Source organism: Pelodiscus sinensis, chromosome 1, assembly GCF_049634645.1.
Source record: "Pelodiscus sinensis isolate JC-2024 chromosome 1, ASM4963464v1, whole genome shotgun sequence".
Taxonomy (NCBI): domain Eukaryota; kingdom Metazoa; phylum Chordata; order Testudines; family Trionychidae; genus Pelodiscus; species Pelodiscus sinensis.
The window spans coordinates 260,161,569-260,233,657 of NC_134711.1; positions in this window are offsets into that span (position 1 = coordinate 260,161,569).

Consider the following 72,089-nt stretch of genomic DNA (forward strand, 5'->3'; position numbering starts at 1 on the left):
GTTGGAAAAGTGCTGCCTGGGACAGAGCTGCTGTTTAGCCTGGACCAAATCCTCACTACAGCTGCAACATCAGCGCACCAATGCAAGCAAGTGTCTGGGTCTGAGTCTAAGGGTGTGCACAGTCTGGGGTGGGGTCACTGTTGTCTAGCTATATAAGCATCAATTATTGTTATGTGTTTTGTAAATGCTATTCACTTCTAATTCTGTTAATCCCTGTTTATTTAAGTTAAGTAAAGATGGTTTATTTTAAAGTATTCTATTAGATGTATATGATTTGTTGTTGTTCTGGAATTAGATCCAGATTTATGTTGGAATGAGTATATTCCTGGAGGCTCTCAAGGCACACCAGTGTGTGTACAAGGCCAGCCAGGTGGAGGCACCGCCATTTTACATTCATTGCCAGCAAGGGACTGCAGCAAGGGGGTGGATAGGGCTTTCCCCAACTAAACACCATCACCACTGGGGTACTCAGGATCTCTTTTGGGTTAAAACACCAGGCGCCCAGGCACACCTGTGAGTACGACCTGCTCCCCAGTAACCCGGGGAGGAAAAAGGGGGTTACAATTCTCTGCAGCTTTGTAATTATTTCAGCTGCATTGCTTTTTAAACTCTGCAATTTGATTTAATCTTTGTTAAACCTTGCAACTTTGTAACTCTCAGCCACGTTTGCTTGCAACTTGCTCTAAACTGCATTCTCCCATGAGATATGAATGTGTGTGTGTGAGTGGACACTATTGTGTGTTTGGGATTAGAAATGGCAAGGCTGAGCATGTGGACCCAGGTGATGAGTCATAAAATGAATTAAGGAGACACTGGTGCTCTGCTGGATCAAGGGAAGTCTGGGCATGCTCCCTGGTGATGAATGTGGTTGCGTCACAAGGGTTGTACAGAGGCAATAAAAGGAGAGAGCATGAGGCAGAAACCCTTCTTTCTGAGAAGCTCTTTCTAAGAAGCTTTTCTTTCTTTCTTTCTTTCTTTCTTTCTTTCTTTCTTTCTTTCTTTCTTTCTTTCTTTCTTTCTTTCTTTCTTTCTTTCTTTCTTTCTTTCTTTCTTTCTTGTCCAACTGCCCAGCGATGATCAGCAGACAGACACTCCCTTTCCCTCCTCCCCCCGGTGCAACGTGCCTTGGCTCTTTATGCAACCTATATGCCTGTATAAGCGTGTGAGTGCCTGAGGGAAGGAATGAATGTGTGTGAATGAGTGACTGCATGAAGGTGTGCGTGTGAGAGAGAGATAGCTGGTTCCCTTTTAGTTTAAACCTTTAGTGGCAGCTCTGGCCTCTTTAGTTTAACCTTGTAGTGCATATAGTGGAGTGTTAATTCCTCAATTAATAAATCTATACTAGTGTAACCCTGGGTGGTCTCCAGTGGAAATTTTTGGAGTAACAACTGTCAGTCCCAGTTACTGCTAATCTGATAAACTCATGAATACCAAGTTTGGGCAGCAAGATAATCCAAAGGTTTACTTAGTTATCTTTGAGTGCATAGCCTCGACCTCTGGTTGGGAAAAAACCACCTGGGCTGCCCACCTGGGGCTGTCCTCTCTAGGGAGGCTCAGGCAGTTTACTGAGTTCTGGATGATGGGGCTGCAGCCATCTATGGGACAGTGAAAGCCACCATCCTTGATCGCCTGGGAGTATGCCCCAAGATGTATCAACACTGGTTCCATTCAGAGCCTTTTCTGCCTGAGTTTGACCTCGAATGGTGGCCAAACACCTCAAGGATTGGGCCTCCCATTGGCTATGCCCCAGAGTCCATGGACTCCATAATTCTGAGCCTCATCCTCAGATTCAGAGTTCATGGACTCCATAATTGTGGAGCAATACTTGGAGATTTTACCCACACCATTTCAAACCTTGGTGTGATGGTATAACCCGGACTCACTTGCTGCCACAGTCCAGACTACTGAGGACTTTCTTCTGGTGGCTGGGCCTAGTAAACCTATCCAGCCTTGTCCTGAGAGCTGGCCTACCCAAGGCTCCAAAGACCCAGCCTGGGCATGGAAAGAGGTGCCCAAGAGACCCACACCAGGAAGAAATTAAGTCCCTCAAAATACCACCCTTGAACTCTGCACCCCACAGGGGCCTCCTTTCCCCAGGCCATCACCAAATCACAACCCAGATGACCTAAAGGATCAGAGTCACTTGGGTCCCTCCAGGACCATTGATGTGGGAAACCTGGACATTTCAGCTGGGCATGACCCATCATGGAGTGTGACTCTTCAGATTTTTGGGTTGAAGAAACTCATAGTGGTTTTGACCTGGAGCCTGACGAGCAGCATAAGACCTATGTAGTCCAAGTCACTGTGGGGGAGGAAGGGGGAGATAGCACTATGTCTGGACTAGTAGATTCAGGGTGATCCCAAACCCTGATTCAGTACTGGACCGTAGCACCCTCCAATATTATCATCCCTTAAAAATGACATGTGTACATGGGGATGTACACCCCTACCTCACATCTTGGGTCCAGTTGAAGGTGAAGGACTGCAAAGCAATGATTAAGGTTGGCATAGAAAAACACCTTCCCTGGAAGATCATAATTAGGAGAGAGTGGCAATAGTTTCCCTTGTTGCTCCTTCCACCAGCTGGATCCTCTACTTCAGTTGAACCAACACCCCAGAAGTTAGAGGAACTATTTCCTATAGCAAACTCAGACCTGCTTCCCCTGAGAAGATGGGAAAATCCCTCCGGCAGCATCAGAAAAAGGATAGAGCATGGCTCCAAACACATCTGGCTGGGGAAATTGAACCAGAAGAGAAATTGTTTTAGCAAGGAGACAATACCCCCCTCTGAAAAAGGGGGTGCACCCTCTGACCCCAGACAACCTTCACAAGAGTTTCCTATTCCTGAGGTAGATCTGGAATATTTAACTAGCAAATATGACTTCATCTGAGGACAGAAGGAAGATGAAACCCTGAGAGAGGCATATTCCCAGATCACAGTCATTTGACAGCACAGTTGCCCAGGAGGCTTTGGCCTCCCAATTTCCCCACTTTGAACTCCGGAAAGACCTGCTCTATTGAGCTGAAAAGGACCTCAAAACAGGGGGAAATCTGCTACCAACTCCTGGTGCCTCGGGACTCCCAAAGAGAAGTTCTTTGTTTGGCCCATTCAATCCCATCCGTTGGCCTTCTGGGGTAGAAGAAAATCTTAGTCCATTTAGTGGCTCGATTATTCTGGCCAGGGCTGTATAAAGAAGCTACTGACTTCTGTGCATCTTGCCCAGAGTGTCAACTAGTAGCACCAAAGAGTTCTGGGTGGGCTCCCATGGTACCCTTGCCCCTGGTAGGTACATCCTTAGAAAGAGTAGGGGTCAATATTGTGGGTCCTCTAGAGAAAAGTGCAAGGGCCACCAGAACATAGTGGTCATCATAGACTATGCCACATGCTACCCAGAAGCAATCCCTTTGCACTTGATAAACACATGAACCATGGTCACTGAGCATTAGGAAGACAATTTATTGCCGGAGGTGATGTCTTTTGGATCAGATGCAAACCATTTTGCAGAAAGACTCAATCCCCAATATAGTTGATTTTTGCATGGATTTTAGGTTATGTGTAGTTGTAGCATTGCCCGTTCTATCCAATGAGTCTCTCAGCATATCAGACTTCACGGACTGAAGGAATGACTAGAAGAACGTATGCTTTTGTTTATTCATTTATCCATAGTGTAATGCAGTGGAGAGTGGTATCAAATTAATTCTGCTGTGACTTTTAAATTTATAAGCGAAAGTTCAGGTCTCTGAAGCATTACTACATTGAAGTATGGCAAATAAAGCTACGATGACATTTAAGCTAATGAGAATGGCTGGCTTAAAGCAGAAAATATGAAGAATAATTGAGGCACTTGCATGTTTTATTTTATGCATGCAGACCCAACTGAAACGATTACTCTGACCAGATTACATGGGGCCCCTGTGGTAAGTGGCTGTCTGCAGTGTGTGGGGGGGTGTTATTTGCTGTGTGCTGAGCTTGTGTTTGTCTGTTTGGTTTGTTTGTTTGTTTGTTTGTTTGTTTGTTTGTTTGTTTGTTTGAAGGAGCTTCTAAAATGTTTGAAATCTAGAAGCCTCTGTTAATTGGCTGACCCTCAGTCAGAGGGAGTTGCTACCAGGGCTTGATAAGCCTGTGAGTCAGTGACCAGGGAGCTTGCGAATCGGAACAGCTAATGGGGAGGATAGAGGGTGCCAGGACTCCTGACCTTTAAACCTAATTTTTATAATAATCTATATTCCAGACATTTAATAAGCCCAGTTTATACTTAAACTTATTCATAAAAAAATGGAGACAGAAGCCCAGCAGCAGAGTGGGGGCTATCCTGTTTATTGCACTGAGCGTAACATGTATGATTACCTGCTCTGTGGGTGGGTGGCATATGTGTGCACCCATGACAAGGAGCTCCTGGCCCTCAGAGACCAAGTTCGGGCTTTGGAGGCCAGGATGGCTGAACTGGAGGAGCTAAGGAAGGTAGAGAGATATGTTGATGAGACTTTCTGGGACACTGTAGTACTGTCCCACCTCCAGTCTCAGAGCCCCAGTGCTCTTAAAGAGGATGACAGTCTCAAGGGAACAGAGCATTCAATGGGAACAAAGGGAAACCATCCCGTAGTTGGGACCTTCCTTCCCGAGGATGTTGCGGTATCCTCTTGCACTGAGGATACCTCTGAGGGGGAGGAAATGCCAGTTGTTAGGAAGAGGCAGGTGTTAGTAGTGGGTGATTTGATCGTTAGAAACATAGATAGTTGGGTTTGTGATGACCAGGAGAACCGTATGGTCATTTTCCTGCCTGGTGCGAAGATTGCAGATCTCTCGAGGCATCTAGATAGACTTATGTGTAGTGCTGGGGAGGAGCCGTGGTACATGTAGGTAACAATGATGTAGGGAAAGGTAGGAGAGATGTCCTGGAGGTCAAATTTAGGTTGCTAGGAAAGAGACTGAAATCCAGAACCTCTATGGTGGCATTCTCGGAAATGCTTCCAGTTCCACGTGCAGGGCCAGGTAGGCAGGCAGAGCTTCAGAGTCTCAATGCATGGATGAGACGATGGTGTAGGAAAGAGGGGTTTGGATTTCTTAGGAACTGGGGACACTTTTGGGAGAGGGGGAGCCTATACAGGAAGGATGGGCTCCACCTAAACCAAGGTGGAACCAGACTGCTGGCACTAAACATTAAAAAGGCTGTAGAGCAGTTTTTAAACTAAGAGATGGGGGAAAGCCGATTGGTGCGGAGATGCACGTAAATCGGATGGAGACTGCTCTTAGAGGAGAATCCATTGATAGAGATTCTCTAAGCTATAGGCAGAAAGAGAGGAGAGGAGAGGACAAACCATGGGCCAGAGCAGACAAACAACTGCATGTGAAGGAATCCAATGCATTAGGGAAGGGCAGACAAATAAGCAGTGGCAAATTTCTAAAGTGCTTCTACACAAATGCTAGGAGTCTGACTAATAAGATGGGTGAACTAGAGTACCTCATATTAAAGGAGGAGATTGACATAATAGGCATCACTGAAACCTGGTGGAATGAGGAAAATCTGTGGGACACAATCATACCGGGATATAAAATATAACGAAAGGATAGAGCAGGTCGGCTGGGTGGCGGAGTGGCACTGTATGTGAAAGATAATGTAGAATCAAATGAAATACAAATATTAAATGAATAAATTAAATGTTCAATAGAATTACTATGGGTAGTAATTCCATGCTCCAATAATAAGAAATTAGCAGTAGGGATATATTACCGACAACCTGACCAGGACAGCGATAATGACATAGAAATGCTGAGGGAGATTAGAGAGGCTACCAAAATAAAGAACTCTATAATAATGGGGGATTTTAATTATCCCCATATTGACTGGATACATGTCACCCCAGGAAGAGAAGCAGAGGTAAAATTTCTCAATGGCTTAAATGACTGCTTCTTGAAGCAGCTGGTACCAGAACTCACAAGGGGAGAGGCAATTCTCGATTTAGTCCTGAGTGGAGTGCAGGATCAGGTCCAGGAGATAATCATTGCAGGACCACTTGGTAATAGTGACCATGATATAATAACATTTAACATTCCTGTAGTGGGAAGAATATCTCAGAAATCCAGCACTCTGGCATTTAATTTCAAAAAGGGGAATTACGCAAAAATGAGGAGGTTAGTTAAACAGAAATTAAAAGGCACAATGACTAGTGCCAAATCCCTGCCAGCTGCATGGAAACTTTTTAAAGACACCATAATAGAGGCCCAACTTAAATGTATACCCCAAATTAAAAAACATAGCAAGAGACCTAAAAAAGAGTCACCGTGGCTTAACCACCATGTAAAAGAAGCAGTGAGAGACAAAAAGGCATCTCTTAAGAAGTAGAAGTCCAATCCTAGTGAGATAAATAGAAAGGAACATAAACACTGTCAAATCAAGTGTAAAAATATAATAGGAAAAGCAAAAAAAGATTTTGAGGAACAGCTAGCCAAAAACTCAAAAGAAAATAACAAAATGTTTTTTAAGTACATTAGAAGCAGGAAGCCTGCTAAAAAACCTGTGGGTCCACTCGATATTAAAGGAGCAATTAAGGACGATAAAGCCATTGCGGAGAAACTAAATGATTTCTTTGCTTCAGTCTTCACGGCTGAGGACGTTAGGGAGATTACCAAATTTGCACCGTCCTTTGTGGGTGATGAATCTGAGGAACTGTCCTGGATTGAAGTGTCATTAGAGGAGGTTTTGGAACAAATTGAAAAACTTAACGTTAACAGATCTCCGGGACTGGATGGCATTCATCCAAGGGTTCTAAAAGAACTCAAATGGGAAATTGCTGAACTATCATCTGTGGTTTGTAACCTATCCTTTAAATCGGCTTCCGTACCTAATGACTGGAAGGTAGCCAACGTGACACCAATATTTAAAAAGGGCTCTCGAGGTGATCCTGGCAATTACAGACCAGTAAGTCTAACTTCAGTACCGGGCAAATTAGTTGAAACAATAGTAAAGAATAAAATTGTGAGGCATGTAGAAGAACATAAATTGTTGGACACAAGTCAACATAGCTTCTGTAAAGGGAAATCATGTCTTACTAATCTATTAGAATTCTCTGAAGGGGTTAACAAACATGCAGTCAAGGGGGATCCAGTAGATATACTTAGATTTTCAGAAAGGCTTTGACAAGGGTTCTCACCAAAGGCTCTTGTGTAAATTACATGGCCATGGGATAAGACGGAATGTCCTTTTTTGGATTGAGAACTGGTTAAAAGTCAGGAAACAAAGGGTAGGAATAAATGGTAAATTTTCAGAATGGAGAGGGGTAACTAGTGGTGTCCCCCAAGGGTCAGTCCTGGGACCAATCCTTTTCAACTTATTCATAAATGATCTGGAAAAAGGGGTAAGCAGTGAGGTAGTAAAGTTTGCAGATGATAACAAACTGTTTAGGATAGTCAAGACAGAAGGAGACTGTGAGGGACTCCAAGAAGATCTCACCAAAGTGAGTGATTGGGCAACAAAATGGCAAATGAAATTTAATGTGGATAAGTGTAAAGTAATGCACATCGAGAAAAATAATCACAACTATACGTACAGTATGATGGGGGCTAATTTGGCTATGACAAATCAGGAAAGAGATCTTGGAGTTATCGTGGATAGTTCTCTGAAAACTTCCACACATTGTGCAGCGGCGGTCAAAAAGTCAAATAGGAGGCTAGGAATTATTAAGAAAGGGATAGAAAATAAGACACAGAATATCTTACTGCCTCTGTATTAAACTACGGTACACCCACATCTTGAATACTGTGTACAGATGTGGTCTCCTCACCTCAAAAAAGATATTTTGGCCTTGGAAAGGTTTCAGAAAAGGGCAACTAAAATGATTAGGGGTTTGGAACGGGTCCCATATGAAGAGAGGTTAAAGCGACTGGGACTTTTCAGTTTAGAAAAGAGGAGACTGAGGGGTGATATGATAGAGGTATATAAAATCATGAGTGGTGTGGAGAGGGCAGATAAAGAAAAGTTATTTATTAGTTCCCATAATAGAAGAACTAGAGGACACCAAATGAAATTAATGGGTAGCAGGTTTAAAACTAATAAAAGAAAGTTCTTCTTCACGCAGCGTGTAGTCAACCTGTGGAACTCCTTGCCAGAGGAGGCTGTGAAGGCTAGGACTATAGCAGAGTTTAAAGAGAAACTATATAATTTCATGGAGGTTAGGTCCATAAAAGGCTATTAGCCAGGGGATAAAATGGTGTCCGTGGCCTCTGTTTGTCAGAGGCTAGAGAAGGATGGCAGGAGACAAATCGCTTGATCATTGTCTTCGGTCCACCCTCTCTGGGGCACCTGGTGCTGGCCACTGTCGGCAGACAGGCTACTGGACTAGATGGACTTTTGGTCTGACTCAGTCTGGCCGTTCTTATGTTCAGATTACACTGTATTCTAAACCTTGATTTATAGTAGCAAAGCTGATATGCCAAAACACTAAACATAATAGAAAGTATAAGGGTAAATATGATTTCATTGAGATCAGTGGATATTTTGCCTGTGACTTCAAAGGGGATAAAGATTTCACCCATACATTTTAAGGCTAGAAGAGCCAATTGAAATTTTTAATTCTCACTTGTGTGTGGTTCCAAGTTGATTTTTCTGTCAGCTGGTGGTGTCTGACAGAATAAAGGTTCCCCACTCCTGCTCTAGAATCTAAGATGCTATTTCAAGAAAATATTGATGCTTGCTGTCTGTGAAAATAATGGCACAGTGCACACTTAAACCATCTAGCCAGTTTATTCATAAATAGGGCATATTCTTCACTGAGTAGACTTAAAAAGTAAGTTTTTGGAAGCAGGGGCTGTCTTTTTGTTTTGAGTTTGTACAGCACCTAATATAGTGGTATCTTGGTCTATAATTCAAACTATGAAGACTTTGACCCAGTGTTTTCCAAATTGTATAGCTCAAGTAACAAAAATGCCACTCTTTATATGGCGGATGCAATTTAAAAACAAGCTGAACTTCAGTCAACATTCCACACAGGTCCCCTGAACTCCGTGGAATGAGCACAGTGCCTCTCAGCATACATCAGAGGGATGAGTCTATAAGTGTAATGCAGGAAGTTCATTAAATAAATGGTAATTCAATTAGCCTTGTGTCACTGAAGTGTTGGGGGTCACCAGCACCCCCATCCATAGTCAGAATCGACTCTCGGCCAACAGGTAGAATACAAGGTTTACTAGTCAACATGGAAACAGTGTAGTCAGCACAGTAACCAGAAGCAGTCAGAACAATCTATTTGGGGGAGAAGGGACTCAGAGCCAAGGCCCAGTGACCTCCTCCCTGCACCCTAAATAAGCAGAGACTAACTCACACATTCCTCAGTCCAGCCTCTCCTCCAGCCTTTGTCCTGCAAGTTGTCTCCTGGTTTAACCCCCTCCCTGGTCAGGTTATGAAGGGTATCAGCCATAGTGTACATGCCATAGTGTACATAGTCTAGGGGAGCCTCCCTCACTGACAGTCTATGTCTAGACTGCAGGTTTCTTTGAAAAAAGTTTTTTTCAGAAGGTTTCTTCTGGAAAAGCTGCTTCTGAAAGGATAGAGTCCACACAGCAAAAGTGCATCCAAAAAGTGATCTGCTTTTTCAAAAGACAGCATCCACACAGAATGGATGCTATCTCGCATGTAAACTGTGATTACTGTTGACAGAGTGGCCACCGAGGCTTTTTCCTCTTTCCTCTTTTTCGAAAGGACTCCCTCTTCCCCATCCACACATGCCCTTTTCCGAAAGAGCTCTTTCAGAAAAAGGCTTCTTCCTCATAAAAAGAGGTTTACCAATGTCAGAAAAACCCATCTGATCTTTGGATTTTTTTTCCAAAAGAACACAATTGCAGTGTGTACATAAGTGAAGCTTTTCCAAAAAAAACTCTGCTGTGTAGACATACCCTGAGAGTCACAAACAAAATTCCCATTACCCTATTGGTATTGCTGCAGTGCCCCGGGAAACTTAGGCACAGACAGGAGGTTACTACAGGACGGTAGAAATCACATACTACATAACAAGGGGAATAAAATCCCCACAATCCCCACTTCACAGCACCCTGGTAGGTAATGGTATTGTATCTTAAAATATAATTATTTAAAATATAATGTAAAGAAAAATGTTTATGAATATTGTTGCTTTGCTATATTTAACTTTGTTTCCCCATATATGTCTCCATAAAAAGACAAATGTAGTGTGTATTTTGTTCAATGTGTTATCAGAGCAGCTCCACAGATCAGTGAATATTTGCTGCCATCTACAGAAAAACACAGGGAAATATATTTTTTTATTTTTTTTATAAAAATTACAATGCAGCTGTGTATTGTAATCTCTTAATAGCACACTATCTATTTTACCTCAGTGATGAAATAAACTAAAAATGGACTCCAAATTGCTACAATAATTTGAATGTATTGGAGGCTCAACATTTTCTAGGGAATTAACTCTAATGGAACCAGATATAAGCATTTTGAGAGCAAAAACATGTGTTAGTTGTTTGATATATTCTTAAATTTGATGTATATAAAAATAACAATATTTCAACTAAAACCAAAATTGGCAGATTCGGATGCAGAAATTTTCATCCTGAGAGATTTGTGAGGTGTTTTGGATACACTAAGGCTACGTCTACACTGCAGCAGTTTTGCAGAAGAGGAAATGCAAATGAAGCACTCATTTGCAAATTTTGCTCTCTCATTTGAATATTCTCTTCCAATCCTTTTTGCGGAAGAGGTTTTTGTGATAAAAAGCTCTGTATAGACAGAGCCATTTGTTGGAAAAAACCATTTTGTGCAAGATCCTGTAAACTTCATTTTTTGAGGAATAGGTGTTGATGTAGCCTAAATGTCCTACTAAAACAAACAAATTTCGGGATCATTGCTTACTATGCCCGCTTACCAAAAGCCTGTCCCATCCCTGCTAACTTGGTATAGTCTTTGTTAGGAGAATACTGTGACCTCTTTGCACTGATAACATAGCAGGCAGTCTTTCGCCAGAAGTCTTGTGGCGTCTGAAGCAATATTCCTATTTCCAAGGTATACAGAGGTAATTTGTTGAATTGATTAGCATAAGGTTATCCATTTGATCAGTTAAAAGACAGTTTATCGCAAACTTCAAAGAGAATATAGATAATGATATTATTACAAGCAAGTGTCATCTAAATGTTAATACTCCCTTTTGATATCTGAATCAATAGAAAATCATAACAGACAGGAGGAGAAGTTTATAATCTACCAGTTAATGAGAATACAGTGTGAAGCCTCCAACAGATATAGGAAAATAAAAAAAAATACAACTAGTATTTCCTTCTAATATTGTACAGTATACAATCTTCCATTTCAAACATTGTTCTATATAACATGGCTCTGATAGCCAGAAATGGCCCTGCTTACCTCTTCAATACTTTCCTGGTGTATTTTTAAAGGTTGAATTTGGGTCATGTAGCCAGCTAGTTACTTAACCCTTGCTGACTCAATGTCATATACTGTAAGTCCCAGAAAATAGTATCCATCATCCTCACACGAGAACTCTAGAATATCCATAGATGGAGAGGTACCGACTTTGTGAGACCTCTGGGGAGGATTCCCTTGAGGAAAAATTAGTGGGTGCTTAGAACTCACCAGCAGCCATGCGCCACCTCCTGCTTCTCTCTCCTCTTAACACCTCTTGCTCACTTGTGGCTCTGCTGATCAATTCCTCCCACTCCATCCCTCCCAATACTTCTGACCAACCTCATTTGTAGCCTTCAGGAAGCTGTGGGAGGGAGAGAAGAGGGGGAGTGGGGATTGGACATGCTCAGTGGAGGCGGTGGTGAAGAGACTGGGGAGAGGTGGGAAGAGGCAGACAAAGGAGTGGAGTGGGATTGGGGTGGGGGAAGTGCAGGGTTAGGAAGAGGCAGAACAGGTTGGGAGCTTTGGGGAAGAGGAGGATTGATGGCAGAGCCAGGAACTGGTGGGCGATCAAGCACCCCCACAGCCAAAGGGGAAGTCAATGCCTATGCATAGATTCAGCTATGTGCCTGGTGAAACTCAGAAACACAGATTCAAACATCATCACCTCTGACATATGCCTTTGGGAGGAGTCATATCTGGCCTAAATTACCCCCTCAAGAAGACATGCTGAAGTCATTAGGGATAATTATCTGAAAACATCCATTCTATATGCAGTGGCAGTCAAAAAAGCTAACAAAAAATTGGGAATCATTAGGAAAGTAATAGATAATAAGACAGAAAAAATCATAGTGCCTCTATGGGTTCGTCTACACTGCACACTTATTTCAAGATAAGCTATTCTGGAAGAAATACTCCGAAATGGCTTATTTTGAAATAGCACATCTACACTATGGGGAAGTCTCAAAATTAGTCCGAGGCAGGCTTCTCTAATGTGGACATGCTACCTCAATTTAGAGCCCCAGGAGGCACTAGGGAGTAATTACTCTGAATGGCCCTGGGAACGAGCTATTTCAAAATAGCAGCAGTGAAGCATCCACACTACTGCTATTCCAAATTAGCTATTTCATAATAGGCATTATTCCTTGTGGAATGAGGTTTACAGAAGTCAGAATAAGCCATACGTTATTTCGATTTTCTTTCAAAATAACGGAATTTCTCTGTAGGCCCTAACATTGTTATTCCAGAATAACAGCTGCTATTCTGGAATGACGGTGCAGTGTGGATGCACCTTATATAAACCCATAGTATTCCTACATATTGAATACCACATGCAGATGTGATCATCACATCTCAAAAACAATATTTTGTATTTAGAAAAAGTACAAAAAAAGGACAACAACAATGATTAGGGGTATGAAACATATTTTATATGAGGAGAGATTAATAAGACTGGGTCTTTTCAGCTTGGAAAACAGAAAACTAATATTCTCCATATAACAGAGAACTATCAAATTGGATTGACATAGGAAATAGAAATAAAGAAGTGTTATTTAGTCCTTTTCATAAGAGAAAAACTAGGGGTCATCAAATGAAATTAATAGACAGTAGGTTTAAAGCAAAAAAAAAAAAGTGTTTCTTTCACATAGCACATCCTCAGCCTGTGGAAGTGTTTGCAAGGGGATGTTGTGAAGGACAAGACTATAACAGGGTTCGAAAAAGAAATAGATACATTAATGGAGATTTGGTCCACCAGTGACTACTAATGAGGATGGGCAAGGAAGATATATTTAGCTCCTAAAGTTTCTGAGGGGTAGTTGTGTTAGTCTGCGACTGAAAAAATAACAAATAGTCCTGCAGCACCTTAGAGACTAACAGAAAATGAAGATGGCACCATCTGAATAAGTGGGTTGTGCCCTCAAGCTCATGATACCATCTACATTTTTTGTTAGAATTTAGCTCCTTTTTTCCCAGAAGCTGGGAATAGGTGCAGGGGATGGATCACTTGATGTTTCTCTGTTCTGTTTACTTCCTGTGGGGCACTTGGTATAGGCTACAGTGGTACACAGTACAAGCAATCCCCAACTTATGGACCACCTGACATACAACCCTCCACATTTATGATTGCCTTGCTCTGGCCGCTGCCTCCACCTGGCACAGCCCCCAGCTGGCTGGGAGCAGCTCGCATTGCAGACTGCAACTCCCAGAAGGCAAAGCAGGCCAGGAACAGAACCCCCATTTTTATCATTGTGCCTGCGGGAAAAAAGGGTTGGTCTTACAATGGCTCGATTTATGATGATTCTCCAGGAACCAATTATGTCGTAAGTGCGGGGTGTGCCTGTATAGATGAGCTAGACTGACCCAATAGGCCATTCTTATGTATTCATATGTTTAAAGGAAGCATGCACTTACAGTACTTCCATACTGGATAGCATACTAGAATCCTAGCCACCTTACATTACTGACTCCTCATATAATAATGAAACATGGTTGGGATTAGAGTTTGTAGCAAATAATCTCCTTGATCAATTACCCACTTTTCTTGTTGCAATCTATTGACAGACACATCCTGATTTTAACAAACATATGCTACAGAACTTAACTGAGGAAATCATTTACACAAATTTCAGCTCACAGACTGTTTATAAATTGGTCACTGTGACGATAGTTTTGAAGTTTCAGCATTGGCACTCAATCCCCTAAATCTTGTGATACTGAATTTTACTCTCTTGTTGAATGAATCCCAACCTCCTTGTCATGGCTCCTTCCCCACTCTGGCACGATGAATGCAGAAGTGGGGGCCAGCAAATACCCCAAAACCTTATCTACCAGGCTTTGGTATAGAACTTCCCCCCAAAATCTTAACAACCTAGATTTTGGGAATAAAATGCTGCTGCCACCACCCAAATATTAATAAAGCAACCAGGGAGAGACTGCTTGGGAAATCTCACCCCTAAAGTACAAACCAGGACACAAAAATTAACCAATACCAGGTTAATAAAAAGAAAAGAGAAATAACTTTTCTTATCACCACAATATTCCTGTTGCAAGCATAGGTATGTTTAGACTGCATCCCTCTGTCGGCAGAGGAATGCAGATTAGGCAGGTCTACATTGCAAATGAGGTAGGGATCTAAAAATCCGGTGACTAATTTGCATAAAAATGGCCGCCATGTTTTGCCAACTCAGTACTTTGTTGAGAAAGAAAGCCTTTTTTGACAGATTCTGTAAACCTCCTTGCAGGAGACATAAGGGATGCAGTCTAGACATACCCATGATGAAAAGATGGAACAGTAACAAAATAATATACTCATGGAGGAGAAATTTACAATGGGCCAGGAACTTAGTTACAAAGGAGAGCAAAACCCATTTTTAAATGCACAGACCAGATCCCATTTCCCAAACCATAAACAATAAAACCTAATGGCTGTGTCTAGACTGCATCCCTTTTCCGTAAAAGGGATGCAAATTAGACACATCGCAAATGCAAATGAAGCGGGGATTTAAATCCCCCCTGCTTCATTTGCATAAAAATGGCTGCCGCTTTTTTCTGGCTCGGAGTTTTGCCGGAAAAAAGCGCCAGTCTAGATGCGGATCTTTCGGAAAATAAAGCCTTTTCAGAAAGATCCCTTATTCCTCTTAAAATAAGGAATAAGGGATCTTTCGGAAAAGGCTATATTTCCTGAAAGATCTGCGTCTAGACTGGCGCATTTTTCCGGCAAAGTTCCAAGCCGGAAAAAAGCGGCAGGCATTTTTATGCAAATGAAGCGGGGGGATTTAAATCCCCGCTTCATTTGCAATTGAGATGTGTCTAATTTGCATCCCTTTTACGGAAAAGGGATGCAGTCTAGACACAGCCAATCTAAACTTTATCCTACTTACAGACTGTGAAGAGTATTTTCTTATAGGTAGACATCCTGTCCCCTTCAATAGCTGGAGAGAAACTACCTAGGGACAAAGGAGGGAAAAAACTCAAAAAATCCTTTGTCCCAGTTTGAAATTCCTACCTAAATTTCTATTGGCTGCCTGCCACCTGGTTTAGGTAAGGGACATATTTAATCCTTTAGTTCCCAGGATGCTGGCTAACCCTCATGATCATGACACTACTAATGCCATCTTTGTTTTTTAATAAAATAAAATATTTATATGAGTTTGAGTTTTATGACTGACTTCATGTTTTTCCAAAATGTATTTCTAAAACTCTAAGAAAAAATGAAGAAGTATGTGTGCCATTTTGAGAGTAATTCATTCTATTGTTACACTGATTCATTTAAAATATTTCCTGTAAGGCTCTGTGATAAGCAATATGATATTTTTGGATAACATTGGTTTGGATAACCCATCACTAAACTGTGTTTTGCATTAACTCATAACCCTTCCAGCAAAAATGTAAATGTGCTTCACATATTAGTACAAGTTAGGCTATCTTCTGGTGTTCAAGTTAAACAAGAATGAATACGTTTTAATGTAATCCTTTTTTAAAAAAGGAATCTGCACCAAGAACACAGGAGGAATAGATTGAGACCAATATAGGAGACTAACTATGAATGAACACTTACTGGATGCAAGAAGGTGTCCATCTGAAAATGACTGTCATAAATGAATTTGCAAACACCTACATATGAGTGTACAGCTGAGGAGAATACAAAAGTCATTACTCTTATCTTTTTTATTATTTGTACCATGGTATTTCAATTAAGGCCATTGTGCTAGGCGTCACATATTTTCTCTCTTCTTCATTAACCCCCTTTTTCAGATCTTTTAATAAATTCTAATAAATTCTCAATTTTCATTCTTTGGTAATAAAAAACATAGAACTATCATCACACAATCTAAAAGGAGGAAAAAATGTGATATCTCTGTTTCCAAGATGACCATAGTTTCATACTTTCATATATTTACAGATATTAAAGCTAGGAGGAATCTTTATGATCATCCCAACCTCATAAATAGCAAATGCCATAGAACTGCCAGAATTTCCTGCATCTTGCATAATAACATAATTTAATTAAAGCATATCTCCTTTGAAAAGATATCCAGTCTCAATTCCAAGACACAAAGTGATGGGGAATAACCACAACACTTGATAGTTTTTCATCCATATCTAATAGATTTAATATTAGTTTTCTGTAACTTTAGCTATAGCTAAACATTGAACCACTAAAAATAGGTAAGATAGGTTGTAAAGAATTCCACCTCCACTTACTTCAGGGGTAATTCAAGTAGACCAAATATTATTAGCTATCTAAAACATAACTCTTTCAAGAACCTCAGGCTTCCTTCTGAAAAAATGTCAGACTCTTAAATGATTACAAGTGAGCAAGTGATTATAAGTAAACAAGTAATCAATATTAAGATACACAGACAATATAGCCATTTGGTATAGGTATGTGTGACACTGTATTGCACAATGACATTCTAAACCCTAGATTAATCATTTATATCTATGGTTGTGATACTTTGTACGAAGCATGCCTTATAAGATATCATGTGAAAGGTCATAATCTGCTGCAATTAACATTTTTTTTAAAATGTATGTATCATTATTGTAAATGGAGTAATGAGATTTTGCTATGTAGGTTGTTTTTGAAATATGTTTTGAATCTGGGAGCTACCCACTGCTGGCTCTCTAGTGACAACACAAGATTCACATCCAAACAACTGGTAAATGGCCACCTGCAGCAGGTGAATTGTAAACAAGAGATTTACAATTCAATAAGAGACAGTTGATTAAGCACCACACAATGGAGATTGTTTAACTCCATGATTCAGCAGAGCATGTAAGGACATGTGACCTCATACTACATATTGGCCAGTGATTTTCTATGAACATGGAAAAGTGTATAAAAAATAGACAATTACATCAGGAGGTTTTCTCTTTCTTCTAATTGCTCTCTTCTCTCTTTTACTCTGAAGACAACAAGGACTTTTGGAAGAAAAGTCTTTGGATTTTGGAGATTATTCCCAAACTTAGTAGGGAATTTAGGTTGTATATTAAGGACAAATCAGACATCAGAAAAGATAACACACATAAACCTGTAGGGAAACATTTTAACCTCCCTGGACATTCAATAAAGGATTAAAAAGTAGCCATTATTCTACAAAATAATTTTATCACCCGATTACACAGGGAGACATCTGAACCGGAATGCATTTCCAAGTTCAACATTATCAACTTTGGCTTGAATAAAGATCTTAAAGGTTAACATGCTGCAAAGGCAACTTTTCTTCCTTTGGAATTTGCATTTCCAAGTCATGTGCTATGAATGAGACACACCCAGCCTGACTTAAGTAGCTTCATTTACACTGGCCCTACAATTGACAGGTAATATCTTTTGCTGTTATACATATCCAGGATTTTGTCATTTCCTCTTCAATTCATCTGATGTGGGTTTTACCCACGAAACCTCATGGCCTCATATATTTGTTAGCCACAGGACTGCTCATTGTCTTTGATACAGTAGTGAACCAGTTAATGAGCTTTCATTGCTTAAGACAGTGCCTTGAGAAGTATAAAATGGAATACATCACTAGCGCAAGACTGAGGGCTAATGACATTTTCTGGTATTTCTCTCTGTATAGTTCATGAATGGCTTAGAATACATGCATGCAACTTAGTTAGGTGCGTACCTGCATATTGTTGGCTGAGTGTTTACAACACCTAGGCTATGTCTAGACTGCAGGCTTCTTTCGAAAGATGCTCTTTCGAAAGCATCTTTCGAAAGAGCATCTTTCGAAAGATCGCGTCTAGACTGCAGGCGGATCTTTCGAAAGAAAAATCCGCTTTTTCGAAAGAGAGCACCCAGCGAGTCTGGATGCTCTCTTTCGAAGAGGCCTCTTTACATTGAAGAACGCCTTCCTTCGAAAGAGGAACTTTCGAAGGAAGGCGTTCTTCCTCGTGAAACGAGGTTTACCGCCATCGAAAGAAAAGCCGCGTTCTTTCGAAATAATTTCGAAAGAACATGGCTTGAGTCTGGACGCAGGGGAAGTTTTTTCGGGAAAAGGCTACTTTTCCCGAAAAAACCCCTGAGTCTGGACACGGCCCTAGAGCGGTTAGTGATTTGTCACTAGCATAGCTTTAAAAGAGATAGCCCAGGCTTGAGATTTAAGGGGACACAGCAGTCCTACACTTCCACATTGTACACTGGAGATCCACGATAGTTTGCACTCACAGACCATCTGATTCTACTTATTTGGAGTACCCTATCAAAATTAAAGCTAAAAGAGTAAAAGGAACTAATTCAATTTGCTAATGCATAGTTTGGTAACCTCCTTCTTCAAGTTCTGTACATCTCTTATATGAAATGGCAACTCAAGTGCCAGCTGAGTCTTTCATCTGTGTAAAGCTTCTATCCTACTGCTTTCTACCTTCCATGAAAGATCTAACATCCCCCAAATCCCATATCTTATCACATCATTCTTCTTACCAGTCATGAAGAAACCATTGACATACAGCTTTTCTTAACATGCTGTGGGAAGCAATCAGCTGGATGTATAATGAATGAAACACATCTGAAAAAAAAGCATTTTTAGCTCTTGTGAATTTGTGAACCCCTTTTAGTTAATCTCGTGTCTTTCCACATATGTTATCTATTACAATCTAGTGACTAAATTCTTTTTTAAGGCATGAAACCTTTCATATGTGGTGCACATCCATATATACCTGATGTCTAAACATACAGGTTCCCAAAACATTAAAATGAAGCTTGATTTGTATGTGTATTTTAATCTTTCTTATTTTAGAAAATATTGAACTGCAGATTATGCCAGTTTATTTCAGTATTTCTATGTTTTGTAAAGGAATTTCTGTAATCAAATGTATCTCAGTGACCTGGAACAGCCCATGCTCATGTCTTTCTAACTACTTCAAATATTACTAATGGAGATTTCAGAATGACAAATAAAAAAGTTTAGTGGGTACTTTAAAGAGACCAGCAAATTAAGTTTTGGGAAATTAGATCATGAATGGAAAGAAAAAGTGCATGATTTTTATTTGGGAAGATTTTTAAAAAAATGCAATTTATATACCAAAGTCTGAAGAGCATGACAGCAAATAGCATAACACATTATTCCCTGTAGTCTTTTTTTGCGCGTATGGCAACATTTCAAATATTATGTGGATGGCTCATGCCATTCACTGCATACCTTTTCACGAACCACCAGACAACGATTCATAATGACAACATAGATTCAGGAGGGGGTGGGAGTTGCAGGGTCTGCCAGGAAGGTGGATGCAAGAATGGGCTCAGAGTTGGGCCGGGAGGGAGGGACATAGGATGCAGGAGCAGGCTGAGGGTGGGGTCTCTGGGTGGGAGATTGGGTGTAGGAGTGAGCTGACAGTGGGGGTCTGGGAGGGAGGGAGAGTATAGGAGCAGGGTGTGAGGGTGGAGTTTTAATGGGAGGGAATGCATGAGGGGGATGGGTATGCACGGTTTGGGCATGAGGAGGATTGGGGTGCTTTCCAGGATCCTGGTGCCCCCAGCCCCCACCCTCACTGCTTCCATTGACAGTGATTCTGGCCAATGGGAGCAGCTTTCCCAGCAAGTGATTTCCTGCACTGCCATTCTCCTAGCCTGGGGGAAGGGCAGCAGCAGTGTGCAGAGCCACTTCCTTCCACTGCAAGCTGGATCTGACCTGTGAGTTTCCCCAGGAAAGCAGGAAGCCATCATGACCATCACCGAGGGGTGGGGCAGTGCAGCGCTGGAGCACAGACACAGGCTCCCTGCTGCAGGGAAGTTGGGTGAGCTCGGAGATGCTCGCCGCTTGAAAATGGAGTCGTCCATGGATCAGACTTTGAGAACCACTGAGCTATAGGGTGGCTTATCTCACTCCAGCTGCAACTGTTCACATACCCTTGACCACTGCATAAACATCATTCTGGACTGATCTGATATGGTGTCTTTTTATTTGGCACAGTTTTATTATTCAACTGGATTCTGTTTTTTTGGAGTCCTGAGAGTCTGCTAAAAATGCCAAGATTTGATTTTAAAGTTCACATTCTGTTATTGTGGTTGTCTTATTTCTTTCAATTAATTCAGTTGCCGTATGTGCCTTTCTGTTTGTCTTCTGCAATCCAATAACAGTAACTTCCCAGTGTGTGCTGGCATGTAGCCATGGAACAGAGTAACCCTGTTTATCCTTGTGCTTTCACTGCACTTCAATGGACTATTGCTGTCAGCAGGAAAAGTACAGTGAACTGAGGCAGTTTATTCTGTAGAAATCCTATGATAGAATTAAGAGATATTCTAATATTGTACAAGAGACTGGGAACAGCTGTTAAAATCCATCTGAATGACTTTTAGTCAAATAGAGTGGAAATTCATTTTATGACTGTCTACTTGAGAAGTTTCCTTTCCCAGTCTTAATTTTTCTGTAATCACATTCTGTGTCACTGAGTGGCCAGAGCAACTTCTGTTCACAGCTTAAAGCTTGTGAAAGAAAGAAAGAAAGAAAGAAAGAAAGAAAGAAAGAAAGAAAGAAAGAAAGAAAGAAAGAAAGAAAGAAAGAAAGAAAGAAAGAAAGAAAGAAAGAAAGAAAGAAAGAAAGAAAGAAAGTTTATTTCGCTATGTCTACACTGCCGTTATTTTTCAGCAGAAGATATGCAAATCATACTCTCATTTGCATATCGTCTGTGGATCCTTTTTGAGGAAGAGGTTTTTCCGCTAAAAAGCCCCATGTAGATGGGGCCAATTGTTGGAAAAACACCCTTTTTCACAAGATCCCTTATTCCTCAAAAATTGAGGTTTACAGGATCTGATGAAAAAGGTTTTTTTTCCACCAAATGACCCTGATTAAAGAGGGCTTTTTAGTGGCAAAACCTCTTCCACAAAAAGGATCCGCAGAAGATATGTAAATGAGAGTGCAATTTGCATATCTTCTGCTGAAAAAAAGGGCAGTGTAGACATAAACTTTCTTTCTTTCTTTCTTTCTTTCTTTCTTTCTTTCTTTCTTTCTTTCTTTCTTTCTTTCTTTCTTTCTTTCTTTCTTTCTTTCTTTCGTCAGGATTCTGGAGTTGAAAGTGATGCTCTTTTAAACTTCATTTGCAAAAAGGCATTGTAGTGAATATATCCAAATATAAGATTCACATGCCAATGGGCATACTGTGCAGACAGAACAGAAAGGCTCAAAGGGATCAGGAGTTAATCTTTTCTTCATTCTGTATATCAGGGATAGCCAAGTCTATATTCTGCCTAGTAGCTACACAGGCAATTTTCAGAGCTGTCAATCCAGGACAGTGCCCTCATAGGCTCTACCCTTTCATTTTCTACATTAGAGTATCTGGTGCTCCTGCAAAATGGACAGTGTAGTTGGTGCAACTTCCTGCTTTTTAAGGGGATGAAGGCCTTATTTCAGTAATGTATTTAGCCACAAGCTATTTAACTCAGTGCCTGAGTTACTTGCTGAAATTCATTTAGAAAAATAGACTAGATTATTGTAATTTTTTCTGACTTCACTTCCTTTGAATCTTAAGTATGTTTTAGCTTTAAGTATGACAAATCAGTCACCTTATTATCAGTAAGATGGTTCAGTGATGGGTTGGATCTCCCCCCTTCTAGGTTGTCACTTGATGTAGTGGAGTACCACGGAGCCCACATATCGCAAAGGCCTTGGTTCCCCTTCTCTGTGATGCTGTGACAAGCTCCCAAACTCCTTCCAGCATGCACATGGGTATGGACTTTCCTCCTGTTGAATTATACAGTGTGTGAAATCAGCTCTGGGTGGGAGGACTCAGATTGCGGATTTCCAAGCACTCTTGTGCACGCACCCTCAAATTATATTATCTTGCATTGCATAGAGATCTATACAATGTAAGCTCAATAAATTCACCCTCTCACTGTGGCAGAAGATAGGTACAGCAGTTTCCCATCTGCCCTGAGTTATGTATTTTATAATAAACAAAAATAAATATATTTACAACAAATCATAGGGCTGGAGGAGTTCTCAGGAGGTCATTGAGTCCATCCCCCTAACCAAAGCAGGACCAACCCTAACTAAATCATCCCAGCCAGGACTTAAAAACCTCTACGGATAGAGATTCCACCACTTCCCTAGGTAAACCATCCAGTGCTTCACCACCCTCCTACTAAAATAGATTTTCCTAATTCTATCTAGACCTCCCCCAGTGCAACTCAAGACCACTGCTTCTTGTTCTGTCATCTCTCACTACTGAGAACAGCCTCTCTCCATCCTCTTTGGAATCTTATTTTGGGTAGTTAAAGCCTGCTTTAAAATCCCCCTTCACTCTTCTCTTCTGCAAACTAAACAAGCCGAAATCCCCCAGCCTCCCCTTGTAAGTCATGTGTTCCAGACCCCAACTCCTTTTTGTTGCCCTCCACTGGACTTTCTTTAATGCATTCACATCCTTTCTGTAATGGGGAACACAGAATTGGACACAATACTCCAGATGTGGCCTCACTAGTGCTGAACAGAGGGGAATAATGACTTCTCTAGATCTGCTGGACTCTCTAGGTGCTCCTCCTAATGCACCATAATATGCCATTAGACTTCTTGGCTGTAAGGGCACACTGTTGACTCATATCCAGCTTTTCATCCACCATACTTTTCTGCTGACCTGCTGCTTAGCTAGTCGGTCTCCAGCCTGTAACAATGCTTGGGATTTGTCCATCCCAAGTGCAGGACTCTGCACTTGTCCTTTTTGAACCTCATCACATTTCTTTTGGCCCAATCCTCCAATTTGTCTTGGTTGCCCTGGACCCTATCCCTATCCTCCAATGTATCTACCTCTCCTGCTAGTTTAATGTAAACTGCAAACTTATGGAGAGTGGAATCCATCCCCTCATCCAGGTCATCAATAAAGATGTTGAACAAAATTGACCTTAAAAACAACCCTTAAAGCACGTTGCTTGATATTGCCTGCCAACCAGATGTCAAGCCATTGATCACTACCTGTTGAGCCCAACAATCTAGTGAACCTAATAATCTAGTGAGTCCAGCAATGACAATCTAGCTTTTCTAGTGAGCCTGACAATCTAGCAAGCTTTCTATCCACCTTACAATCCATTTATCCAATTCATGCTTCCTTAACTTGCTGGCAAGAATACTGTAGGAGACCGTAACTAAAGTCTTTCTAAAGTCAAGATAAGTTGACTATACATAGCATTTTCTCACCCTAAATGTTGCTGTATGCAGACTTCAGAGCTTCTTGAAGTTCAACTGCTGTTTTTGCAGCTAAGAGCTCCAACTACACCCTTGACAAGCTGACCTATCTCCCCATTGTGCTCAGCCCTTGCTCCACCTTTGTTTCTTCAGGTATTTTCAGCAGTCTTCCTTCTTGGATCAGGGGTAGGGTAGGGGTATCATTTCAGATTTTGGTAGGGGGAGCAACCTGTGCATGCCGTTATGGGGGGAAGGTTGGAGAGTATGAGATCATGTGAGAGTCTGACTGAGGACAGAGGTTTTAGCATTGTTACTGAACATGCTCAGGACAAGATACACACCAAATGGAGAAGGGGGAGCAAACCCCATCCACCTTGCCCCCCCGCCATCATCTCTATCCAGGGGCACTAAGGTGCTGGAGAACTCTAATTTCTTGCAGACAACTTAGCACTTAGCTGACAGAAACACAGTATCTAATTCATATATAAAAGAAAGAAAATTCAATAAATATTAGACCTACTCAGCTCTAATAACATATTCTGACATCTTGTGACATGTCACTTAAGGGACAATGGTTAGCCTTAAAATTTTAATATATATTCTTACTTTGTTACTAACTCTGTGGAGAAAGACAGAGCCTGTCAGGACTCCTGGACTCTATCTCAGCTTTGGAAGGGGAGTGAGGTGTAGTGGGTTACAGCAAGGAAGCAGATACATTTCAGCTCCATATAAGAACATCAAAATGGCCATACTGGGTTAGACTGAAGATGCTTCTAGCTCAGTTTCCTGTATCCAACAGAGGCCAATGCCTGATGCTTCAGAAGGAATAAATAGAAGAGGTAATCATCATGATCCATCCCCTGTTGTTCATTCCCATCTTCTGTCTAACAGAAGTTAGGGACCTCATCCCTACTTCTGGCTATTAGCCATTGATGGACCTATCCTCCTTGAACTTATTTGGTTCTTATTGGAAGCCTGTAATCATTTGGGCCTTTCCACTATCCTGGTAAAGAGTTCCGCAAGTTGATTGTGAAAAAAAAAAATGTGTTTGTTTTTTTTAAATCTGTTGCCTATAAATGTAATTGGGTCAGCTTCTTGTTTTATGTTAGTGAAGGAATAAATAACATGTCCTTACTCTATTTTCCCACAACATTCATGATTTTCTGGACATCTAATATATCCCCCCACACTTCAGTCATTTCTTTTCCAAGCAGAAAAGTCCCAGTCTTATTAATCTCTCTTCATATGGAAGCTGTTCTTTACACCTAATCATTTATGTTTCCCTATCCAAATTTAAGATATCATTTTTAGAAGGGCTGACCAAATCTGCATACAGTATTCAAGATGTGGGCATAAAATGACCTTATTTAGAGGCGATATTGTATTTTGTCTTATTATCTATTGTTTTCCTAATTATTCCCAATATTCTGTTATCGTTTTAATTTTTAGACTGCCACTGTATATTGAACAGATGTTTTCAGGGAGCTATCCACGGTGATTCCAAGATCTCTTTCTTGAGTGATAACAGCTGTTTTGTATCTATAGTTAGGATTATATTTTTCCATGTGCATTACTTTGAATTTATCAACACTGAATTCCATCTGCCCTTTTGTTGCCCAAACACCCATTTTGTGAAATCCCTTTGTAACTCTTTCTTGGCAAATTTGGATTAGTCCCTGTTCATGCCTTTTTCAAGAACATTTATAAGTTTAACACAGTGATCCAAATGCAAATCCCAGCCACACAACACTCATTCCTACTCTTCACTCCTCCCCTCCACCTCCATTTTTAAGTGTCATACCAGGTAATGTTTTCATGATGAGCTAACAATCCTTCAATTACTTGAATACCCAGCCTTTTGTTATTCTTTATCACATGCCTCCCTCTTTTTTATAATAAACTCCCTGTCCCAAAGGCAAGGTTGCAAGCAGCTCATACTCTGTTGCATTTAAGAACTGCATCTGGAGTCAAAGCATAGGCTTTAAGCAGACCTCAAGTATGAATTCTAAGGGTTACAATTTCAAGGGGTCTGCCGCCCCTTGTAGCCCCCCCATAAAAGGCAACCCATAAGCAGTGAAAAAGAGCCTAGTTTAATGAACTTCTCAGCATTAAATCAGATTTGCATATGGTGATAATACTTTATTTCCGAGTTTCACCTCCATCCTCTTACAGTGGAAAAATATCAGCAGATTAAGATGGTATTCTGTACCAGGTGACATGACAGATGCTGTGGCAAAGCTGCATCTTAGGTAACTTCACAAAAGAGGAAGATTAGCATTTTCAAAGTCCCCTTGGCCTTCCTATTAGCCCATCCAGGTTGATTGCCTACTATCTGGTAGGCATTCCCCTGGTGTTAACACTTTTTTAATTGATACATAGACCACATTACATATTCCAGAAATGATACTTGCATACGAATAGTTTAATCACATTCAGTAGATCATAATTTTTCCAGTGATATCTCATATGACCCATCTTCCTTAACACATATCTAAGCTATGCCACATCCATATTATAACAATATATCTATGAAGAATATGGGGCATAATGTCACAGGCTCACATTCACAAAAGTAAGTACATGCTTAATGCTTTGCTCTACCAAGACCTAACTTAGGAAAATATTCTCAATTTCTCAATCAAGCCAATATCTAGAAGTAAGCATCTCTTTTAAGCAGTGACAACTTTAGGCTTTTCTCTTCTTTTTGTTTTCCCTGAAGTGGACTAAAAGTGACTTCTTGTCACAGTAGCTATCTCTGTCATTAGCAATTGTGTATTTCATTCACATCACATTCACATCCTCACATCACAACTCTCATCTATGAGCAGACTATTATATTGATTTTAGTGTTTGCATCCTGGCAACTTGTCCCTGAAGGCTCCTCTCTAACCTCTCAGTATTATGTCTCTCAGGGTACGTCTACACTACAGCGCTAGTTCGAACTAACTTAGTTCGAATTAGTTAATTCAAACTAAGCTAGTTCGAACTAACGCGTCTAGAACTAAAAACTAGTTCGAACTAGTGTTTTGCTAGTTCGAACTAGCAAGTCCACATTGAGTGGACTCTGAACAGGGCTTAAGGATGGCCGGAAGCAGTGCCGGCAGGGCATAAAAGGAGGACTTAGAGCATGGAGATGCTGTCTCAGGCTAGCCGAGGGCTGCGCTTAAAGGGTCCCGACCCCCACCCCGGACACACAGTTCTAAGGGGTGCCCCGCTTGCAAAGAAGTTCTGGCTTGGAGTGCCCTGAGTGCCCACACTGGGCACATCACACCACTTGGCCATCAGCCCAGCTGCACTTGCCGCAGGCTGCCATCTGGGGAGAGGGAGTAATTGGGGGGCTGAAGGAGAACTTCCACCCCCAGAAGCCCGCAGAGCCAGCCCAGTCCTCCCCATCGGGGGCTCGTACCCCATTCCTCCCTCACCTCCTTCCACTTACCCTTCCTTAGCCCCCCTTCTTATTGATGTACAAAATAAAGATAACGTTTCTTCCAACATTGACTTTGTCTTTATTGAAAAAAAACTGGGGGAGACTGGGAAACGGAGGTGGGAGAGGGGAAGTGAAAGGCTGGGAGAGGGGAGGGCAACTAACATGATCAGGGGTTGGGAACAGGTCCCAGATGAAGAGAGGCTACAGAGACTGGGACTGTTCAGCTTAGAAAAGATGAGATGGAGGGGGGACAGGATAGAGGTCTCTAAAAGCAGGGGTTGGGTGGAGAGGGTGCATTCAGAAAAGTTCTTGATGAGTTCCCATAAAGAAGGACTAGAGGACACCAAAGGAAAGGAATGGGTAGCAGGCTTCAAACTAGTAAGAGAAAGTTGTTCTTCTTCCCAAAGCAAATAGTTAACCTGTGGAACTCCTTGCTGCAGGAGGCTGTGAAGGCTAGAACTAGAACAGAGTTTAAAGGGAAGTGAGATAAAGTGATGGAGGTTGGGTCCATGGAGTCCTATTAGCCAGAGGGTAGGAGTGGTGTCCCTGCCCAAAGTTTGTGGAAGGCTGGAGAGGGATGGCACGAGACAAATGGCTTGGTCATTGTCTTCGGTCCATCCCCTCCAGGGTCCCTAGGGTTGGCCGCTGTTGGCAGACAGGCTACTGGGCTAGATGGACCTTTGGTCTGACCCAGTACGGCCATTGTAAGCTCAGGGCTCAGTGTCGGGGGTCTCAGTGGACCCCCTTGATTTTCATGCACACCTGGTCCTGGGTGGCCAGGCTGGCAGCTCTCCTGCCCTAGACGGCCACTTTCCTGTGCCTAGTGCGGAGATCGTGGACGAGGTCCACGATGTCCGCACTAGCCCAGGAAGGTGCCCGCCTCTTGCGGTCCAGGGCAAACTCCCGGGAGCCGCCAGCCTGGTCCCGGCAAGAGGGGGTGGGCTGGGGGGCATCAGGTGGGTGGCTCTGTGCCGTGCCAGGTGCAGGGTCTGCTAGCTGGGTGCTGGCAGGCTTGCACCTGGCACGGGCACCGTAGCCAGCCCGTGCCCCTTTAAGGGGTCCGGGGCCGGGAGGGGGGCATAGAGTTTCCCTGGTGTTGGCCAGAGTGGCCACCAGGGAAACCTGGGGAGGGCTAGCCTCCCACTAGTTCGAACTAAAGGGCTACACAGCCCTTAGTTCGAACTAGCTAGTTCGAACTAGGCGTTAGTCCTCGTAAAATGAGGTTTACCTAGTTCGAACTAAGCGCTCCGCTAGTTCGATTCAAATTCGAACTAGCGGAGCGCTAGTGTAGCACCTATTAAAGTTAGTTCGAACTAACGTCCGTTAGTTCGAACTAACTTTGTAGTGTAGACATACCCTCAGAAATTTGTGCTTTAAATTCCTCTTTAAGGATGACAGTAGGGTAGATGGGTTGCCTCATCTGCCAAAACATATCTTTCTCCCTTAGCTGGTGCCAACATCAGAGACCAACCTGCTCTGTGTCCTTCCTGAAAGTGTAATTTTTCAATATACCAAAGATCAGGGTTTTCTTCCTACTTCCATTAAAGCACAGTAGTCATAACTTCTCCTAGGACCATCCCACAGTTATTACTAAACTGAAGAGGAAATAAAACCTACACTTCTCCTTATCATTTGCCCTTCCTCCCCTCAGCATAAAAAAATAATGCACCTTTAACTGATATTTCTGGAGAATATGAATACACAGACAACCTTTACCTCAACCAGTAGGCTATAAAATTGTATAGGAAACCAAAGTACATTCAGTCCATATTCCAAAAAATACACCAGGAATATTCTAATGAAAACAGTCCTCTTCAGAGTCTCTTTTTCCTCACCAGATTTTCTGTCATTGCTCATATATTGTTTTGCCAGGTCATGATGCAAATACCTGTTGAATTAGAAATATGGCAAAAGAAAGACCTTTAACATCTTGTGTTTCGGGACACCTTTTGTTCTCACTTGGAAAGTGCACATGCTGCTTTATGCTCAAAGGAAAAATAGTTTGTGCTATGGACTTAATTGTTTGGTTGGTTGTGAAACCCTATTTTGTCCATAAATATATGCTTGATATATGCGTACTGGCAAAGAGAAATAGTGAACCTCATTAAAGTTTGCTTACCTTTGGTGTTCAGAATTTTGGTTTTTTAAGCAAAAGTGAAGCATAAAATATCACTGACCACCTCACTTTCAATATTTTTGCAGTTTTCAGAACTTGCATATATTACAAATTTAAACTGAATTTGGAAAATATAAGTACACTTGATTATATCACTTCATTACAAAACTAACAAAAATCCCAGATTTGTTCCTACCCACACCAAAAGAAAATAGTTTGTGGAAAATCCGAAAATAATACAGTCTCAAAGAGCCTAGACACCCCGTTTGAATCAAGATGGATTGAAAGAGTATGATGAAACTGGGTCACCTCAGTGAGCACTTAGGAGGCCGCAGAGATAAAACATCACTCATTCTTTCAGTATCTGTCTATGTAGGGGAAAGAAGGCAATAATCAGCTCATATTCAATGGGATATTGGTGTTCTCGCTCATCATCACGTCTCAGAGATAAAAGACCCTGCCACTGCTCCAATCCAGTATTGTTCATCCCTTTTTTTAAAGCTCAACTGTATATAATAAAAAAAGAATGTGTGAAGTTCTACCCTCATATGTGAATATGCAGTTCCTATTGGTCTTGATGGAAGCTGCACACTGACATCAGAAAGCAGAACTTGGTCCAAGTTATGTTATTTTAATGTATGTCTAAAATCAGAAAGTGACTGGCATGGCAATGAAGTTAGTAGTGATTTATACTTGAGTAATAAAAATCAGAATTATGGCCAAATATTGAGTTGTGGTGAAATCCAGTATATCTGTGTAACAATCACTGAGCTCTGGCTCATATATGAGTCACAATTTTTCTCAACAAATGTCACTTCCTCTGTGAAAGACACTTTGTGTAAAATCAAGTGAGACCACTGTATTATTGTAACATCCCATAATTTGTTATTATCACATTACTTATTAATTCTAGGATGTATCTCTCAGAACATGTTTCAAAGTATCACTTATCACAAAGTATCACAAAGTCACAATACTGTCTAGTTGCTGCTTTGCACTAGACCCTGGACATATATATGGAAAGAGATATGTCCTGCCTTGAAGAATTTGTAACCTAAGAGCTCAATGCAGGCTAATATGGGTGAGGGGCAAGATAGAAGAAGATAAACAGAAGTGAGGTGACTTGCCCAACATCGCTAAACACATTATCCATAGAGAAAATCCCAAACTCCAGGTTCCCAGTCCAGTAGGCTATTGAATTAATGTACTGTCTGCCTATCCCAGGGGTTGGCAACCTTTGGCTCATGGCCCATCGAGGTAATCCGCTGGCAGGCTGTGAGACAGTTTGTTGACACTGAGTTTTTGCAGGCACGGCACCTTGCAGCTCACGGTACCTGAAGTTTGTTGTTCCTGGCCAAAGAGAGCTTTGAGAAATCTTTGTGGAATTTCATCTGTGGAGATATTTAAGAGCAGGTTAGACAAACATTTATCAGGGATGGTCTAAATAGTGCTTGGTCCTGCCCTGAAGGCAGGGGACTAGACTTGATGACCTCTCAAGGTTCCTTCCAGTTCTAGTATTCTATGATTCTAAGAATCATGGGCCACAGGGATGTGCTTCCTGCTACTACTCACAGCTCCCATTGGGTAGTAATGGTGAACCACTGCAAGAGGGCCGTGCCTGGGGGCACTTACATTTCATCAAACTTTGTCACAGCAGCTCAGCGGATTTCCCTGATGAGCCATGAGCCAAAAGTTGCCAACCCTGGCCTATGCTTAAAAATACATCAGACTTACATAACTGTTTAAGGTTATGTTATCCAGTAAACGTTATGATAATTCTGAAGATTATTCTAGAGAGGATTCTAAGGCATGTTTGATAAAATTTTTGCCTCCTCAACTGACGTAAAATTGAACTCCCATTTCACCTTTAACTTTGTAATGAATTAATAGGATAAGTATATGCTTCCAAGGAAAATTATTATATTTTCCATATTACTTGGCAATGGTATCATGGATCCATAGCATATGTGCTATGCCCCCATTTTTAAACAGTCCTCTGGAGGAATCCTTTCAGTATACCAGACCCCCAAGAGGTTATAGTCTTCTTTAAGAGTAGGTCATAGGGACAATGTCTCTGAGATGGACAATCTAGACTCTGGCACTTCTGAACTTTGATTAATGAATCCAGATTACATAGACCTCTGTTCAGATGTTTCGCTCTCATTAGGTATTAGTGCACCTCTGCAAGTATTTTCAGTGACACCAAGAAGCCTTTTCAAAAGATCAAAAGAGTAGTATTTGTTAGTCAACTGGAAGAACATCAGGATGTCCTTAGATGTGCATAAAGAAACAAAGGTTAAGACAGAAAGCTAGTGTTGGGGATCTGTCAAGCCAAGGTGTGGTGAAATCCATTTAGACTCTCTGTGTATCCCTCATTCAGTCCCAAGTGACAGCTCCCATGTCTTTCTGTCTTGCCAAAGGCCGTCTCGTATTCAAGCCTCCTGTTACCTTTGCCCTTTGCCCTCCCGCAGAGCCATGCTGAGTTCACATGTTCTGCCTGCCAGAGTTTCCTGATATTAGTTTTCTGGTATCTTTCTAGATCCTCCCTTAATATGGGTCAGTTGCAGACGGTCCTTTAATGATCCATTCATGCCATCCCAATTACACAAATTCCTCCTACCACCTGCTATGCCTCAAGAGCAGCTGTTAAGCCTTTACACTCTATACATAGCAATCCAAAAGTATAGAGAAAAACTGAGGTACACATAGTCATAACACAACTCTTACCAAAATTCTCACATTCATCACATCTGGTTACAGAGATCAAATACTGCAGAGGCTATGAGATACTCTATAGGGGTATGTCTACACTACAGCACTAATTCGAACTAACTTAGTTCGAATTAGTTAATTCGAACTAAGCTAATTCGAACTAGTGCATCTAGACCTAAAAACTAGTTCAAATTAGTGTTTTGCTAATTTGAACTAGCATGTCCACATTGAGTGGACCCTGAACCAAAGTTAAGACAGGTGCCGGCAGGGCATCAGGTTAGGACTTAGAGCATGGAGCTGCTGTCTCAGGCTAGCCGAGGTCTGTGCTTAAAGGGACCCGACCCCCACCCTGGACAGACAGTTCTCAGGGTTCCCCGCTTGCTGGTCTACCTCAATGAGGGACAGCAAAGCATTTGTGTCTCAGAGTGCTCTGCTTGCCCTCACCCGGGGTACCATGGCACTCTGCAACATGGAACGAGACCTGCCCCCGGGGACTCTGCTGTGTCTCGTGGACATGTTGCCGGCACCCTGGCTGCACTGTCTGCAGGCTGCCATCCGGGAGGACCATCAAGGGGATGTCAGGATCCAGGGGGCCCTGTGGGAGAGCTTCCACCCTGAGGAGTGCTAACAGTCTACCCGGTCTGCCCCACCAGGGGCTCGTGCCCCATTCCTCCCTCTCCTTCTTACACTTCCCTAGCCCCCCCTTTCTGATATCAAATAAAAGACACATATTTTCAAAAATAACAACTCTGTTTATTGAACACAACAGGGGAGGGGGAATGAAACTGTGGGGAGACGGGGGAAAGGAGGCGGTAGAGGGCAGGATAGAGCGTGGGAGGGGGGAGGGGGAAAACTGGGAGGAGGGAGCAGGAAGGTGGAAGCAAGGGGAAGGAGGAGAAGGGGAAACTCAGGGATCAGGGGTGGGGGTCTTGCCGGGCAACCGCCTCCCAGCACGGCGAGAGAGGGGGCCTCGGCATCCCCCGGGGGGATGGGGTGGAGGGTGCGGAGGTTGAGGTGGGGGGTGTGGACATTGAGGAGGAGGGTGTGGAGGTTGAGGAGGAAGAGGTGGGGGGGCAGGAGTGGGAGGAGGGACAGTTGTTGGGGGGGCAGCAGGTGCAGGACGGACACGGGGCACCATGCTCTGCAGCAGGGACTGCAGGGTAACATTCCTGGCTCGCTCCTCAGCTAAGTGCTCCTGGCAGAGCTGCATGTCTGCCTGCATCCAGGCCTCCACAGTGTGGTTCAGGGCTCGCAGGGACCCCAGGTCCTGGTCCCAGTAATCCTGCTCCATGGTGGTGGTCCGGAGCAGGCCGCAGGTTCGGGAGCATGTCCTGGGTGGGGTGGTGCGCCCTGCATGAGCAGTTGTTGCAGCTGTAGAAAAAGGAGAGAAATGGTCAGTTCTCCCTGGGGACACAGTGGATGATGGCCCAGCACCTCCCTGAAATGTGAGGGCAACTGTGTCCTGCACCATCAGAGCCGTTGTGTTTGTACAGAGGCCATGGTCAGGATGTCTGGCTCTCTCCGGGACTGGGAGCTGCCCCAAGACCTATGCCATGTATGGTGTGGCTGGGGTGTCCCCTGCCTCTGTGTAGAGGAGGCATGTGAAGGGAGAGCATCCTGATGAGTCCTGCCCCGGGGTCGGGAGTGTGTCAGGTCTCTTCACACATGCATGTGCCTATTGGGCCACAGCCCCTGGGTGTCACACAGCTGGAGCCACCTGCCCAAGGATGGCATGGCACATGCTCACATGTGCACAGGTGTCTGTATGATCCGTGGGAGGCATGGCTCACGCGTGCGGTCCTGGTCTTCCTCCCCATTCCGACCCCCCGGGCAGGGGACACTTACCCGGTATAGTCTCCCTGGTCGACCCTGCTGACTCCGGTGCCAGAACACTTGGTGGTGGCCCCTCTGGTGTGCCCGGGTCAGGGCCCTCCGGTCCCGGCTCGCTGCCTCCCGGGCTGGCGTGGACTGCCCCGCCCCCCAGGAGTCGATCAAGGGTGGGGAAGTAGGGGCAGGTGTCAGCCTCTGCTGCAGTGCCACCCCTGGTGGCCCTGGCGTACGCCTGCCGCAGCTGTTTCACTTTCAGGCGCACCTGTTCTTGCGTGTGTCTGTGTCCCTTGCGGGACATGGCAGCCACTATGTGGCCATAGACGGCCGCGTTCCTCCTCCTAGTGCGGAGATCATGGAGGTTGGGGGCCTGCCCCCAAACCTCAATGAGGTCCATGACCTCTGCACCAGTCCAGGAGGCCATGCACTGTCTATGGCCCCTGGCTGGCTCCTGGGTGCTGGGGGACTGGGCGGGGGACATGTCGCTAGCACTGGCTGCCTGGCTCATTGTGCGGCCACTCGGTCAGGGGCAGAGACTGCTGGAAGGGCTGTCTCTGGAAAGTGCCGTCTGGCCAGAGTCTACCCCTTTAAGGGCCCCAGGGCTGGGGGAGAGGAGAGTTTACCTGGTTGTGACCGGAGTGGCCACCAGGGGGAACCTGGGAAGGGCTAGCCTCCCACTAGTTCGAATTAAGTGGCTACACAGCCCTTAATTCGAACTACTTAATTCGAACTCGGCGTTAGTCCTCGTAGAATGAGGTTTACCTAGTTTGAATTAAGCGCTCCGCTAGTTCGAACTAACGTCTGTTAGTTCGAATTAACTTTGTAGTGTAGACATACCCTAGGAGGGCCACAAAACTCCTTAATGCAGTCTCTCAGCTCATGGTATTTTTACTCTTACGTGGTCTTCTAAGTAAATTCCCAATATCTCCTTGTAATCAGAAGGTACTCTCCTATTAGTCTAATATTTGACCCATGCTAGTCCCTACAAGCCCATACAAGTGATTTTGATGTTATGCCAGATAAGTGACAGCACTCAAAAATAACCTTCATTTCAGATCATTTTATCTTATATCCTAATTAAGGTCCTGATTTAAAAAAGAGATGTAAATATGTATATAAGTTTAAACATGATCAGTGTTATTAAAAATCAATGAGTTTAATACCTACTAGTAAAGCACTGTCTTAATTACCTTTCTGTTTCAAGTTTAAGAGGTCATCTGACTTAAGGTAAACTGATGTCATTGAAGATCTTTTGATTGCCTACACAAATTCTTAGATTTTGAGGCCAGAAGGGACCATTAGATAATCTATTCTGATTTCCTGTATAGCACAGACCATAGACTTTTATCCAGTTACTCCTGTTTCATCCAGTTGGGTATTGTATTGGGATTTTGACGCTTTTTTTTAAGTAACTAAAGTGATTGACACATATCTGATTTTAAGAGATTCTTCAGTTCTGCCAAAGTACTCTCAACTTAATAAATAATTAATTTTCAGGCCTGACTCCCCCTTTGATTTTATCAGATTGTAAAAAAAACTTCATTACAACTGTGAAGCTGCTGTAAATTGTCATAATTCCAATGAGTTCAGTAGAGCTAAGCTAATTTATGGCATTTGAGGATCTGGTCCTTAATGTTTAATCTAGATTTTATTTTCCCCAATGAATCTTCTAATTACTCTCTGTATTGGGTTTTACAATTATCTCACAATTATTGTGGGAGATTATCAAATATGTAATTAAATTGTGAAGTCATAACCATAAGTATTTCAATGCATTCCCAAATGATTAGAATCAATTTGTTGCAAGTTAAAGCTATAAACATTAACAGGGCCTGACTCTTAGCTGGTGTCAATTAGAATGAATTAATTATGTCAATAGAGTTACACCAATTTACACCATATTTGGGTTTGGCCCTCATAAAGTTGCTGCAATTCCTTCATCATGTATTACTCTATTTCACATTATTCCACAATATTTTATACTTGCACTGATCAATATAAAGGAACATTTGGATAACATTATGCCCCTGAGGTATCTTCCAACTCTCTCTCTCCCTCTCTCTCTCACACACACACAAATGGAGAGAGAGAGAATGGAATAAGGGCACACAATTATTATACATGAAAGAAGGTTAAAGTGCTGATTGACTCACACATTTATTTTAAATAACTTTTTATGTCCTCAATTTCATTTATTCTGTATTTTGTAAATGATTTCCAATGATAAACATGGATAAACACTACATTTGTGTGATCTCTTCCTCCGGGCTCCCCCCATCTTCCCCTACAGCCCCCTATCCCTCCCCAGCTTTGCTTCCCAGCCCCGACCCCTTCCTCTCCCTGCGTGGTGCCCCGCTCCGCCCCCCTTCGCCTCCCTCTTCCCCCCCCCCCCCCGTGGCACTCTGTGCCGCTCCGAGATTAGTGGCACTCCCACTGGGCCCCAGCGGGGGAGCAAGCGGCGGCAAGCGACCCTTTGGGGTCCGCGCTCCCCACATGTGGGGAGCGTGGACCCCAAAGGGCCACTTGCCGCCCCAAGCCCAGCTGATTGCTGCTCCCGCTGGGCCCACCTGAGTGGTGCTCTGGCTTGCTGCCACTTGCTCCCCCGCTGGGGCCCGGCCCGAGTGTCACTCAGCTGGGAGCGGCGCAGCATGCCACGGAGGGAGGGAAGGGAGCAGGGCTGGCTGGAAGGGGGGTGGTAAGCAGAGCTGGAGGGGGTTGGAGGCTGTGGGGCTAGAGGGGAGGATGGGGGGTCTGGAGGAAGGGGAGAGGGAAGCAGTGCTGGCGGGTGGGGGGTGTCTGAGGGCCGTGGGGCCCGAACCGTCAGGGAGCGAGGGGAAGGAGGGCAGGGTGCTGACATACACGGCCAGGGGACATGGCCGTGTACATCAGCATTACAGATGCACAGACACTGGGCTACTATGATTCTATGATAGGGTATGGAGCTCTTGATGATTAGTACATCTTCTGTGCTTTCCCTCTGAAAGCACCTGGCATTGGTCACTGTTGGAAGACAGGATACTAGACTAGATGGACATTTGTTCTGACACAGTATGGCTATTTATATGTTTAATGAGCGACATCATTACCATAAGGTATATGTCCATTACTGCTATTTCAGTAATGTAGAAAAGCTAGAACTCTGGTGAATGCCGCCCCGCCATATTCCACTAAAAAAGGAGATATGGTCAAGAAATCCCTGCACTTGGCTAATTCCTGGATGCTAGAACTACCCACTGTAGCCATGACATGATGTGCACAAATAATTTCACTGGGAATTATGCATGGCTTGACAAGGGTTTTTCCACAAATACAGTAGCAATATATGGATCTAGGTTAGGTAAACATTTTGTGCTCTGGACAGCTGAGAAGTCACAGCTAAATGTTCAATGTTTTTACCTAGATATTAGAGAAATGGATCATGGAAATACTTGGGATACCCTCCTCTTCAATGGTGAATAAACTGTTATCTCCATTACAACTGATTCACTTATATTGATTTTTTTTATGACAAACTCAGTGTACATTACCAAGTGTCTGGAATATACCATCAAATACTCAAAACTGCCCCTACTGTATGCTAATTTGTGCCTTAACTTAATTTGTTTTTAATGAATAGGTGACCAACATACATGTGATGATGTATTTTGAGCAGGGGTGAATACATGGGGGCATATGCCTCCCACATTGTATGTGGGAGGGGCAAGAGGCTAGCTAGCATCCCTGGGTGGCAAGGAGGACGAGTGGGGATACCTGGCATTTGTAGCAGGAGTCCAATCCCCCAGACACCAGCCAGCAGAGGGAGAGGTGGAGCAACATGGATAGGGGAGCATAGCGAACTGGGTCTGCCTTGCTCTGCTCCCCTCACCACTGCCAGTTACAGAGAAGGGTGTGGACCCTGTCCCCAGTCCTCAATGGTTGGGAGAAGAGGCAGGGAGAAAGCAGAGCCAGGCCATGGAGAGGCAGAGCAGGGGCATTGAGAGGAAGGTCATGTTGGGAAGAAGAATTTTGAGCTGGGAGGTCACATGGCTTATGGCCCATCACCAATTGCCTGTGGGGTTGAAAATTAATATGAGAAGGTAAAGCTTTTTACCCTTTACAGCTTTTTACACAAGGTATGGGCTTTTGTCAATATAACAAGTTCATTCCGTTTGGCTACGTCTACACAGCAGAGCTATTTCAGGACACCTCCAGCATTGAAATATAATGAGTTCGCTTTCCCAACACCCCTGTATACTTCATTGCATGAGGGATAAGGGACATTTTGGAACAGCGCCAAATTTCAAAATAAGCTATATCGAAATAACATCTCAGAGATTCTTTTTGTTACACAGACAACTTCTTGGTACTCCCTCCAGCAAAAGCGGGGTTCTAGGCCGATCAGAAGTCAAAGGAACTGCTGCCAGATATTTTTACTGTGGGCAACACGTCCCACAATAAATGGTCTCCTAGGATGTATGATCAATAACTATAACTCAGCTGCTTTGCTGGTATTATAGAAGTACTGCTAACTTGCAAATCTGGATTGAAAGCTTATAGGTCTAGTACTACATAGTCACAATAAGATTCACCTAAACACAGACTACAATTTAGAACTGATAAAACTTGTTTGGTTAAAATAAAAATGTTGAAAATACACACTGATCCTTTGACAACATGCTAGTCTCACTCACTTGCTTCTCATAATTATCTTCACATTTTATCCCGTGCTACTTCCTATGTACTGAAGTGGAGAAGGGGGAGAGGAGGGAATCACATCTTTTCATTTTTCTTCAAGTCATTCCTCAAAACTCACCTCTTTTGTAATTGAGGATGGATGACATTTCTTTCTTCTCAGCATTTTTCTTTCAGTGAAACATGCCTTTAAAAAAAAAGAGACAATTATATATGTTTTTCATTCTGCTGTTATTTTACTTGACATTTTCTTCTGGTTGACATTTTCTAGATCTTCCTTAAAATGGAATCTAAAGCTTTTTCAGTAAAATTTCAGTTTTAAATGGGATTTCTTTATGTAAACTTCATAAAAATCAATAGTTCATTGCCAAAAAAAAGTCATTTTTTCCTATAAACATTGAAAAATATCTAACAGCTACTGGGAATTGAGAGCTCATATATCTCAGGTAGAGCTGAAAAAAGCAGGGTCTCTATTTTAAAAAGAAAATCACTAGATGTTTCCAGGTTCTGTCACAATAAATAGGAAGAGAGTGTGCTGTGCTCCAAAAGGTACAGCATTCTTCTTCAATAATGGAACAGTAGAACTACATGTGAAAGAACAAATAAAATCAAAATCTTAAATGACTCTTACTCCATCATGGAAAATCTATGGATAGAAAATCCATGTTTGACCAATATCATTATAGAAGTAGGAATATGCTACTGACCAGGTTAAGGACAGGAAATGTTAAAAGATCCAGAAAGGTTGCAAAAGCAGTAACCCCAATAACGAAGGATTTCAATTATACTCATATTAGCTGGTTATATGTCAGCACAGGAAGGAATGTGAAGAGAAAATTTCTAGACTGCTTGGCTATGTCTAGACTGCGGGCTTCTTTTGGAAGAAGCTTTTCCAGAAGAGATCTTCCGAAAAAAACTTCTTCAGAAAGTGAGCATCCACACTGCAAAAGTGCATTGAAAAAGCGATCTGCTTTTTTGCAAGATAGCATCCATACCGAATGGATGCTTTCTCGCATTTAAGCTGTGATTACTATGGACAGAGTCCATCAAGGCACCTGTGCTTTTTCCTCTTTCCTCTTCTTTTGAAATAACTTCCTCTTCCCCATCTATACACGCCTTTTTCCAAAAGAGCTCTTTCGGAAAAAAAGCTTCTTCCTTGTAGAAAGAGGTTTATCAGTGTCAGAAAAAACCCTCTGTTCTTTTAATTTTTTTTTAAAGAATGTGATTGCAGTGTGGACGTAAGTGAAGTTTTTTCAGAAAAACAGCCATTTTTCCATAAAAACCCTCTGCAGTGTAGACATAACCTTTGATGGAGAAGCTTGTTCTGGAATTCACAAAGGAAGAGGAAATTACTGTTTCAGTCCTAACAGGAGGGCAGAATTTGGTCCAGAAAATCAATGTAGCTGAACTACTAAATAATAATGGCAATTATGTAACTAATATAACACACTTGTACAGTTTAAAGCAGGGGTGGGGAACCTAAGGCCTTGGGGGATAGATGCAGACCTGGCTTGCCTGGATCTGGCCCCTAAAGCTCAGGGATCCCTCCCCAGCATTGGAGAACCCTCCCTAGTGCTTCTGTCTCCCCTGCCATCTCCCTGCATGGCTGGAGCATACAAAATGTACTAGCCTGGAACCCCCTAGCCTCTGATATGCTAGTGGAATGTGAGAAGTGTCTTTCTCCTTTTCAATCAGGGGCCACATCAGTGAGGGTTTCTTTCTCTGTTTTTGCTTATCGCTTGTGTGTGGCCCCCTGACTGATTTTTCTGTGGTTCAATGACCCCGACCAAAAAAAAGTCCACATCCATGGGTTAAAGTGTCAAATAGATCCACCACAGTAACATCTAACTTAAGGCATGGGATATGTAGTCCTAGGGATGGGGGTTCCATGACCACCATCCCCAAAAGAAGAAGACAGGTGATGGTGGTCGGGGACCCCCTCCTAAGAGGGACTGAGTCATCCATCTGCCGTCCAGACCTGCAATTTCGAGAGGTGTGCTGCTTACCAGGAGCTCACATTAAGAATGTGACTGAGAGTCTTCCAAAAGTGATTAAACCTTCAGATCGCTACCCCTTCCTGCTTCTCCATGTAGGAGCTAATGATACAGCCAAGAATGACCGTGAGGGGTGTCATAGCAGATTATGTTGCGCTGGGAAGAAGGATCAAGGAATTTGAAGCTCAAGTGGTGTTCTCATCCATCCTTCCGGTTGAAGGTAAAGGTCTGGGTGGGGATTGTCGAATTGAGGAAGCAAATGTTTGGTTGTGCAGTTGATGTCGGAGAGAGGCCTCTGGTTTATTCGACCATCAGATTCTGTCCTGGGCACAAGGATTGTTAGGAAGAGATGGGATCCACTTAACCAAGAGAGGAAAGAGCTTCATCGAAGGAAGGCTTGTGAACCTAGTGAGGAGGGCTTTAAACTAGGTTCGTTGGGGGATGATGACCAAAGCCCTGAGGTAACTGAGGTAAGTGAGAAAGTCGGATTCCGAGAAGGAACACAAGGAGGAGCCAGCAACAATGGAGGACCCCCGATTCAAATAGAGAAGGTAGGGAGATCAACTGGTTATCTAAGGTGTTTGAACACAAATGCAAGAAGCCCGAGAAACAAACAGGAAGAAATAGAAGCCCTGGCCCAATGAAAGAACTATGATTTGATTGGAATAACAGAGACTTGGTGGGATGACTTGCATGACTGGAGCACTGTCATGGAAGGGTATAAACTGTTCAAGAAGAACAGGCGGTGGAGAAAAGGAGGAGGAGTTACATTTTATATAAGAGCGCAGTATGATTGCTAGGAGCTTCAGTATTTAGAGGGAGAAAAGACTGTTGAGAGTATATGGGTTAAGTTTAGAGGTGGAACAACAAAGGTGATGTTGAGTTGGTGTCTGCTATAAACCGCTGGATCAGGTGGATGAGGTAGACAAGGCTTTCTTTGAATAACTGGGAAAAGCTTCCAGATCTCAGGCCCTGGTTCTCATGGGGGACTTTAATCACCCTGACATCTGTTGGGAGACCAATACAGCAGTACAGAGACAATCCAGGAAGTTTTTGGAGAAAGTTGGAGATAACTCCTTGGTACAAGTGCTGAAGGAACTGACCACGGGCCATGAACAGCTTGACCTGTTGTTCACAAACAGGGAGTAACTAGTAGGGGAAGTAGAAGTGGGTGACAACCTCAGAAGCAGTGATCGTGAGATGGTAGATTTCAGGATCTGACCAAAGGAAGTAAGGAGAGTAGCAAAATACACACCCTGGACTTCAGAAAAGCAGACATTGACTCCCTCAGAGAACTGATGGGCAGGATTTCCTGGGATGCTTACATGAAGGGGAAAGGCGTCCAGGAGAGCTGGCAGTATTTTAAAGAAGCCTTATTAAAGGCACAGGAATAAACCATCTCGATGTGCAGTAAGAAAAGCAAATATGGTAGGCGACCAGATTGGCTTACCGGGGACATCCTTGGTGAGCTTAAACACAGAAAGGAATCTTATAAGAAGTGGAACCTTGGACAGATGACTTTGGAGGAGTATAAATATATTGCTCAAGAATACAGGGGAGTTATCAGGAAGGCGAAAGAACAACTGGAATTGAAACTAGCAAAGGATGTGAAGGATAACAAGAAAGATTTCTACAGGCATGTTAGCAATACGAGGGTGATCAGCGAGGGTGTGGGGCTCTTATTGGATGAAGGAGGTAAGTAGTGGCAGAAAATGTGGGAAAAACTGAAGTACTCAATGCTTTCTTTGCCTCTGTCTTCACGGACAAGGTCAGCTCCCAGACAAATGTACTAGGCAACACAGTATGGGAAGGAGGTGGACAGCCCTTCATGGGGAAAGAACAAATTAGGAACTATTTAGAAAAGCTAAGCGTGCACAAATCTATGGGCCCGGATTTAATGCATCTGAGGGTACTGAGGAAGGTGGCCAATGTCATTGCAGAAACTTTGGCCATTATCTTTGAAAATTTGTGGAGATTGGGAGAGATCCTAGATGATTGGAAAAAGGCAAATGTTAGTGCCCATCTTTAAAAAAAGGAAAGGAGGACAATCCAGGGAACTACAGACCAGTCAGCCTTACCATAGTCCCCAGAAAAATCATGGAGGGGATCCTTAAGGAATCAATTTTGAAGCACTTGGAAGAGGGGAAAGTGATCGGGAATAGTCAACATGGATTCATGAAGGGCAAGTCATGCCTGACCAACCTGATTAGCTTCTGTGATGAGTTAACAGGATCTGTGAATATGGGAAAGTCAGTGGATATGATATACATTGACTTTGGCAAAGCTTTTGATACAGTTTCTCATAATATTCTTGCCAGCAAGTTAAGGGAATATGGATTGGATAAATGGACTGTAAGATAGATAGAAAGCTGGCTAGACTGTCGGGCCCAATGGGTAGTGATCAATGGCTCAATGTCAGGTTGGTGATCGATTTCTAGCAGAGTGCCCCAAGGATCTGTTCTAGGACCGGTTTTGTTCAACAACTTTATTAATGACCTGGTTAAGGGGATGGATTGCATCCTCATCAAGTTTGCAGATGACACTAAGCTAGGGGGAGAGGTAGTTGCACTGGAGGGCAGAGATAGGGTCCAGAGTGACCTAGACGGATTAGAGGATTGGGCCAAAAGAAATATGATGAGGTTCAGCAAGGACAAGTATAGAGTCCTTCACTTGGGCCGGAAGAATCCCAAGCATTGTTACAGGCTGGGGACCGAATGGCTAAGCAGTAGTTCTGCAGAAAAGGACCTGGGGATTACAGTGGCTGAGAAGCTGGATATGAGTCAACAGTGTGCCCTTGTAGCCAAGAAGGCTGATGGCATATTAGGGTGCATTAGATGGAGCATTTTCAGGAGATCCAGAGAAGTGATTATTTCCCTTTATTCGGCTCTGGTGAGGCCAAATCTGGAGTGTTGTGTCCAGTTCTGGGCCCCCCACTATGGAAAGGATGTGGATGCATTGAAGAGGGTCCAGTGGAGGGTAACCAAAATGATTAGGGGGCTGGAGCGCATGACCTATGAGGAGAGGCTGAGGGATTTGTGTTTATTTAGTCTGCAGAAGAGAAGAGTGAGGGGGGATTTGATAGCAGCCTTCAATTTCCTGAACCGAGGTTCCAAAGAGGACAGAGAGAGGCTGTGCACAGTACTGAGTGATGGCAGAACAAGGAGCAATGATCTCTAGTTACAATGGGAGAGGTCTAGGTTGGATATTAGGTAAAACTATTTCACTAGGAGGATGACAAAGTACTGGAATGAGTTACCTAGGGAGGTGGTGGGATCTCCTTCCCTAGACGTTTTTAAGCCTCGGCTTGACAAAGCCCTGGCTGGGTTGATTTAGTTGGGATTGGTCCTACTTTTGGCAGGGGGCTGGACTTGATGACCTCCTGAGGTCTTTTCCAGCTCTATGATTCTATGATTCTAAAAAAGGTGCATTATACTAAAATGAGGAAGCCAGTTAAACAAAAATTAGAAGGAACTGTCATAAAGGCAAATTGCCTGCAAACAACATAGGGCCCATCTAAAGATATCATAGAGGGTCAAACTAAATGTATACCACAAATGAAAAAAATGGGAATTATAATAAAAATGCCAAGGATCAAAACATGTCATCATGACTAAACAGCAGAGTAAAGAAGAATGTTTAGTGCCAAAAAGGAATATTTAAACAATTGGAAGTAAAATCTTAATGAGGAAAACAGAAAAGAATAAGAATTTTAATTATAAAAGTGTAATTATACAGGCCAAAAAGATTTTGAAAAGCAACTAGCTAAAGACACAAATTTAACAGCAAACCAAAAATAAATACATAAAATAAAATTAAGTATATCAGGAGCTGGAAGCCTGTCAAAATGTAAGTGGAGGCATTGGATGACTGAGATGCTAAAGAAGCATTCAAGGAAGAGCACATGTTGCACCCATCATTACCTTATCTTATATCCATTGATGGATTTATCCTCTTTGAATATAGCTAATTCCTTTTTTAATCTCAATATATTTCTGGTCTTTATAATATCCACCTTCATTGAGTTCCATAGGTTGACAGTGTGTTGTGTGAGAAGGTACTTCCTTTTAGTTTTTTCCAATGATTGCCTGTTTCATCAGGTGACCACTAATTCTTGTATTGCTATTGAATTTATGCAAACCATTTATGATTTTCTAAAACTCTATTTTACCCCCGCCCTTTTCATCTCTCTTCTAAAATGATCAGTCTGTCTTTATATTTCTTTGTATTAGAGCTTTTTCAAAATGCTAATGATTTTTGTCACCTTTTTAAAATTCTAATACATATTTTTGAACTGGGACAAAGAGAACAGCTTAAAATATCCAAGGTGTAGGAGTACCATAATTTTTCTTTTGAAACGTAGCATTCAGAGAACATAAAATACCATTTTTGTTTTTAATAGTTGATTGGCTGACAGCTCTGCGGTCAGTCATGAAGCCTCTGAGAAACTAATTAATATAATTACAGAGAACTGTAAATGATAATTAACAATTAAACCTAAACTTTCATTATAGAAACTGGCTTTCCCAGTGGACAGCTTTGAATAAATTATCACTGCAGGGGGAAATAATAAACTTTTCTTTATACAGTAGAGGCATAATTATTTTTCTTCACTATGGCCATTAATATTGAGTTGAGCCAATATATATATATCCCTGTCATCTAGCACAAAATTGTTTCTCAAAGTGCATGACATTCCAAAGTGGTTGTTCTGGCAAGACCATATGGAGTTTTATTTAAACATTACTGACTTTAATTTAAACTTTTTTAATATATAGAAGATACTTGCCTTTAACATTCTTGTTAGACCGTACTATGCTTAATTCCAGGGTAGAGAACTAGGTTCTAGTCTTATCACAGTGTAGCCTTCCATGGAAGCTGTTCCTCATATTTTCAACATTGTAGATTTAAATTTAGATCTTTCTAGGTTTGTTCTTCATCATTCCAGATACAACAGATCTAAAGGATCTTACCTTTCAATGATCTTCACAGAGCCACCAACAGCGGCAGGGGTGCTGTTGTCCATTACCTCATTTGGCTCATAATCTTCTAATGAATCAACCAAGGACAGAAAAAGGCACCTTTGTTTGATCTTACCTTTCTCTGAATATTAGAACAGTCTAGCTTTGGGTAAATAATTGGTTATGCTGCAGTTTCTCTACATCTTTCTTCCAGCACCTAAAAAAGATGAAGGAAGTGAGGATTATGCTGAAGATGGGAGCTTCTGTTCTCAATAGAATTGTTTTCCTTCTACCCTAAAGAAGGTCAGCTTGCATTTCTTACTGGTCAAAGACTATTATTTTTTTCATTGTGGTTTTGTCTAACTACTGACATAGCTCAATGTCTGGATAGCCTGATAAATTCTTATTTGGTGGAAACCTCCAGTCTTGACACAGTACTGACTGGAAATAAATTATATAAAAATGTCTGGTTTTTTTCTTCTAATATATTCCTATGTAGCAAAACACACAAAACCCAGACTGAAAGTGCAAAGGAAACTTACAATATTTCACAGTTCTTTATAGCTCTAAGTGCTAAATCGTAAGAGATGTATTGGTTTGTGGTAATATTTGTATTGCTTTGTAGGTCAATAAGTAGTTTTGTTTCAATATTTTTTCTGGAATTATCTGAAAATTATAGAGCCTTTAACCCATCTAATGATGAAATGAGAAGTTTCCATACTATCAGTGGGTGACTCTGTCAGGGGCACAGGAACATACCAAGGCTTCCTGCAGATGTATAAGTTATTACTTCATGAATAATATTCTTCTGAGACACTGTTGTACCATAAAGCAGGATCATTTGTACACCCTTGTAAGACTGAAGAATAATTTCATTCAGTCAGTAAAGAAAATAACTGGATCTAATAAAAGAAGTCTGAAACCTTACATATCTGACCGTATACCATGCCTTTACCATCGTCCTCACACAAAGGATGGAGGCTTGGTCTATAAAAGGATGTTCTGTGTTTAGAAGTATAGGTCTCTTTTAGCCCCTAAAGATTTTTCCTTATCGTCATACACTCTTTTGGGGCACATCTACATGGTAGGACTAAAGTCAAAATAAGCTATGCAACCTGAGCCACGTAAATTGTGTAGCTTATGTTGAAATTGCTTATTTCAGCATTTGGTGCTTTCTACATAGCAGGAAGTCCAAGTTAGAGCACTCTTTCTCTGACTTCCCTTACAGGGTTACAGGAATCAGAGTAAAAAACCCTCCATCTCGCCCTCCATTATGTCAAAATAACTGCTTGCTGTGTAGACCCGGACTAAGTTATTTTGGAATAATGTTAGATATTCCAAAATAACACTGCTGTGTAGATATAGCCCCATTGTTACTTTTACCCAATGTGTTTTTCCATTGTTTCGGTTGAACAACTTTCACTTAGTTGAGTAAGCAGACTTGGCTGAAATTGTTGTGGTTTTATTAGCTATATTATATGTGTGGTTTTTAAATTGTGGGAATTAAAACCAGGGAAGAAGTGTTACAGAGACAGGATGGAAAGGAAATGGAAGGAAAATAAGAGCGAAGAGGTAGAGAATGGTAAACTGAGCAAACCTAGTGAGAGATATAGAAAAGTGGAGACAAGGGAATCCCTGTCTCCTCCTCATTGCCTTGTTATCTCTGCCTGGAAAAGTTTGTGGGAGGAGAGCTAAAGGAAAAGTATTAAGAAAGGCCTTTCTGTGCTCCCTATTACAAAATTTAGGCTCATAAGGACCAAGAAAAAAGCTTGTTCCTATAACATTAATGTGGGAGTCTTCATTTGTTGCTATGCCACAAAGTCTTTCTAGTTACAGATGGTTGAAATATTTTTGTTCCCATATTTTTCTGATAAAATGGTGCTTTTTCTCTGAACTAAAACATTTTAAAGGGTTTATTTCCTAGGCAAATATTATGCTTTTCAACCATAGCAAAATATTTGAGATTGACTTTTTCAAAATTTTCTTTCAATAATCCATTAAACAGAATAAAAGGAATAGTGTCTATGGATTTTTCCTCTTTTTTCATTCTCCGGTATACATTTTTTCTCAAAACTTCGACTTAGAGGTTAATAAAAGGAAAAAATGAAACTATAACTACATCACTCTGTAATTTTTTAAAAACTGAAAAAATACTTTTAAATAGAGTTTGTTACCCTGAATGCTGCCCATTAGTTACACACACACTTGCAAACATTTTTTTCATAATCCTAAGGATATATTTTTGACAAGTGCTTTTAGCAAAGAACACTCAAATTTCAACTCAGAGCACTGGCATAATGAGACGTAGAATTTTGGATGGCTTCAACTTTTGGATGGATGGGAAATGACAGATTGTGCTAGCTTAGTTTCTCTCCTGACTTCATATCCTTTTTGTATCCTTAGTGCCTCCAGTCACAGGGCTTACGTAGAAATAGCTTATTTCAGCTTTTGGCGCAGTCTATACTGTAGGAAGTCCAAGTTAGAGCACTCTTCCTCCAACTTCCATTACTCTTCATAAAATGAGGATTATATGAGTCAGAGTAAGAAATCCTCCATCTTGCCATTATTCCAACATTATGTCAAAATAACTGCTTGCTGTGTAGACCCTGGTTATGTTATTTTGGAATAACATCAAAATAATACTGCTGTGTAGACATAGCCTCACCTGTGGAACTGGAGACAAAAATGGGGTGGCTCACAAAATGGCAAAGCAAAGCTGCTAGAATCAGCACTACACCCCTCCTCAAATTTGGATGTACCTGCATGCTAAGTGGGTGGGTCATCATGACCCTCCTAGGCTCACCTGTGGCAATGCATCTGGCTCAATCACATATTGTAGGGACTATAAACATGTGAGAATTTTAAAAGCCAACTTCTGTGAATATACAGTATATGCTTTTGTTTTGTTAATTTAATTTTTTGGAAATTAAAATGAATATCACTAACTCAAACCCATGGTACCTTTTACTTTCTCATTCCTTGTCTCTTTATGGTAGATGACAGTTTGGGTAGATAGATTTGTGGAGGTCGTGACTTATATAACATCTTAGATGCTCAAGAGTGCTTGGTCTGAGCTTGCGTGGCTTGAGACTCTGCCAAAACATGGACACTACTAACTTTAATGCATTAGTTTGAACAAAGGTGATGTGAGTCTTTCTACTCAGTCTGGGTGATGCTCTGTTCCCAAGCTTCATACTTACTTCGTGCTATTAAAATCAATGAGGGTTTTGCAGTTAAATTCAATGACAGAAGACAAGGTCCATGTCAGTTAAGTTTGAAGGAAACCAAGTATATCACAGCCCCTCCAGTTTGGAATTTAATTTGAATTTTATACAACATGACATTAATCCTGCTATTCTAGTATTGTGCCAAATATGAGTAATCCATCGATGGTAAGGCTAGGAAGGAATTATCAAATGTAATTTCTGTTTTGACAAGGATTCTTCTTAATCTTCAATGATAAGACACCATGCTAACTAGACTCTGCAAACCTTTTTTGAAGACTTTATGTATATCATGTTAAAAACATAAGTAATGTGTGTAAATTAGTATGGTGCTAAACTACAGTTTTACCCATGGTGTTGATAAGTGCACTTGTGTTCAAAACAATTATGTGCCTAGACTTAAGCCTTTACTTTGCTAATATGGGTTTAAATACAACAGTCCTGTTCCACATTAAGGGCAAAAATGTATTCAGCTTGGTGTTAATTAATATTTTCTAGCACTGTACTTTTTCCCAGTATAGAAAATGCCTTACGGAACTATTTGTTCAGGCGAAAAACCCTGTTGCATAATTATTAAAATGCTTGTAGCAAGTAATTTTATTAATTGTACCATGTGTACAAGGAACTACAGATTTATGGGAACCTTCCTTCTAATTCTCTTGTTTTTTAAAGAGAGATTCATTTAGCTCTTTGTTAGATTTCCATACACATCAGTAGCCTGGTAGAAAATTTGAAATCTAAATCTTCATTTGCTATTCATGAATTCTTCAGAGACACTTCTTAAGAAGCTTTCTGATTTCAAGAAATATATACATATTTGTCACAGTAGGGTATTTATCTAATAATGGTGTTGAATATGGGGGTAGATACTTCAAACAGTACAATGCTGTCACCTTCAGGAAAACAAGTTGGCACAGAAGGACATTGAACAAATATCTAGTTAGTATAGTGTATTTTCCAATAAAGCAAATAGCATACCATCCACACTAACAAGCAAAAGCAGTATGAATTTCATTCTTGGCTATGGGATTTTGGGGATGCTACAGATAAATGTTCTAAATCTGGACCTTTATTTCTATCATGAACAACTAAGAAGTTTCCCATCATTTCCAGTAAACAACTGACAAGATAAAAGGGAATGAACTCTACCTTTCTTGCCTTGAGGGATTTTATTTGCTCATGTTTGATTTCTTTGTGCTTTCTAACTGAAAAAAAGTAATTTCTTGAACTGTGGAGTCAATACTTAAAACTTATTCAACTATATGCCAGGGATAGTTTGTAAAGTCATTGGTTTGCACGTGAAGCACTGTACCACAAGTATGGGATATCAGTAAAAAAGAAATATCTTCTCAGTTATGTGTATGTACCACTGCTCAGATGGTGCCAAGTGATTGCACTGTGGTTTAGGATTATCTGTGGGGGGAAAAATAATCTCATTGCTTCCAATGGCATAAATCCAGTAAAAGGCCCAAAGCCCCACCTCCAGTACCAGCTACCACTGGGTGCTGCCATTTTTAAATATCCGCTAGTGGAGACTCCGTGCCACGCGGCTACACGCAGCACAGACTAGGTAGTTCGGACTAGGTTTCCTATTCCTCGAGGAGTAACGGTAGTTCGGAATAGGAAGCCTAGTCTGAACTACCTAGTCCGTGCCGCGTGTAGCCGTGCAGCACGGAGTCTGCACTAGCGGACATTTAAAAATGGCGGCGCCCGGTAAGATGCAAATGAAGCCCGGGAAATTCAAATCCCGGGCTTCATTTGCAACTCCAGTTGCCTACATTAACCACCCTAGTTCGAACTAGGGTGGTAGTGTACACATACCCTGCAAGACGGGGTCAGATCCTAGAACTGTGTTTTAGCTTGTACAGCTGTGGCCCTTTTATACACCATATGTTCCATGGTGATATTTTTGTGATAATTGTGGCACATATGATACTAAATACATTTTGTGAGGTATCAATGGAAAAGTTATTTATTGATTATAATTAACCTATTTATATGCATATGTCATTTCTGTATCTGGGTTTATAAAGAGTGACACTGAATCTGTATTTGAAATGTGCTTTCCTCTGGGTAACATCCAGAAAGTTTTACATGAAGTTTAGCCAGCACATAGTGCATGGCCTCAGGCCTACCAATAGACCTGATGCCTACTGAAGTGGCGGCAGTGCCTAGAGCCCCAGGCCCTTTAAATGCAATGTGCTCTAGGAGGGCTGAGAGCACTCTGGGTGATGTTGATGGCTGGCTGCCCGAGCCCTCCATCTACCAGGAGTACAAAGCCAGGCCCTCCCTTTCCTGGGGGCTCAGCAAGTATGTCTGGTCATCTACATGGCCTATTCCAGTTGAATATTCCACCAACAAACACAGTGAGCCATGAAAAAGGCTTATTCTCATTTGTACAGTCAGCATATGCATAACGGCTGTCATGACCCATCAATGCATGCAAAAGCATTAGACAAGATCACGTGATCCTGGACTCCATTTTAATGCCTGTATTTTCTCACAGAGTTTGTTGTGGGGCTTGGCTTAAAACAAAGAATTTCCTTCCACATGGAAGAAACTATAAAAGAGGGAAGTGACATCACCCCAGGGCCTTACTTCCCACACAACAGAACATCTGGAAACATCTGAGGGACAAATATTTAACTGGGGGAGGTGCTGGCCTCAGATGAGGGAGAAGAAAGATTATCTGTGTAAGAAAATTGGTGAAGGGTTTATACTAACAGGTGAGGCATTACTTGAATCAAATCCTACCCACTTTAGAGACTTTAGATGTATTTTTTATTTATTTCTTACAACAATCTACTTTGATCTCTTTGCTGTTTCTTATTAGCAAATAAAATATATCTTTATGTAGTTAATACATCTGTTTTATATTTTTGATCGAAAAAAGCATTTTTTGAAGTGCATGGGAAATCTGCTCAGTAATAGGGTTCAGTATATTTTCTTCTCCACACTGAGGGAGGGACAGACAGGACACTAATCCTTACTGGTGAGGCTTTTAACAGGGCAGGATGGTAAAGCGCTTGGGTCCTAGACTGGGGAACTGAAAGGGATGTGTTAACTGAACTCTTTGCTTTTATTTCATGAGTGGCTGAGAAGCCTGCAGCTGGGAGTATCCCTGCTTCTTTAAATGTCTGAGTGCACGTACTGGAGGGGATTGTATCTTGTCACAGCATCATAGGCTGAGAGTGAGCCAAGGCTGGGGAGACAGAGGGCTCTGTGAAATCCAGTTCCAGTTTGCATCTCCAGAGGAGGTAACAGCAGCACCATAACTATATATGGGTATGTCTACACTACCCCCCTAGTTCGAACTAGGGGGGTAATGTATGCATACCGAACTTGCTAATGAAGCCCGGGATTTGAATTTCCTGGGCTTCATTAGCATAAAGCCGGCGCCGCCATTTTTAAAAGCCGGCTAGTGCGAACCCCGTGCCGCGCGGCTACACGCGGCACGGGCTAGATAGTTTGGACTAGCAAGCTAGTGGAACGAGGTGTACAGATAGTTCGGAATGGCTTGCTAGTCTGAACTATCTAGCCCGTGCCGCGTGTAGCCGCGCGGCACGGGGTTCGCACTAGCCGGCTTTTAAAAATGGCGGCGCCGGCTTTATGCTAATGAAGCCCGGGCAATTCAAATCCCGGGCTTCATTAGCAAGTTCAGTATGCATACATTACCCCCCTAGTTCGAACTAGGGGGGTAGTGTAGACATACCCTATGATGGTATTGCCTATTTACCAAGTGGAAGCATTTACTGGTATTTATAGCCCAGTTTCCTGTGGGAGAATGGTGCTGGCACCTGGCAATGGTGCTGGAATTAAGGCTATATCAACACTACAAAGAAAAGTCAGAAAAAGATGCAAATTGCAAACCGCAATTTATATATCTTTTTTCGCTTTTCTTCTGAAAGAGGCTTTTCTGAAATTTGGCACATCTTTCGACACATCCCTTCTTCCTCATAAAATGGAGGGGTGGCGAAAGAGTGCTTTTTTGAATTCTTTTTAGGAAAAGCGGACGCATTCCTTGGACACAGCATAGCTTTTCCGGGATATCTCCCTTTGTTGAAGTAGTGATAAAAAACACCAAATACATGGTTTTTATCATCAGCACCCCCATTATATAAATTGTTCAGGATCCCTGGAAGCTGGTGATTTGGAAGACGAGTTGGTTTGTTTATATAATATGCAAAAGTTGTGTGTCCATCAAGAGGAGTTCACAAATAGCATACAAATCTATAGCATCACTATTCCTTCACCTAGAAGTAGCTATAGTGGGTCTCTGTTTTTCCCGACCTTTCCTGGAATCTCAATTTCATACGCAGTTCCCTTCTCATTTCTCAGTACTTGAGAACACCTCTGCAACAACAACAAAAGAAACTCTTTATGTGGGATTATTTCATCTCTAAAGTTAGCCGGTCCATTAGCCTTCCTTTCCTGCCATGCACTTTTGACTACAAAGGAACATCAGAAAAGTTTAATCTGCCCACCAAGAGAGTGATTTAACTTACACAGTGACATTCCCTTTAATGACTATGTGTGCATTTATTGCATTTTTATTTAAAAATTATGAAACAATTTGGAAAATCATGGGAGACAGGAGAGATTCCAGAAGACTGGAAAAGGGCAAATATAGAGCCCATCTATAAAAAGGGAAATAAGAATAACCCAGGAAACTACAGACCAGATAGTTTAACTTCTGTGCCAGAGAAGATAATGGTGCAAGTAATTAAGGAAATCATCTGTAAACACTTGGAAGATGGCAAGGTGATAGGGAACAGCCAGCATGGATTTGTAAAGAACAAATCATGTCAAACCAATCTGATAGCTTTCTTTGATAGGATAACGAGTCTTGTGGATAAGGGAGAAGCAGTGGATGTGGTATACCTAGACTTTAGTAAGACATTTGATACGGTCTCGCATGATATTCTTATCAATAAACTAGGCAAATACAACTTAGATGGGGCTTCTATAAGGTGGGTGCATAACTGGCTGGATAACTGTACTCAGAGGGTAGTTATTAATGGTTCACCATCCTGCTGGAAAGGCATAACAAGTGGGGTTCTGCAGGGGTCTGTTTTGGGACTAGCTCTCTTCAATGCCTTCATCAACGATTTAGATATTGGCATAGAAAGTATGCTTATTAAGTTTGCAGATGATACCAAGCTGGGAGGGGTTGCGACTGCTTTGGAGGATAGGATCATAATTCAAAATGATCTGGACAAATTGGAGAAATGGTCTGAGGTAAACAGGATGAAGTTTAATAAAGACAAATGCAAAGTGCTCCACTTAGAAAGGAACAATCAGTTTCATACATACAGAATGGGAAGCAACTGTCTGGGAAGGAGTACGGCAGAAAGGGATCTAGGGGTTATAGTGGACCACAAGCTGAATATGAGTCAGCAGTGTGATGCTGTTGCAAAAAAAGCAAACAGATTCTGGGATGCATTAACAGGTGTCTTGTGAGCAAGACACGAGAAGTCATTCTTTCACTCTACTCTGTGCTAGTTAGGCCTCAGTTGGAGTATCCTCCAAAACACTTGTAACCCCTCCAAACTTGGTATCATCTGCAAATGTTATAAATGCACTATCTATGCCATTATTTAATTCACTGATAATAATGTTGAACAGAACATACCCAGAGCTAATCCGTGTAGTTCCTCACTCATTATGCCTTTTCAGTTTGACTCTATTCTGTGGGAATGGTTATCTAAACAGTTCTGTACCCAACTTATAGTAATGCAATCTGAGTTTTAGTCCCTTAAGGTATGTCTACACTAGCCACCCTAGTTCGAACTAGGATGGCTAACGTAGTCATTTGAACTTGCAAATGAATCCCAGGATTTAAATATCCCGGGCTTTATTTGCATGTTCCCGGGCACCGCCATTTTTATATGTCCGGTAGTTTGAACTCCCTGCCCATGGCTACAAGCAGCACGGGCTAGGTAGTTCGAATTAAAGCTCCTAATTCGAACTACCGTCACTTCTCATTGCAGGAGGAGTAACAGTAGTTTGAATTAGGAGCTTTAATTCAAACTACCTAGCCCGTGCCGCGTGTAGCTGCGGGCAGGGAGTTGGAACTATCGGGCATTTAAAAATGGCGGCACCCTAGAATATGCAAATAAAGCCCGGGATATTTAAATCCCGGGCTTCATTTGCAAGTTCGAATGACTACGTTAGCCACCCTGGTTCAACTAGGGTGGCAGTGTAGACATACCCTTAATTTGTTTATGAGGAGCCTTACTAAAGTCAAGATACATCACAACTTCTGTTTCCACCCTATCCCCAAAGTTTCTTACTCTGGCAAATAAAGCTACGAGGTTGATTTATCATAATTTGTTCTTAAGAAATCCATGCTGACAGTTACTTATCACTTTTTGTATCTTCTAGATGTTTGCACGTCATTAGCATCTGTCATCACAACAATTCTTTAAAGGACACACACACACACACACACACACACACACACACACACACACACACACACACACACCAAAAAAACCTCCAATGACCGATATCTGTCCTAAGCAACTTTTAAATTAGGTGTAAATAAATATGTAACAATAAATGATAGATTCTGGGAAGAGTAAGGGAGCAAGATTATGACTCTGCTTAGCTTAAATGGGGTTTGGACGAAGTCTTATGAACAGCCTTCATATTTGATATCATGTTCTTAACCTCTTTGTGAAATGCTGTGTAGCCACATTTGTAGATAGCCTCTGTAGAGTGCGAGCAGATGAAGGTGAGCAGCAGAAGATTAAAAAGTGATTTTTTAGAAAGAGTTAAAAAATATGAGATACCTTTAGGACACAGTTAGGGGTTATCTATTGTTATTGTTATTGTTAAGAGTGATCTTTTTTATTCTGAAGTTTTGATGGAATTCTTTTACGAGTAAGAAAAGGAGAGGATGTTATTGCAAAAAGCAACCAAACCCTCCTTTTGACCATTGGAGGTCAAAACTGTTATTACTAATTCTTATTATCTTGTGCAAGTAGGTAGCCCAACACACAACCTAGCCAAAAACATCTATTTTCTTGCCCCAACATAAGCTCATTGATCAACATTACTGTTGTTCCTTCACAGGCTGGCAGTCTCACAGGTCACAGAGCCAATCCCACCTGCAGATCTGAGGCAAATTCCCCAGGCTACAGCCTTCTGGTAGGTTGGAGCTTTATAGTTAGAATGAAACTGCTGCTATAAAGCAAGAACGCTAAACCCACAAACTCAGCCAGAGAGAAGTGTAGAACAGAGTGTAATAAGTGTTACATCTGGGAATTAGCCTTTAGAAAAATAAAACCCACAAATAACTGCAGAGTTTAATTTCTCTGCCAGGCCGTCTCAGCACTTTGTAGTCTTTGTTAGCTAGTCAGATTGCCTTCAGGTACAGCAGACTAATTGGCTTCTCTGCAGGAAAGCTGCTCCTTAGAAAGTCAGAAGGAATAAACTAGAGGGATAAATTGTGATCACTGGACAACACCACCTTGCTCTTTCCTACTCAAAAGACTACATAAATTGTTCAGACTTTAATAATTTAAATATTTAAAGAACCAGGACTTGGTATTGTTTATCATTTTAAAAGGGAGAAAAAGGTAAGAGTTATTTTTAGGCTGTTTAATTTTTAATTTTAACAGGAAAACAATGCAGTCACCAATTTTCTAGAACAAAATTTTGCAATGTTTGTTTCATTATTTTAAAAAGTTAGGTGACATTAAACTAGCAGCTCATTTTATGCATTTTATCTTCAGCATTTCTCCTGCAATTTAAGTCCCATTTTTGACCAGCTATGTCCTCCCCACCACAGACTAGGAAAAAAGCTGATTCTTGTAATGAAAATAAGACATGTTTGATTATCTACTGCACCCCTATTTTAAAAAGTTGCATTTTTAAAAACTAATTTCTTCCACTTTCAAATTTATTATAAATGAACCATGGCTCGTAACTGGAGGGGTGCCTCTATACTGCACCAGAGGTCGAACTAAGATATGCAATACAAGCTATGCAAATTGTATGTCTTATTTCAATGTTATTTCAAAATAGTTTATTTCAAAATTTGGCACTGTCTACACAGCACTTACTTTGAAATAAAAATCATTATTCCAAAACATCCCTTACTCCTAGTGGAAGTAGATTTACAGGGGCATCAGAATAGAAAGCCTGTTATATTTTGAAATAATTGATGTGCTCAAAAGATGTGGAATAGCTATATTAGGCTATCTCCACTATCCTGAAATAGTGCTGCAGTGGAAACGTAGCCTAGGAGTACTGACATTATTTATGCATTCTGCTGAGAAACTACTACTTTGTTTAGAAAACATAGCAAAGAAATTTGTGAAAGTAATTTTCCAAAGTTTGCATAACTAAATTCACATTACAATGTTATTGTTGCAACCATGATATCTGTATGTAGTCTAGTCTATAGACAGTAATGAACTACACAACCAGGAACTACTAATAATGGAGAGGACAGTATTCATGAGCTTGTGCATAGAAAAAGGGCAGAAATTGTGACTTGGCGTAATAACATTTATCCTGCACTCAGTGGGAATCAGTAAATACATTTACTCAACCTGATACTAACCAGTCTGCCCCCCTTCCCCAGTCCCTTGCTATACATCCTAAATCCTATTGAAATCCAAGTACCTAACTCCCTTACATTTCAATCTATTGGACTTGGCCAAGTTCATAGGAAGCCTATGTCATAACTGGGATTTGAACCCAGATCTCCTGAATTTCAGTTCAATAAATAAAACCATTTAAGCCTGCAGTACTAAACATCTGTTCAGATAATATTCTTGTAGGGTGTTAGTAACTTGGGCCAGATTCTACAGGTTGGTTCATGCTGATGTAGGTAGGGTATGAATACATTCTCTCCTGACAGCTTGTTTGGGAGGAGGGGAGAGACTTCAGGAGCAAACTATATGAACACACCTACTCTGCATAGATATCCATCAGACAGGAGTTGTCTAGCTCCAAGGTATCAGCTTTGGCTTGTGCTGATGATAAATTCATGGAGGTTAGGTCCATCAGTGGCTATTAGGCAGGATGGATAGGAATGGTGTTCCTAGCTTCTGTTTGTCAGAAGCTGGGTTTGGGTGACAGGGGAAGGATCACTTGGGGTACATATACACTGCAACGCTATTTCAGGGTACCAGAGTATCCCAAAATAGCTGTCCTGTGTCTATCACAGCAAGCCCATTATTTCATTAGAGTGTGGGGGGATGACTGGCTCTGGGGGAGGGGTAGGTTAGAGCAGAGGGACTGGGGGGGTGCCTGGCTCTGCAGGAAGGGTGGGTTAGAACAGGGGGGAGGAACTGGGGGTGCCTGGCTCTGGGGGGGAGGGGTGGCCATTGGGCTGGAATGGGGGGTTGCTGGGGGTGACTGGCTTTGGGGGAGGACAGGGGCACTAGGTTAGAGCAGGGAACTGGGCATTAGAACTTCTGTCTTCTTTCCTTTCCTGTAGGTGGGCAGTGGGTCTGTTGGTTAGATGTGGGGGTTTCAGTCTCAGCTCTGTGAGGACTGTGGGAGCTGGTGCTTGGCGGGGTGGGCAGGGGAAAGGAAGGGATTCTGGGAAGCAGGATTCCTGGGTTCCTTTTCCAGACACTTCTCCCCTTGGTGCCTTTAACTTCATGACGCAGGATAGGCCCCAGCCAGTAGTCTCTCTGGGCCCCCCACTCTCTCGTGGCTTCACAGCAGCCTTGGCTGTTGGCTGGTTGATGGTGCTGCTGGAGTCCATTCTACTGCTCATCACAGGGTGGTGCGGTGGGGAGTCAGGAGTCAAGCACGCAGCATCCCCTTGCACCACAAGAGCCAGGAGGGGCAGCGGCAGCCCCGGAGGCAGCAAGGTGGTGGCCAGAGTCCCAAGCTTGGCATGCACGGGGACAAGTTTGCCAGCTCCTGAGCTCAGCCTCCTGTGCAAGTGGAGAAGCTGCTGCTGCAGGGGCACTGGGAAGTACTAAGTGTCCTCTTTTTTGAAAGTTCAAATATGGTAACATTAATCTGGGTGCTTCCCAAACCGCTTTATAGTGAAAACTATCTATACAACACAGTTCTTATAATTTCATATGCATTGATTATATACATATTTAGATAGAAACATGATTTTTCTGTAGAGCATAACCTATCCCCTGATACCTCATACATGCAATATCAGAATTATATGCAGATGAACAACATGGGCATTATAGGGTATTTCCCCAAGATATAGAGTGTCACAGAGGTGAATGACAGTTGTCCGACTAACGGGAGGCTGAGGTAGTGAGTAGAAGGAATGGTTGGTAGAGTGGCCAGGCAGCGAGTGGAACAAGTGGCTGGCAGGACGGCCAAGCAGCGGGGAACCACATCTGGGGAGGCAGCCAGTATGAGGAAGTGACTAGCAATGTGGCCAGCTAAAGCAAGTGTTCAGATGGTGGAATGAGCAAATCACCTTCCTATCTGAGGGTATGTCTACACTACCCCGCTAGTTCGAACTAGCGGGGTAATGTATGCATACCGAACGTGCAAATGAAGCCCGGGATTTGAATTTCCCGGGCTTCATTTGCATAAGCCGGCCGGCGCCATTTTTAAATGCCGGCTTGTTCGAACCCCGTGCCGCGCGGCTACACGCGGCACGGGCTAGATAGTTCGAACTAGCAAGCCATTCCGAACTATCTGTACGCCTCATGGAACTTATGCAAATGAAGCCCGGGAAATTCAAATCCCGGGCTTCATTTGCACGTTCGGTATGCCTACATTACCCCACTAGTTCGAACTAGCGGGGTAGTGTAGACATACCCTGGGTGAGGTGAATTCACACACAGACTACATCTAGACTGTAGGTTTCTTTTGGAAAAAGCTTTTCTGGGGAGATCTTCTGAAAAAACGTCTTCCAAAAGTGAGCATCCACACACAAAAGTGCATCGAAAAAGCAATCTGCTTTTTCGAAAGGTAGTGTCCAGACTGGCTGGATGCTATCTCACATATAAGGCCACCTGGGACCACTTCAGGCAAGGCTTTAAGTCACTGGTAGCTTCCAAGTGCTGGTACTGGAGCCTAGCTGAGACACCGGCTTAAAGGGACCCCCCTGGACAGCCATTTCTCTGCTTCTGCTACATACTTGCCTATCTCTTTGAGGGACAGCAAAGCTCTTGCAGTGCCTGCTGTGGTTGCCACAGTCTGCTGTGGATGCCACAGCTTTTGTCTTTGAGCCATAGAGCCAGAGCTGCCTCTGGGCATACAATGGCCCTACATGGCCAGGCTGCAGTTTCTGCAGCACTTTGTGCAGGCTGCCTTCCTGGTGCTGACTGAGCTTGACCCCGAGCTCATTCTTGGGACTCTCTCCCTTGCTGTGGGAGCTTCACTCTGGCAACTGCACCGCACAGTGGAGAGGTGTTTCTGGAGGCTGGACAGTTCTAATTGGTGGACTAGCTGGTTATGGAGAGGTGGGATGACCAGCAGTGGCTCCAAAACATCCACATGCAGAAGGTCACCTTTTTGGATCTGTGTGCCTGGCTCACCCCTCCCTCCAATGATTCAACACCCCCCTGTGGCCCTCCATTCACCTGGAGAAGCAGGTCACCATCGCCATATGGAAGCTCGCCAGCCCCAAAAGTTACCGGTTGGTGGGCAACCAGTTTGGCATGGGGAAGTCCACTCTGGGGCTGCAGTCCCTGCTCAGGAGTGGGGGGGGACCCTCAGGAAATGGGGGTTGGAGTGTGGGGGGTGGAGTGGGGTTTGGAGGAAGCCAGGTCCCGGGGGGTTGTGCCATCCCATTCTCACATAGCCCTGCTGTTGGGGGGGCAGCCTCATAAGAGGTGGCTCGTGGGGGACAGGGGATGAGAAAGGGGATGAGAGGGGGACAGGGGATGAGAAAGGGGAGAGAACCTCACATGGGCTTAGGCACCCCCTCTCTCAGTCTCCATTTTGTGTGTTTGTCTCCTTATGCAGGTTGTGAGGGCCATCAACTCCATCCTGCTGAGGAGGGTCATCCCCCTGGGAGACCTGGTCCCCATCGTGGCTGGAATTGCTGTCCTGGGGTTCCCAAACTGCAGTGAAGTGATTGATGGGACCCACATGCTGATCCATGCATTTCAACAATGAGCATCCCAAACATATCAACAATATCAACCACAAGGGCTACTTCTCAATGGTGCTGCAGGCCCTGGTCGACCACTGTGGACAATTCATGGACATTTTTGTAGGGTGGTTGAGCAGGGAACATGATGCCCACATTTTTCAGAACTCCAGCCTCTACAGGCCACAGGAGACAGGCCGAGAGTTTGGAGTTGGGGACGTGCAGATGCCACTGTGAATCATGGGGGACATGGCCTACCCCTTCATGCCACAGCTTATGAAGCCTTATACCAGCCACCTGGACCCCAGCAGGGACCAATTTAATGCTCACCTCAATTGGGCCAGGATTTAGGTTGAGTGAGCCTTCCACTGCCTCAAGGAGCAGTTCAGGTGCCTCCTGACCCACCTGGATGTGGGAGACCACAACATTCCCGAGATGGTGTTGGCATGTTGTGAACTCCACAACATTGTGGAGAAGAAGGGAAAGGCCTTCCCTCCCCGGGTGGGGAGCAGAGGATGGCCACAAGGGGAGACCATTTGAGCAGCTGTGGACAGCTGCCATCTGCCAAGCCCATTAGACCAGGGTGCGTATCTGGGAGACCCTGAGGGAGAGTTTCTCTCAAGGACCCAAGTACTCTCCCCAAGGCCTCTCCCCCATTGGGCCTCTGGCTTGCTGCACTATCCTTTTCACATCCTGACTTCACCCCTTCCCTGACCTCTCAATAAAAACACCTCTTTGGTTTTGAACAAACCAAACTCTAAATTGATCTTTCAAGAAAAAAAGCTGGTGAGGAGGGCGGAGGATGGGGGGAGTGGGGCTCAGGGCTGGGAGTGGCATGGGGGGCAGCTGTATGTGCCACCTTGGGTGTGGGGACCTCACCAGACTTGGGGTTGAGTAGGTCCTGGGACCACAGAGAGGTGAACAGGAAGGGGGCTGGAGCGGGGTCAGGGATGGAAGGGGGTCAGGGCAGGGGGCATGGACATCACTTGCGGAGGGGGTGTAGGCATAACATATTAATGTATTGAAAATGATTCCCCCAAATAGAAGTGACTCCCCATAATTTGTTCCCCACAACTTAAAGTGTTTAGATTTATTATTATTATTATTATTATTATTATTATTATTATTATTATTATTTGTTAAGATTGTTAAATGTTTAGATTTATTATTATTATTGCCCCTTTAGAATATAATGTATTAGGTCATGTAACTTAGAACTGTTAAGAATATAATTCTATGTAGCCAGAAACAGCCCCCCCTCTGTGCTCCAGGGCATGTTCAAGCTTGTGCAAGGGGCTGCTTGAAATTGACATTGCAGAGATACATTGTAACAATGCATTATAAAACCACTAACTCTGCTATGGGAGCCAAGCCCTGTAATTGACTAAGGGCATTGTTACTTAATTGAGTAACTTAATTGTTACTTAATTGTTACTTAATTGTTACTGTTCTCTTTAAAACATTGTAACTTTATTCAGCACTCAGAGAATGTTTTAAGCAATACCACCCAGAAACTTTTGTAACTACAACTTTTATTATTATACAAAATACTGTATGAATGTATGAGACAATGAATGAATGGTTCTGAGAGGTGCCAGCCTGAGAATACAGCAACAAAGGGCTGAAGAAGGCGTCAGGTGCCAGTGCAACCAAAAGGTGTCAAGTGGAGAAAACCAAGTACTGGAGGTCCACCTGATGAGATCACTGAGGAGCACCTGGCAGCCACCCTGGACACATCAGCATGATGCAGCAATTTCCATAGACTGGCATAGGAAGAAATTCCTACAAGAACTGGACTAAAAAACTATGGAATCAGAGTCCAAGGTTCTGCTGCCAGCCTACCAGGAGCTTCAGATGCGCATCTGATCAGGACTTCGCTCCCCACTACCATCACTTTTGTACAGAATACCTGGCCAGTATTCTGTCACAAGCAACTTCCAGGCTGGTAACTATACACAGAACTTGAATGAATGGATGTATGAATGAATGGTTATATATATATATATATGTGTGTGTGTGTGTATAAGGGTTAAGTAGTGTTAGGAATAAGTAGTTAAACAACGTTGTTTGCTTCTATCTTTTCTTTATTTTTTTATTATTATCTTTACAATAAATGTGGCTTTTTGCCTTATCCCCCTCATAAGATCCTGCTTGCTTTTATTGGTACAACAGGGGAATGGGCATTGCTTGGGGAAAGAGCAGAAGCATTGCTTGAGGAGGGAGCAGAGGCATTGCTTAGGGGGCAGGGGGAAAGGGAATGGGCATAACGGGGGAGTAGGAGGGTGGTAGGCAGGAGCAGCGACAGCAGCTGGGTGTGCCATCATATTGCACATGATGGCACACATACAATCGCACTTGTATATGAGCTGGTCCCACATGTGATTCCACCACTCTGCGTCCTCCCAGATCTTCTGCATCAGGGTCTGTTGTATGTCATGCAGGATTCTGACATGCTGCCACATGAAGTCTTCATGGACCATGGTGTGCTTTTGGGTCCCTCCAGGCTCTGACAGCTGGCTCGGGTGGTGTGGCTCGTGCCTAAGTCCCAACTGGTCCATCTGTGGAGAATACAAAGAGGGAGAGGAGGTCAGTCATCCATGCAGACACTGTCTCTGAGGCTGTGCCCTCCTCTGTGGGCAGTAACCAACAGTCCTTGGACCACAAGAGGGAGTTGTCCCAGGATCAAGACCTGCCTTCCAGGGGCCTCAAGGTGCCCAGGGGACCATGCTACCCACTTCCCCCCTCTCCCGGCCCACAGACAAGCAGGCAAGGGAAGTGTCCAGCCATAGTGGGATCCCCCTATGGGTGGCAGAGGATCCAAGAGAAGCCTGGCCCTTCCTGAGGCCCGCACACACACCTACGCTTCACAGCGCTGTCCATGGGAGTGGGTGATGCCTCGTACATGCAGGCAGGCTCATGTGCTGTGTGCAGCACTCATTGGTGTGTCTGGGGTCATGCCTGCACCCTTCTGGTTAGCCTGCTTCCAGTCGTGTTAGGTGGTGGGAGGGTGTCCCCCATCCCGGGGCCAGACATGTGTGTGGCCATCCCTGAAACTGGAAGCAGGATCCTGGGTGAGCTCAGGGGATGCCTGCTGAGTCTGCGTATACTTGTGGTTCTACTTGCATGGACTGCAGCACAATGTCCAGCATGAGTAGGCCAAGTGACGCTTTCACTCCTCGCCTTCTGCGCTCACCTCCCCCACCCTGTGTGTGTGACAAACTGAGAGCACTCACCTGAAGATCCCTCCTCAGCATCAGGCGGTGCCTGTGAGATGCCCTGGCTCACAGCAACAGGCTCCGAGCACAGTGTGACGATGGCCATCTCGTCCTCCTCCCCCTGGTGCTGTCCATTGTCCTCCTCTGCCATGACCTCTGGCCATGCTACGATGGATTTGTAGAGCCCGGAGTCCACAGCCATGGGTGGGGAAATGGCTTCCTCACTCTGCAGGATTTGGTGGAGCTCTGTATACTAGGGGCCAGTGTGAGGTCCTGCCCCAGGGCGTGAGTTGTGCTCTCTGGCCCTCACATATTCCTGGCAGAGCTCTTTCACCTTACTCCAGACCTGTTTTAAGGACTGAGGTGGGTGTTCGCACTCTGCCAGGGACTTGGCTATACGCCCATAAATGTCAGTGTTCCGGCACTTGAAGTGAAGATCCTGTAGTGTCTCCTCGTCGCCCCACAGCTCGATGAGGGACAGGATCTCTGCTCTGGACCAGGAGGGTGCATGCCGCTTGCTACTCCTGGCAGGTCCTGTGAGCCCTGCTTGTGCTCTCTGAGACGGCAGGGGAGTCTCAGAGGACTTATGGCTGCGCCATCAGTGAGCAGGCCTGTGGAAGGGAGAACTGTGCTGTCAAGGTGCTATTCCAAGGCCAGCTTCCTGCCATAAGGCTTGTCTAGGGTGCCTGGAGCTTTAAGAAGGGCCAGAAGACAGGAACTATTGAGTTGTGATTACTTTGGATGGAGTGGCCACCAGTACACCAATGTTATTTCCTGGAAGCCTCTTCTTTTGAAAGAAAATCCTCTTCCCCGTCCACACACACACTTTTTTTCCAAAAAAGCTCTCTTGGAAAAAGGGTTTTTCCTCGCAGAAAGAGGATTATCACTGTCAGAAGAAGCCCGCTGTTCTTCTGATTTTCTTTCAAAAGAACATAATTTCAGTGTGGACATAATTAAAGTTGATTCAGAAAAATGGCCATTTTCTGAAAAAAAACTCTGTAGCGTAGACATAGCCATAAATGCACAACTGAACCCTGCCTTCTCACTGACCAAGGACAACTTCGGTGAGTGAGGGATAGTGAGAGAATAAAAAAGACCACAGAATATGTTGTTTGTGGAACTCAAGAATCTGAGGCTGATGGCACTGCCCTGTTCACTCCAGAGTGAGTGTCCTTCTCACAATCATGATTGGATTTACCATTAAAAACACCATGCAGTAGCACAGGCCTGTTACAGGGAGTACCCCAAAATGCAGCAGAACAGCAGGGCTCAGGAAGGCATGTTGACTGTAACTTGTGGCCCTATGCAACTCCTGTAAGGAGCTGGCTCCTAGCAAATCTCTGCATGCCCCTGGTGAAGATGGAGGTGGCCCCACCTGCTGCCCCAGCCCTGGGCAATGCATGGAGAACCACTGCCATCTTCCACCCAAGGCTTGTTCAGAGATGTGCCAATAGCAGGGCTAAGACTGCTCCTTCTGCACAGCACTGCTCCTGGAAGCATTTGCCATATGCCTGCAGACCCTGAGGGAATGTCTCCATACTTTGCCCTGACTGTGAAATGCCACCTCTGCAGCTCCCATTGGCCAGGAACTGTGGACAATGGGAGCTGTGAGGGTGGAACCAGCAGTCAGTGGAACACAGAAACCCCTCGTACCACCACACTAAGGGCCATTGCCAGAGAAATTGATCACTTTGGGAGCTGCACCATACAACACAAGTGCTGCTTTGAACTCCTTCCAAACACCAACTTCCTGCCCTATCCCAGAGCTCACACACCACAATAATACTCCTGGGTATGTCTACACTACAAAGTTAATTCGAACTAACAGACATTAGTTCGAATTAACTTTGATAGGTGCTACACAGGCAAACCGCTAGTTCGAACTTAATTCGAACTAGCAGAGCGCTTAATTCGAACTAGGTAAAACTCATTCTACGAGGACTAATGCCTAGTTCGAATTAAGTAGTTCGAATTAAGGGCTGTGTAGCCACTTAATTCGAACTAGTGTGAGGCTAGCCCTCCCCAACTTTCCCTGGTGGCCACTTTGGGCAACACCAGAGAAACTCTTCTTCTCCCCTCCCGGCCCCGGAGCTGTTAAAGGTCTAGCTACAGTGCCCATGCCAGGTGCAAGCCTGCCAGCACCCAGCCTGAAGACCCTGCACCTGGCACGGCATGAGCCAGCCACCCGCTGCCACTCAGCCCTCTGACTCTTCCCGGGACCAGGCTGGCGGCTCCCAGGAGCCTGCCCAGGGCCGCAAGAGGCGGGCACCCACCTGGTCTAGTGCGGACATCGTGGACCTCATCCACGACCTCCGCACTAGGCACAGGAAAGTGGCCGTCTAGGGGAGGATAGCTGCCAGCCTGGCCACCCAGGAGCAGGTGTGCATGAAAATCAAGGTGGTCCCGTGAGACCCCCGACCCTGAGCCCTGAGCTTAGACTGGCAGTACTGGGTTAGACCAAAGGTCCATCTAGCCCAGTAGCCTGTCTGCCGACAGCGGCCAACACTAGGGACCCTGGAGGGGATGGACCGAAGACAATGACCAAGCCATTTGTTTCGTGCCATCCATCTCCAGCCTTCCAAAACAGAGGGCAGGGACACCATTTCTATCCCCTGGCTAATAGCACTCCATGGACCCAGCCTCCATGAATTTATCTAACTTCTCTTTAAACTCTGTTATAGTTCTAGCCTTCACAGCCTCCTGCAGCAAGGAGTTCCACAGGTTGACTATTTGCTTGTGAAGAAGAACTTTCTGTTATTAGTTTGAAGCCTGCTACCCATTCATTTCCTTTGATGTCCTCTAGTCCTTCTATTATGGGAACTAATGAAGAACTTTTCTTTATGCACCCTCTCCATACCACTCGTGCTTTTATAGACCTCTATCATATGCCCCCTCTGTCACCTCTTTTTTAAGCTGAAAAGTCCCAGTCTCTTTAGCCTCTCTTCATATGGGACCTGTTCCAAACCCCTGATCATTTTAGTTGTCCTCCCCTCTCCCAGCCTCTCTCTTCCCCTCTCCCACTTCCTTTTCCCAGTCTCCCCCAGTTTTGTTCAATAAAGACAGATTCCATTTTGGAAGACACGTTATCTTTATTTTGTACATCAGGAAGGGGGGCTAGGGAGGGTTAAGTGGGAGGAGGTGAGGGAGGAATGTGGCATGAGCCCCCGATGGGGAGGACTGGGCTGGTTCTGTGGGCTCCTCGGGGTGGAAGCTCTCCTGCAGCCCCCCGATTGCCCCCCCCGGATGGCAGCTTGCGGCAAGTATAGCCGTGCTGATGGCTGAGTGCTGTGATGTGCCGAGTGTGGGCATTCAGGGCACTCCAAGACAGGACTGCTTTGCTGTCCCTCATTGAATTAGACAAGCATGCGGGGAACCCTGAGAACTGTCTGTCCGGGGTGGAGGTCGGGACACTTTAAGCACAGCCCTCGGCTAGCCTGAGACAGCAGCTCCACGCTCTAAGTCCTAATCTGATGCCCTGCCGGCACTGCTTCCGGCCATCCTTAACCATCTAGGTCTAGATGCACTAGTTCGAATTAACTTAGTTCGAATTAGTGCTGTAGTGTAGACATACCCTCTGAGAGCCCAGATGCCTTCCCCAATCATGATACCTCATTATATTTTCATTTACTTCCTATTATTTATAATATAGTAGAAGGGTAAAGTAAAATAAATGAAAAATGTGGGAGAGGATAAAAAAAAGATTTTTCTTTTTTATGGTTTGGTCTGGAGGTTGGAGCTGAAAATGAAGCTGTGCATAGGGCCCCGCTAACTGAATCAACCCAGCCAGGGCTTTGTCAAGTCAAGACTTAAAAGCCTCTAGGGATGGAGATCCCACCACCTCCTTAGGTAACCCATTTCAGTACTTCACCACCCTCCTGGTGAAATCATTTTTCTTAATATCCACCCTAGACACGCCCCCACACTGTAACTTGAGATCATTGCTCCTTGTTCTGCCATCCATCACTACTGAGAACAGCCTCTCTCCATTCTCTTTGAAACCTCCCTTCTGGAAGTTGAAGACTGCTATCAACAAAGAAACTGCTAAGGATGATGATTTTGGAATGATCACTTGCATTTCCCATAAAATGCAACATTGATTCTCATAGGCTTTACATTGACATGAACTGTGTAAAATGGGGATTCTTTTTATTCTAGTACTGTACATTGTAGAACTAATGCCCTCACAAGAGAAAGAACATCATCCTTAGCAGTTTCTTTGTTGATGTCTGTGCTGGAGATGGGTAACATTGACCTGGAAGTTTACTTGGGTTGAAAAAAGCGTAAACATAGCAGCTATGATAGCCCATGAGCAGTCTCTTAGGCTACATCTACACTGGCATGATTTTCCGGAAATGCTTTTAATGGAAAAATTTTCCGTTAAAAGCATTTTTGGAAAAGCGCATCTAGACTGGCAGGACGCTTTCCCGGAAAAGCACTTTTTCCGGAAAAGCGTCCGTGTCCAATCTAGACGCACTTTTCCGCAAAAAATCCCCGATCGTCATTCTCGTGATCAGGGCTTTTTTGCGGAAAACACTACTGTGCTGTCTACACTGGCCCTTTTCCGGAATAGTTTTCCGGAAAAAAAACTTTTGCCTGAACGGGAGCAGCATAGTTTTTCCAGAAAAGCACTGATGATTTTACATGAGATCGTCAGTGCTTTTCCGGAAATTCAAGCGGCCAGTGTAGACAGCTGGCAAGTTTTTCCGGAAAAGCGGCTGATTTTCCGGAATAACTTGCCAGTGTAGACACAGCCAGGATGTATCTCTTTCTGGAACTGAATTATATAGGATAGAAAAGTAACAACACCCATTGTTGCATATGAACAACATTTAATGACACAATTCCTGTTTTGGTCTCAACATTTAAATTAATGACTGATGATACATGAACAATGTAACATGTCTATTGTACAGAAGGTGCAAGAGACCTCAATGCATTGAAACATAATAAACTCAATTTGCTTGTATGTGAATGTCAAAGAGATGTTCTCAACCAGCAATCATTATACCATTTATTTGTATTAATACAAATCAAGTGTTGATATTAACTATATTAGTTTGTGTTTAAATGTATCTAATAAAGTGATCCATTTAGTTTGCAGATGATAATATTCTTTTCCTATCTTATTATGCTTCATAAATGTATTCATTTTACTCTAAGATGAAAGATGCCAGATACTACAGGAATATTATTTACATTACCATCAGCTTAATCATCTAAGCTATAATGAACTAGCTTGATAGTATGAATGGCTAATTGCCTTATATGAATGGAAGTAGATGGTTTATCTGTATTCATAGGAAATAGAATATTAGCTCTATGGCAACATTATAGACTTTCTTTTCTTCATCCAGGGAAGGTTCTGCTGTGACCGTTGCTGTCTAAAGGTTTATCAACTTGTTGAAGGACTATAAAGAAAAAGCCCTGGGCCTGATACTACCATCTCAAATCTGCTTAAACTTTGGCAGGGAAGGTCAAAGGCACAAGACTAAATTCTGTATGTTTATTCCAAATTTACCTGCAATTCTCATAGAATTAGTTGAGTATGAGATACCTGGAAGCTGTCCAATCAATTTTCATTTGTAGTTTTGCATTTGAGCAAATCTAATTTACTGAAACATCCTCCTCCACTAACAGTAGCAAACAATTCTTCACTACAAGGTAGAGGAAACTTGTTTTTACACAAAACTGGGTATAGCATCACTTTGAAATCTCTGTAAATATGAATAGAACCACCCTTCTTGAGCACTAACATGATGGGTGTAGTTCACTCATTATAGGAAGTCAGTGAAATTCCCCTAAACAGTCCAATTTGGTTTCCACCAGTGACTGTAGAGAAGTGATGTGCAACTTGAACCCTGAGGGCCACATGCAGTTCATCGGGGTTAGCTGCTGGCAAGCCACCAGACAGGTGGTTTACCTAGCATCCTTAGGTATGGCCGTCCACAGCTCCCAGTCAAGGGAAGCTGTGGGAAGTGGTGTCCAGTAAGTCCCTGTGGCATGGGCAACTTTCTGCTGTTCCCTTTGAACAGTGAACTACTGGAGCTGCAAGCAGTCATGCCGGCTAATGCAAAGTAACAGAGAGGTAGCCGTGTTAGTCTGATCTTGGTAAAACAAAGAAAGCAGTCATGTAGCACTTTAAAGACTAAAAAGATGGTTTAATGCAAGGTAAACAACCATCTGGCAGCCTGACAGTATCTGACCTGACATGCAGAATGCAGCCTGAGAGTCACGGGTGGCCCACCATTACTTCAACTCACAAGGCAGCGCTCTCTCAGATTTGTCAGAAAGCTTTGCTGACATGTTGCTTATCTGTCCAAGTTCTTTCTCAAAAAATATTATTGTCTGATCATTATTTCTCTGGGTTTTGCATTGCTTTGACCTCAGTGCAATTCACCTTGAGCTATCTCATAAGAGGGTAGAACAATTAAGTTCAATTAGATTGATACTCTCACCTGGGGATTAACTCTTCTTCTGTATAAGTCTTTAAAATTATGGAGATTTTTCAGAGAAACAATTGACAGTCTGTATATAGGTAGATCAACCTCTAATCTTGTGGGATCTGCTTCAATCAAAGTTGTGACCTAGATATCACCCCTGACCTTAGTTACAGATAACATATGTAGTGCTTTGGCTTGGTCAGTCATTAGTGCATTTGTCTTTTTTCCACATTTTCAGTTCCTGGGATTCTGATCATTACACTGTGAGACACATCATCACGGGGTATACATTTTTGACAGTTTCTGCAAATAACCTTGCATGCCCAGCAAAACTGTATAATTTGTACCCAATGTCCAGGGTAAAATTCCTTACATTTCCATTACAGTCTCAAGGCAGCAGATCATTTCTTTGTTTTTAATGACCAAGTTTCCCTCTAACTGTCTGGTTCCTGCTCTTCCAGAACCAAAAAGAGCAGACTGTCGACTTGTTCCTCTAGGCAAACTCCCTCTCCTGCTTATATAGTCTTATTTGTATGTTTTTTTCTTCCGGTAGAATCAGCGCTGGATTTTTGTGCTAGAAATTCTTTGTTGTCTAATGTTATACCTAGACTCAGCAAAGGAGGAGATTCAGACACAGAGAAGTTCATCCAAGCACAGCTAACTGCCATGGAAACTTTTGTTTTTCAGACAGCAATATTGAAATGGACACAAAAATGAAACTTGGCCTAGGAGTATAGGGAGTGTTTAAATATTTATCAGGACAGGGCGTCACACCATTCATGTCTCAAAGCAGAACCCCAGTGCTGTTACTATAAACACTAGTCCTCAACCTAGGAGCCAGCATGGTCATCATCTCTGCCAGGGCCAGCCCACAACATTTTGGCACCTGAGGCGAGGAGCAAAAATGAAGCCCCCATACCCCCTCGTTTGGGCCAAAACTTTGAAAGGTCTCAATTCTGCATTCTTCCTGTTCTACTCCTTTTATGGTACTGCAGAGAGAATACATATGCACTAGCAGCAGATACAATTTTCTATACTCTGGCCCTACCCCCGCCCTCCAGCCTGGTACCTGAGGCAGCCACCTCAGTTCGCCTCATGATAGGTCCGGCGCTGATCTCTGCACTATGAATCCGTTGCTTTTCACAGGATTGAATATGAGCTTGCCTTCCTATGCTGTTCTCACTAAGGCTACGTCTAGACTGCAAGCCTCTTTCAAAAGACAGCGTCTAGACTACAAGCAGATTTTTTGAAAAAGCGATCTGCTTTTTCGAAAGATATTCTAGATACTCTCTTTTGAAAAAGCAGTTTGCATTCAATAGTGCCTTTTTTTGAAAGAGTATTTTCAAAAAAAGGCATTATTCCTCGTAAATTGAGGTTTACCGCAATCAAAAAAACTGCTGCATTCTTTCAAATTTACTTTAGAAAGAACACAGCTACAGCCTAGACGCAGGTGAAGTTTTTTCGAAATAAGGTTATTGTTGTTTGCTATTTCTAATCAGTATCCTAGTTTCTTTTTGAGTCATTGGCCCTAAACTCCCTCTGCAATTTTCAAACCATACTTGGAAAAGGGTGGCACCCATCTCGTGCAAGCTCCCTATTGTTCAAGTCCATGTCTGCATCTTTCTTAATTTATGGTGAATCATTCTTGCAGTTTCATGGGCAGTTTCTGGCAACTCATCCCTCAGGCTGATTCACACACAGTCTGTGTGGGACACAACTCAAACAGACCCCTTCCAAGATATTAATCCAGCAAAGTCTTTAAATGCTCCTACACCATAGGAGGCCCCACTCAAGGCATCCTCATGGAGACTGCACCAACTCTGGTCTTGTCTGGTTCGAGCTCTCCATATAAACCTCTTAACAATTGAGATCCCTTCTGGGGGTTTATTACTCTCTAATATTAGGACTGCCCCTAATAAATCAGGACATCTGATCAACCTACTCAGAGTCTCAGTGCAGGGCCCCAAGGAG